The sequence below is a fragment of the Ictidomys tridecemlineatus genome, chromosome 10 (genome assembly GCF_052094955.1).
Source record: "Ictidomys tridecemlineatus isolate mIctTri1 chromosome 10, mIctTri1.hap1, whole genome shotgun sequence".
NCBI lineage: Eukaryota > Metazoa > Chordata > Mammalia > Rodentia > Sciuridae > Ictidomys > Ictidomys tridecemlineatus.
In genome coordinates, this window is record NC_135486.1 from 111225953 (window position 1) to 111298041 (window position 72089).

Below are 72089 nucleotides of genomic sequence, written 5' to 3' on the forward strand. Positions count from 1 at the left end.
CAGTTTGATCAGCCCAGGAGGAAGCAGTTAGATTTCTTCTCCTTACCTATCCCACAGACACAATTATAATTTACAGAAACAAAAGCCAGGTGATAGACATGTGTATACTTGGTTGATCTGAAGAGGGAGCAATCTGGAAAAAAAGGAAGGAAATACACAGATGCAGATTTAGTTAGTCTGTATTGTCCCAGAAGGAAGGAAATTTTCATTTCCATTTTCTTTGGTGACTGTCAGGGTGGGAGGTGGAAGCTGCATGGCCCTCCAACTCCTACTCTCAGTATGAGGAAGTCATTCCCAATTTCAGATGGGGTGCCTCCAAATTCAATCTGTTTGAAGCCTGTAAATTGTCAATAGTTATCAAATGACACTGTAATCTCTCCTTGTTTGAATGCATGCCAGAGATGTTGGAAGGGTTTGGTGAAGTGTGAGTATCAGTTGGTGCAGAGTAAGAAGAAAGAGAGAAGGAAGCACACAAGACTTGAATGTCTTCTCATTCTGTTATGTTTTGAGAACTTGGAGACTTTGTTACATAATCCTCCATTTCTCAGGCTAATCAGACAAAGAATTTGACTCGGGCTTGAGATAATGAACTGGTATAATTTCCAAACACTCAGACATGGCATCACTCGCATCAGGAATCTGTTGAGAGTCTCACAAGTGATAATTGTTCTTACAAGACTCCTCCTAAACCAGCTCTCGGGGTCTGCTCTCCACCCACAATCACCCATTTACCAAAAAGCAGGAAGCCACCTGCTTAGACACCTCTTGCCCTAATGAAAAATCTGGGATCATTTTTTTTTGGAGTTCTGGGTGCTTTATGTGCTCTCTGTAGTGATATCTGCAATGAGATTGGTGGGTAGAGATTTGTGGTTCATCTGGCCATGCAGGATGCTGTTTTCTTCTTCCTTTCACACCCATTGGTCATGGACATGCATTATTTTCAGAGACAGAGGCTATTTTTTGCTCTAAAATCTACATGCTGGCTACTGCAGGGACCTCTAACTGGCTGCACAGGAAGTAGCATGGATTGACATTACTCAGTGCATCCATCAGTGTCATGTTGTTCATCCCAATTTTTTTAATGGACTTCTAGCCATCAGGGTCCTGGCACACAGCCTGAATGTGCTGAAAAGGTGGCTGTGGCCCAAACAAGCCAAATAATCTTTCTGTATTAATAAACCAGGAAGATGAAGTGGTCACCAGAGACTCCCAGGGAAAGAACTTGCAGAGACTCAGCAATCTTACCTGACTCAATGACCAAACGTCCCAGATACCAGCTCTTTGTAAAGAACTCTGCTAGGGACTAGGGGCATAATAGTGGATAGTACAGAGATCCTGCTCCAGAGAAGTTCACATTCTGGAAAGTTAAACAAAGGTGGAATCCAACAATGTTGTAGGTCAGTTAAGAGAACAACAAGAGAAATCTGTTCCAGGGATACTAGAAGTTGTCCAGGGGAGGAAGTGGCTCCATATGAAGAGGTGCTGTTGAAAGCCTTTACCAGATGAAGTTTTGACTGAGTTTGGTTTTGAAGGATGATTAAGAGTCTTCTGAGCTGGGGCTGTGACTCAGTAGTAGAGGGCTTGCCTAGCATGTGCAAGGCCCTGGGTTTGATTCTCAGCACTGCATATAAATAAATAAATAAATAAACAAATAAATAAATAAATAAATAAAATGTTCATCAACAACTAAAAAAATATTTTTAAAAAGTCTTCTATGGGGCATGAGGGCATTGTAAGCAGAGGAAAGTGCATGAGTAGTTATTTAGATATAATCTTTTTGGGTATAATTCAAGGATTTTGTAATGAGAACATCCACAGAGAAAAAAATGGAGTAGAGGACATTTAGTTCTAATGTTTTACTTGAGTTTCTGATAAGAAGCAATAACCTTTGGGCATAATGATAACACTGATCAAAGTATTTTTAAAAAAAATATTTATTTTTTAATTGTAGGTGGACATAATATCTTTATTTCATTTTTATGTGATGCTGAAGTTTGAACCCAGTGCCTCAGAGCACTCTACAACTGAGCCACGACCCCAGCCACATTGAAGTTTTTATAGATAATTTTTTTAATAAAAACTGAACTCTAAGATCCAAATAGGCATGTCCCCAAGTCTCACTGCCAACTACCAAGGTGGAGGGGGCACCTGGCTTCTTCAATAGTGGGTGGAGCACCAATAGTTTTTTCTATTGGTTGAACACTCAGCCCCACCTCCATTTTCAGCATATAAATATGCCAGTCTGACTTCATTGATTCACACCTGCTCACAGAAGGCAAGCTTGGCACTTCTAGATCACATATCTGGAAGGAAAGTCGTGATGGACCTGATCCCAAACTTTTCCATGGAAACCTAGGTTCTCCTGGGAATCAGCCTGGTGCTCCTCTATCTGTGAGTAACTGTCCCAGTTTCTCTTCTCTTGAAACCACCCATTTCTGTGACTAGGAGATTTAGTGATATGATTTGATTTGGAGGATGAACTTTGGAGTGAGTCTAAGTTTGAACCCAGATTAATCAACCAGAAGAGTTCAGTAGATGAAGATTACAAATAACTGGACACCTTCTGAAAAGTGATGCACACTTTGCAAACTTTCAGAATTCTGGGGGTATAGAGGGGTCTTCACAAGTTTCTGTGTCATTGTTTATCTTTTATGTTCTATGTGCACTACAAGAGATGTGTAGGAGCTTCTCTCCAGTGGAACAGGTGGTTCCTGCTTCTTTTCTCCACGTCCCAGCACCATTTGTAAAATGCACCAAGGGCATGCCAGGTGCCACCACAGGCTCAGATTCAGTTCTTCCCTCTGTTCTCTTCCCTTTTCCTGGAACAGCCCTCCCTCCAAAAAAATCAAATCCTCCACTCTGCAATATGCAAGTACTTCTGAATGATAAAACCATTGAGCAAAGACCTGGGAGAAATTTGGAAGTTTTATGCCTTAAGTTAGCATCAGTGTAGAGATTTGTTTCTCCCTTGATTTGAAATCTAATGACAGCTTCAAGAGACAGAAGTTTCCAAGCCCATTTTGTATTTTAAATATTTGCTTATGAAATTCCAGTACAGGAGCATGAATAAAACCATCTAGTAGAAGAATTCTTTTAAATAGTGAGATTCCTGGACTGTGGTTGTGGATCAGTGGTAGAGAGCTCATCTGTCATGTGTGAGGCACTGGGTTCAATCCTCAACACCACATAAAAATAAATAAATAAATAAAGGTATTGTGTCCACCTACAACTATAAAAATAGTTTTTAAAATAGAGGGATTCCTGGTTTCATGGAGCATGGGAAGAGAGCAGTTATTTCTGACTGAGGGTAGAAGACATTGCCCCAAGGAGACCTTTGACTTCTATCTTAAATCCACTTTTACAAGACTAGGTATTCATAATGATGTGAAAATAGAAAGTATAAACCTGGTTGTAACAATTGAAGTAAAGGGTAATATTCAGGCTTTTGTTGCATCTATTTTCCCTCCAGTGGCATTGTAAAATTAATGAAAATGTTTTAATTTTATTCTGCTCAATAGTACAATTTCTTTGAGGTAATTTCCTCATGTTCATTCTGAAGGTCAAAATAGGACCCTTGGATTTTGTATTTGTGAAAAAAAAACCTGTTTAAAAATGGCCTCATTTTTTTGAACAATTGAAAGAATATTAATCTAATACATACAACCATGACGTAGATTGCACATGTCTTTAAATATAGCTGCCCAGCAGGTTATTCTTACTCAACACTTTCCCATATACCAGTGTTCTTAATCTCTTACAGCAGATGAGTAAGGGAGAATGTGGACCAGGGATGCAATAAAAGGCATCCATATAGGAGTTACAAAAAGTGGGAGAATACTCCTGTTTGATCAGTTAAGAAGTCCCAGAGTGGGGACGGCCCCCACTGGAGGCCACTAGAGGGGACAACATGATGGCATCAACTCAACTTCCTAAATTGATAGCAGTGAGTGAAGTGACCTGGAAGAAATCTAGTCTGAATGGCTCAGGAATTTTCAAACTCATGTTTGGGAACTTATATCAGATATTCACTATATCACTGGGAGCCTAATGATGGAACTTAACAATAATCAGCTGCTTTGAGCTAACTATTATGACTTTTGTGGTCTCTCAGGGAATGTGGGAGAGGAGATGATGAGCATATGTAATTAGAGCCATTGGAGTTTGTTTTGTTTTTGTTATTTAGGGCCTACATGTTACCTGCCTGGCTTCACTATTCCCATTCTTGATCAGTGACTCGTGAGCCACTATATACACACAGTCACAATCCCTTGACCTGGATTTCTCTTCCACTTTATAGATATGGGGCCTATTCACATGGATATTTTAAGAAGCTGGGAATTACAGGGCCAACACCTCTGCCTTTTTTGGGAACTCTTCTTCATTATCGCCGGGTGAGTGTCATTTGAGGTCCATGTTTTGCCTCTTTTGGTTGCAAACACCTGCTTAGTTACATCAGTAGAAATTTAGCTCCATGAGAGAAGTTTTGAGATTTCAAGCTTCAGAAACTGTGTGAGGGCCCCATCCAAAGCACAGTCAGGTTTACTCTGGGGCTCTGTTTACAACTCCTTATAGTGTCAGGTTCACTTCTGTTGATGAGCTCAGGACTCTAGCACATCAACAATGTAAGCTGTGGACGATCATTCTCACAGAATTTTTTGTTTTTCTCAGTGCAGATTCTGGGAAGATACACTCATATCTCTGGAATGCTTTATTTGCACAGTTAAAATATTACAAATGAAACAGCATGAGGAAGATTAATTGCTTAGCTTTTATGATGAAAACTCACAGCCAGTATCTACCTCTCTGTGTCCTATGTGCAGAGAGGTAGCATCTCCCCTTTTCTAAGTTGAGCTCCAGCACAGGAAGGTAAGTCCACTTTTATTTGCTCACTATGTCACTTACTTACTCAACAACATGATTGTGACAATAAAAATCTCCTAGGCTAGAAGAGGTTTCTGGTGTCTTTACTCCCTAATTCTAACAGAATTCTACCACAAAACATGAGATAAATTAAAATGATACTTGATGAGGAGATAAAAGATCATGCATGGCCCTGGGAAACACTCATTTTCTCTCACTTTGGGTTTCCTCATGTGCCTATGGAGGTGATTATTCAGAAGGTACCAGGATTTCTGAGAAAACACAAGCAGACAAAGAAATACTGCAGAAGAGAAGCATGTTGTATTCATAAACAAGTGGAATTGTTGATTATGTATAATAGTTATAGAAAATTCAAGTAACTTTACATATTTTATTTCAAATATTGCATATTTTCTCCTTTCTCCTCAGAAGCCACTGAATAAGAGCTTCTCTCTAACCACCTGTGAGGAACAGAAAGCCTGATTTCATGAAATTTGGGTCATTTGATGGAATGTCAGTACATTTGCAACAATAATGTAATTTCATTTTGTTCTTCTTCCTAGGGTTTGTCTAATTTTGACACAGAATGTTATAAAAAGTATGGAAAAACATGGGGGTGAGTATTATGGAAATTTCTCTTTGGTAGACTTGTTATGATGTGGCTCTCCAACGCATGAGAACAATCTTAGCCCAGAATATTTGGGATGCAACCTTCTGTGCTGCAAAATCCTTGGAGGGTTTTCCTGCCAAAGGTTCCGCATGTCACCAGGAGTCTGCATCTACAGTCTGACTTAGGTTGAGAATGTTGCATGTTTTCACTTTTCTCTTGCTTTTGATTACCCAGAGCCTCCAGCCTTAATTTGTGTCCAATGTCTGACTATTCCTATCTTCCCCATTTTTCTTTCTTTTTGTCACCTTTAGATGAATAAAATGTATTATTTGAGAACTTTTTTAAAAAAATCATGGGCTTATAAATCTAAAGCATCATCTCTTTCCTCCACTGATTTCCTTTTAATTTAAAGACAAAATTCCCTTATTTAAATTTCAGATTTAATGTATGCTTTTGAACAAAAGGCTGGGAGGTACTGGGAAGCAGATGGAAAACCATTTCTGCTCAGCTTTTCATTTTCTTTACTTTCTTTCTTCTTTTTAATTGTCATAATCATTGTTGCTCATATGCCATTTTTAAGTTTTCAGTGTTGACTTTTCAATGAAGCATTTCTTTCTCTCCTTCATCTATTTGATATTAAGACCAGACATAGAGGGGGGATCCAACATGGCGGCCGGCAAGGAAGCAGCGATTCTAACGTCTCCACTTTAACCAGATAAGAAAGACCCATCGGAACAGCGGCAGCCTACCTACGGAGGAACTTCTAGCATAATTCCCTTAAGAAGAGAGCTGCCGTGAACTGGTAGGTTTTTTGGAAGTGACAGTTTGTCCCAGAGAAGTGGATCTTGGATGGCCACGCGGGCACAGAGATCTGGTCCCGCAGCCATCAGCCGCTCCGGCAAGCGGCTCCCCCGGGAGGCTTAGCTCTCGCTCTGGGAGGAGCCGCCTAACCCACCTGGTCCCTAACCACGTGGCCACAGCTACCCGGCTAGACAGGTGGCCCCGCGGAGGGTGCAGAAATCAACTCCTGCAACCAGCAGCCGTTTTTGCAAGCGGCGGACACCCGGAGCGACTTGGCCCACCCCGCCCGAACCGGAATTCTACCTCCGCCATCCGGGCTCCCCTGGGAGGCCTAGTGCTCGCTCTGGGAGCAGCCGCCTAACCCACCTGGTCTCTAACCACACGGCCACAGCTACCCGGCTAGACAGGTGGCCCCACGGCGGGTGCAGAAATCAACTCCTGAAACTAGCAGCCGTTTTTGCAAGCGGCGGACACCGGAGCGACTTGGCCCGCCCCTCCCGAACTGGAATTCGGCCTCCGCCATCGGGCTCCCCTGGGAGGCCTAGTGCTCGCTCTGGGAACAGCCGCCTCACCTGTCTGGTTCCTTACCACACGGTCGCAGCTACCCGGCTCTACAGGTGGCCCCCCCGGCGGGCGCAGAGGTCCAATCCCGCAACCACCAGCAGCTTCTGAAAGCGGTGGCGGCCCGGAGCGGAGTGGCAGCTCAAACTGGCAGACGCCTCCGCCATATCGGCTCTCCCGGGAGGCCCTGCTCTCGCTCGGCGAACAGCCAAACCACCTGCCCGGATCTTAACCACGCAGACACAGCTACCCCGCTCTTCACGTGGCTCCCAGTGGCTCGACTCAGCTAGAAGGGTCCCCGCATGGCCCCGCACATGGCCATGCCCTCCAGGCTCTGCTAATAGCCCCACCCACCTGGCAAACAACCGGGAAACTTCAAAATCTCTCTGTGGGCGTGACTGCAAGGACCAAAGGACTCTTGACACCCAACTCCCCTTACTGCCAGAGTCAGGCAGACCTGAGACCCACCAATGGATCAGGCCTAGAGGCCTGCCAGCATGGTAGATATGCCACTCCAATTGGAGTAGGGGGCAGAGCAGAGCAGCTGCCTGCATCCGGATCAGGCCCAACGACCCGAGGGGGTGATAGTCATATCGCCAAAATTGGAGGGGGGGCAGAGCAGAGTCGCCACCCACTCCCGCAGGGTGGGCAGACCCACGAACAACAGGCAGAGCAGGCCTAGCAGCCTGCCAGCGCAGTTTTGAGATCACCCCAACTAGAGAAGGAGCACAGCCACTACCCGCCCTGCAAGGGAGATTTTTCAACTATACAAGAACAATATAAATAATTAGGGGGAAAAACTCATAAACACAACAGTTCCACCAAGCAGAAAGAAACGTGAGCAGCATGAAAAGACAAGGAAAGAAAGGACCACAAGCAATGAAGGTCAACTCAACTTTAGAAGAGGTAATAGCTGCAACAGATGGAATGTCAGATAAAGAGTTCAGGATATATATGCTTCACATGATCTGGAGTCTCAAGGAAGACATGAGACAGCAAAATCAGACAATGAAAGATCACATTGACAAACAAATCCAGGAAGTAAAAGATCAATTTCACAGGGAGATAGAGGTAATAAAAAATAAACAAATAGAAATCCTAGAAATGCAGGAAACAATAAACCAACTTAAAAACTCAATTGAGAATACTACCAGCAGAGTAGATCACTTAGAAGAGAGAACATCAGACAATGAAGACAAAGTATTTCAACTGGAAAAGAACATAGACAGCTCAACAAGTCGGCTAAGAAACCATGAGCAGAACATCCAAGAATTATGGGACAATATCAAAAGACCAAATTTAAGAGTCATTGAGATACAGGAAGGCACAGAGCTCCATACCAAAGGAATAAACAGTCTATTCAGTGAAATAATACGAGAAAACTTCCCAGACTTGAAGAATGAGACAGAATCCCAAATCCTAGAAGCCTACAGGACACCAAATGTGCAAAATCATAAGAGATCCACACCTAGACACATTATAATGAAGATGTCCAACATACAGAATAAGGAGAGAATTTTAAAAGCTGCAAGAGAAAGAAAGCAGATTACATTTAGGAGCAAACCAATCAGGATAACAGCTGATCTCTCAACACAGACTCTGAAAGCTAGAAGATCCTGGAATAACATATTTCAAACACTGAAAGAAAATGGGTTCCAACCAAGAATCATGTATCCGGTGAAATTGAGCTTCAGGATAGAAGATGAAATTAAAACCTTCCACGATAAACAAAAGTTAAAAGAATTCACAGCCAGAAAACCATCTCTTCAAAAAATCCTTTGCAAAACATTACAGGAAGAGGAAATGGACAATAACATTGAAAACCAATAATGGGAGGTAGGACAGTAAAGGGGGGAAAGTAGTCAAAGAGAATAACAAATCAGGTTTAGTAACATCAATAAACAAATATGGCTAGAAGAACAAACCAGATCTCAATAATAACCCTAAATGTTAATGGCTTAAACTCACCAATTAAGAGACACAGGCTAGTAGAATGGATCACAAAACAAGACCCAACAATATGCTGCCTACAGGAGACGCATCTGATAGGAAAAGATATTCATAGACTGAAGGTGAAAGGTTGGGAAAAATCATACCACTCATATGGACTGCGGAAACAAGCAGGAGTGTCCATACTCATATCTAATAAAATAGATTTCAAGCCAAAGTTAATCAAAAGGGATAAAGAAGGACACTTCATACTGCTCAAGGGAACCATACACCAACAAGACATAACAATCATAAATATATATGCCCCAAATAACAGTGCAGCTGTGTTCATCAAGAAAACTCTTCTCAAGTTCAAGAGTCTAATAGATCACCATACAATAATCATGGGAGACTTCAACACACCTCTCTCACCACTGGACAGATCTTCCAAACAAAGTTAAATAAGGAAACTATAGAACTCAATAACACAATTAACAACCTAGACTTAATTGACATATATAGACTATACCACCCAACATCAAGTACTTACACCTTTTTCTCAGCAGCACATGGAACCTTCTCAAAAATAGACCATATATTATGTCACAGGGCAACTCTTAGACAATATAAAGGGGTAGAGATAATACCATGCATCTTATCTGATCATAATGGAATAAAACTGAAAATCAATGATAAAAGAAGGAAGGAAACATCAAGCATCACTTGGAGAATGAACAATAGGATGCTGAATGATCAATGGGTTTTAGAAGACATCAAGGAGGAAATTAAAAACTTCCTAGAGTTAAATGAAAACACAGACACAACATATCGGAATGTATGGGACACATTGAAAGCAGTTCTAAGAGGAAAATTCATCACTTGGAGTGCATTCCTCAAAAAAAAAAAGAAAAAACCAACAAATAAATGATCTCTTACTTCATCTCAAAATCCTAGAAAAAGAAGAGCAAAACAACAGCAAAAGAAGTAGAAGGCAAGAAATAATTAAAATCAGAGCTGAAATTAATGAAATTGAAACAAAAGAAACAATTGAAAAAATTGACAAAACTAAAAGTTGGTTCTTTGAAAAAATAAATAAAATCGACAGGCCCTTAGCCATGCTAACGAAGAGAAGAAGAGAGAGAACTCAAATTACTAACATACGGGATGAAAAAGGCAATATCACAACAGACACTTCAGAAATACAGAAGATAATCAGAAATTATTTTGAATCCTTATACTCCAATAAAATAGAAGATAGTGAAGGCATAGATAAATTCCTTAAGTCTTATGATCTGCCCAGATTGAGTCAGGAGGATATAGACAACCTAAACAGACCAATAACAACAGAGGAAATAGAAGAAACCATCAAAAGATTACCAACTAAGAAAAGCCCAGGACCGGATGGGTATACAGCAGAGTTTTACAAAACCTTTAAAGAGGAACTAACACCAATACTTTTCAAGCTATTTCAGGAAATAGAAAAAGAGGGAGAACTTCCAAATTCATTCTACGAGGCCAACATCACCCTGATTCCGAAACCAGACAAAGACACTTCAAAGAAAGAAAACTACAGACCAATATCTCTAATGAACCTTGACGCAAAAATCCTCAATAAAATTCTGGCGAATTGGATTCAAATACATATCAAAAAAATTATACACCATGATCAAGTAGGATTCATCCCTGGGATGCAAGGCTGGTTCAATATACGGAAATCAATAAATGTTATTCACCACATCAATAGACTTAAAAATAAGAACCATATGATCATCTCAATAGATGCAGAAAAAGCATTCGACAAAGTTCAGCATCCCTTTATGTTCAAAACTCTAGAAAAATTAGGGATAACCGGAACATACCTCAACATTGTAAAAGCAATCTATGATAAGCCACAGGCCAGCATCATTCTGAATGGAGAAAAATTGAAGGCATTCCCTCTAAGATCTGGTACAAGACAGGGATGCCCTCTCTCACCACTTCTGTTCAACATAGTCCTTTAAACACTGGCCAGAGCAATTAGACAGACGAAAGAAATTAAAGGCATAAAAATAGGAAAAGAAGAACTTAAATTATCACTATTTGCATATGATATGATCCTATACCTAGCAGACCCAAAAGGGTCTACAAAGAAGCTATTAGAGCTAATAAATAAATTCAGCAAAGTGGCAGGATATAAGATCAACACGCATAAATCAAAGGCATTCCTGTATATCAGCGACAAATCCTCTGAAACGGAAATGAGGACAACTACTCTATTCACAATATCCCCCCAAAAAATAAAATACTTGGGAATCAACCTAACAAGAGAGGTGAAAGATTTATATAATGAAAATTACAGAACCCTAAAGAAAGACATAGAAGAAGACCTTAGAAGATGGAGAAATATACCCCGCTCATGGATTGGCAGAACTAACATAATCAAAATGGTGATATTACCAAAAGTTCTCTATAAGTTCAATGCAATACCAATCAAAATCCCAACAGCATTTCCTGTAGAAATAGATAAAAGAATCATGAAATTCATATGGAATAATAAAAGACCCAGAATAGCAAAAACAATGCTAAGCAGGAAGTGTGAATCAGGCGGTATAGCGATACCAGACTTCAAACTATACTACAGAGCAATAGTAACAAAAACAGCATGGTACTGGTACCAAAACAGGCGGGTGGACCAATGGTACAGAATAGAGGACACAGTAACCAATCCACAAAACTACAACTACCTTATATTTGATAAAGGGGCTAAAAGCATGCAATGGAGGAGGGATAGCATCTTCAACAAATGGTGCTGGGAAAACTGGAAATCCATTTGCATCAAAATGAATCTGAATCCCTATCTCTCGCCATGCACAAAAGTTAACTCAAAATGGATCAAGGAGCTTGATATTAAATCAGAGACACAGCATCTGATTGAAGAAAAAGTTGGCTACGATCTACATACTGTGGGATCGGGCCCCAAATTCCTCAATAGGACACCCATAGCGCAAGAGTTAACAACTAGAATCAACAAATGGGACTTACTCAAACTAAAAAGTTTTTTCTCAGCAAAAGAAACAATAAGAGAGATAAATAGGGAGCCTACATCCTGGGAACAAATCTTTAATCCACACACTTCAGATAGAGCCCTAATAACCAGAATATACAAAGAACTCAAAAAATTAGACAATAAGATAACAAATAACCCAATCAATAAATGGGCCAAGGACCTGAATAGACACTTCTCAGAGGAGGACATACAATCAATCAATAAGTACATGAAGAAATGCTCACCATCGCTAGCAGTCAGAGAAATGCAAATCAAAACTACCCTAAGATACCATCTCACTCCAGTAAGATTGGCAGCCATTAGGAAGTCAAACAACAATAAGTGCTGGAGAGGATGCGGGGAAAAGGGCACTCTTGTTCATTGCTGGTGGGACTGCAAATTGGTGCAGCCAATTTGGAAAGTAGTATGGAGATTTCTTGGAAAGCTGGGAATGGAACCACCATTTGACCCAGCTATTCCCCTTCTCGGTCTATTCCCTAAAGACTTAAAAAGAGCATGCTACAGAGACACTGCTGCATCAATGTTCATAGCAGCACAATTCACGATAGCAAGATTGTGGAACCAACCTAGATGCCCTTCAATAGATGAATGGATAAAAAATGTGGCATTTATACCCAATGGAGTATTACTCTGCATTAAGAAACGACAAAATCATAGAATTTGGAGGGAAATGGATGGCATTAGAGCAGATTATCCTAAGTGAAGCTAGTCAATCGTTAAAAAACAAATACCAAATGACCCCTTTGATATAAGGGGAGTAAACAAGGACAGGGTAGGGACGAAGAGCTTGAGAAGAAGATTTACATTAAACAGGGATGAGAGGTGGGAGGGAAAGGGAGTGAGAATGATATATAAGAGGAAAGGAGGGGTAAGACAAGATAATACAAATGAAGAAATTATTTACAGTAGAAGGGGTAGAGAGGGAAAAGGGGAGGGGAGGGAGGGAGGGGGGATAGTAGAGAATAGGACTGACAGCAGAATACATCAGACACTAGAAAAGCAATGTCAGTCAATGGAAGGGTAACTGATGTGATACAGCAATCTGTATACGGGGTAAAGTTGGGAGTTCATAACCCACTTGAATCAAACTGTGAAAGATGATGTATTAAGAACTGTGTAATGTTTTGGACGACCAACAATTAAAAAAAAAGAAAAAAAAAAAAGACCAGACATAGAATGTAGTTCCACCAGTGAGTTCCCTAGTGGATTGATGGGGTTTATATTGGAGAGTGGCCTCAGCTAACTGCAGCAACTATTTTCTTTCAGATCTGGTGAGTGTTTGGTGGGAGGCATAGAAGAGGTGTAATCATTTTGCTCTACAGGAAAAATAGTGGTAGAAGACATTGACTCTTCTTCTCTATCTTCTCTCATCAATCCACAGAAAGCCACAGGGCTGGCCAGAGTGTTCTGCTCAGTTGACGTGTCCCATAGATACTATGTGATCCAAGGACACAACATGCCCCACTGGATCTCCAAAGCCCCCATTTCAGCTACCACTTGCAAAACTTAGTAATTGTGAGGAGTTAGTCAATTATGTGCCTTCAATTTTTCACAAACCTATATTTTTACATGTAAAAAGTTGTGGAGACCTGGGCTAAGGCTGTAGTTCAGTTGTAGAGCGCTTGACTAGCACATGTGAAGCACTGGGTTTGATCCTTAGCACCATATGAAAATAAATAAAGGCTTCTGTCCACCTGTAATTACAAAAATAAGTAAATAAGTAAATAAACAAATAAATAAATAAGTTATGGAAAGTAGTATAAGCAATACTATTGTATTCACCATCTATATTTAACAAGTGTTCCAATGCTATTTCTAATTATGATCTCTTAGAAGGTGTATTTTGTCTCTGTTTCTCTTCCTACCTATTTCACCTACATTACCCTTTATGCTATGAAGACTCCAGTGGTTTCTGTGGTCAGAATCCCCAACCAGAACTTCATGTTTCTATGTATTGTAGGAGTAGCCAGGTAGAATAGATAACATCAGGATCAAAGTCTGGATTCCTGCTGCAGAATCAGGCCTCTTAGATTTAATCAGCTTTGCTTTCCCAACACAGCCTGTTTGATGGTTCACAACCTGTTTTGGCTACTACAGAGCCCAGCATTATCAAAACAGTGCTCATCAAAGAATGTTATTCTGTCTTCACCAACCGGCGGGTAAGTACTCACTTTTCAACATTATAACATTTATTTAGCTATTTTTAAGTTTTTATTTGTTCTTTTCAGTTTTACATGACTCTAGAATGTATTTTGACATATTATACATACATAAAGTACAACTTCCATTCTTGTTTTTGTTCAAAATGTGGAGTTTCACTAGTTGTGTATTCATATATGAACATAAGAAAGTTATGTCTGATTAATTCTACAGTATTTTCTATTCCCATCCCATCATCCTTCCTTTTGTTCCCCTTTGTCTAATCCAAAGTAACATTTATTTATTTAATTTATTAACTCAATTTTTATCCTGAGATATTTACAAATTCAGAGGGCATTCCTTGCCAAAAAAAAAATTACCTGGAAGTTTCATGTATAATTTATTCTTCTTTAACCAATGATAATTTCTTACATGACTATAAATTTATTAAGTTCTTGTTCCTATAGTAACAGGAATCGATGCAATCTAGGTTTTTATTTTCATTTTTCCATTTTTTTGTGCCTATATGAATGAGTGTGCAGCTCTGTCCAAATGTATCACATGCCTACATTTGTGTAGATTTAGATTATGGTTTTAATCTGTTTTCACCAATTCTTTAATATCCTTAGAAATGTGCTTGACTTCTTGTGTAGTGACCACAATGGATAAAGATTGCACCTATAAATAGGGAAAATCCTATCTGTATTCCTTTTACCTATTTGTTTTTCTTTTCCTCTGACATCAGCTGGGAGTTCCAGTGTGAAGTTGAATAAGAGCCAGGAGAGTGAACATTTGAAGGATATAGACTCTAATCTTCCAAAGTTTATCCCAATTTAGATGAGTCTAATGTGTGTGTGTGTGTGTGTGTGTGTGTGTGTGTGTGTGTGTATTCCCATACAATCTCTATCTTCACTTTTTAAAAACTTTAGGGGCTAGGGATATAGCTCAGTTGGTAGAATGCTTGCCTCACAGGCACAGGGTTTGCGGTTCAATGCAAAATTTAAAAACTTTTATTAATGTATGATAATTGTGCATGATAATTGGATTTTCTGTGATCTTCAATACATGCATATATTTCACACTGCTCAAATCCAGCCTCTATTTACTTGTCTTTCACATACCCCTTCCCAGCATGTACAAATCACTAATCTACACCCAGATGAATGTTTTTACTTGTCTTTCTGTATATGACTGTGCAGACATTGTTGAATTATTCCTGATGCTTGGGAGACATCATTCAGTTTGCCACCAGTAAGTATATTGTTAGCTAAAAATGTTTTTTTTTTTTGGTAGAATCTCTGTCAAGTTGAAGAAGCTTCCCTCTGCTCCTAATCCCCTACATGTTTACAGTGAATAAGTGCTGGAAGCATACATTTTTTGGAAGTGGTGGGGTACTGGGGATTGAACTTAGGGACACTAGATCACTGAGCCAATATCCTGGTCCTATGTTGTACTTTATTTAGAGACAGGGTCTCACTGAGTTGCTTAGCACCTCACCATTGCTGAGGCTGGCTTTGCACTTGTGATCCTCTGTCTCAGACTCCTGAGCTGCTGGGATTACAGGCATGCACCACTGTGCCTGGATGGAAGCATACATATTAACACAAAAGTATATTTTAGATGATGGAACTAAATTTCAAGGGTTTTACTTTGGTAGTCTAGCACCCAAGTGAAAAATAGAATTATCTTTCTTTTCTCCTCTGCCCTTTTAGAAAATACTGAAAGAACTTCCATTAAAAACTTGTGGTTTTTCCCTTTTCTACACTTATATTTTAACTTTTTTAAGTTTAAAATATTATTATTTTAAAATTATCATTCCTAGGCACCCATTTATCAAGATGCTTATGCTATAAATGCATGTAAGGACAGAACTGATCATAGGTAACATACAGTTGACAAAGAACATCTAGTATCTGTCACCAATTGATTTCTGCTCTGCATAGCCCTGGAGGTTGTACTAGGTCCTCTTAGGTCTTCTTTGTCTATTACCCTGGAAAAAGTTTCCAACCAAGTGGAAATTTTGCATCTAAACAAAGGTTGGAATGTAAAATCTAAAAACGATGTGAGGTCCCTGGGTGTCTCTTCCAAACTCTCAGGAGGTTAGGCACTTGAAATACATATTATTGAGTGTCTGAAATAGGCCCAGATACCTAGTATGCAGTCATTAAACATTTTTTAAAATAAATGATACTTATTTAACAACTTTTGCAACTGTGGAGACCTTCACATTTATGTAGAACAATATCTCTTTTCTCTGGGCTCTAGGATCTTGGTCCAATGGGATTTATGAAAAAAGCCATCTCCTTGTCAGAGGATGAAGAGTGGAAGAGACTGAGAACACTCCTGTCTTTAACCTTCACCAGTGGAAAACTCAAGGAGGTAAGGAGGGATTTTCATTAAAAACATAGAGAGTAAATCTGGGGATGTTTAGAAAATGAGATAGATAGTAGTCCCTTTTAAAGGCCTTTTAAAGGGATAGTTCTCTGAATTTGAACTTCCTAAAAGTGTTCTTTTATGTTTTAGAAGAGATGTAGTAAGATTCATTATAAATGTCCCATACTTCTTCATCCTGGGTAAACCATAGCCTTGGGTACTGAGTCTCTCAGTTAACTATGAGTGATCTTGTGTTTTGTGTGTAGATGTTCCCCATCATTAACCAGTATGGAGATGTGCTGGTGAAAAACATGAGACTGGAATCAGAGAAGGGCAAGTTTATCAACTTGAAAGAGTAAGTAGCAGGGCAGCTCTGGCATTCCAAGCTCCAGCAGGAGCCCCTCCAACTGTCTGCCACAGAACTGAATCCTAAATTTGAGCTAGTATAATGATCAGACAAAAGCAAGTTTGGAGTCACAACTCCAACTTTTCATCCAAGAAAGGGCTGCTCCCAGGGGGAGACAGAGCATCTGGGGGAGAAAGGATCTCTCCTGTATCCACCAAGGTTTGTTTGGATACTGTTTATGACTTTGGATATAGTAGAAGACAAAATACTGTCAAGGTCAAGGTCACTTTTTGAGCCCTCTAGGAAGATTCAGTTATTCCACCCTTGTCCTGTTGAAGCTCAGTTTGCACACAATTGTCATCATCTACATTTTATTTGTGCTACTGTAGTGTGTCTGATTATGAATCTTATACCTGTGTGGGTGAACTTCTTGAGTTCAGAGGGGAGTCTAACTCACCTCACTGTCCCTATCACTTCTGGAACAAGGGTAGTATCTCATTTTAAACTCATAAAGAACTTATGGTCAGTGTGAAGGGATCATAGACTCATCTGTTGGTCCAGCTGATAACTGTTGAAAATGTGGGGCTCTCTGCTTGTCTTCCTTGGGCACATGAACTTACTACTACTTCTTGCTGCATGTGTAGTGGAAGGATTTGGAAGAGGCACTGGTATTAACTTTCCATGTCTTTCTCTATTCAGCATCTTTGGGGCCTACAGCATGGATGTGATCACTGCTACATCATTTGGAGTGAACATTGATTCCCTCAACAACCCACAAGATCCCTTTGTGGAGAAAGTCAAGAAGATCTTAAGATTTGATTTCTTTGACCCTTTGCTCTTCTCAATAAGTATGTGAACTACCATGTTATTCATTCATTCTCTTTTTAAATAAGAGGGTTATTGATACATAATTAATATACCTTTGGATTACCCCACTTAACTTATACAATTAAATGGTTTTCAGTACAAAGATATATGCAGCCACCACTAGTGACCATTTATCAACTCAAAAGCAGGCTATCATTTCATTATTAACTCTCTATTCTCCAATCCTAAGCAACCATGAATCTATTTTCTGACTCTATAGATTTGCTGATACTGTGAATTTTCTATTAATGGAATCCTAAAAGTCATGTCTGACTTCTTTCATTTATCATTGTTTTTTCAAATTCTTGTATCCTAAAGCATGTGGGAGTACTTCATTCCTTTTTTTTAAAGAAATTATTTATTTGTTCTAATTAGTTATGCATGACAGCAGAATGCATTTCATTACATAATACACAAATGGAGTGCAAATTTCCATTTCTGTTCTTGTACTTAAAGTAGATTCACACCATTTATGTCATCATACATGTACTAGGGTAATGATGTCCATCTTATTGCATCATCAGTCCTATACTCATAACCCTTCCCTTCCCTCTCCTTTCCTTTGCCCTATCTGAAGTTTCTCCATTCCTCCAATGAGCACCCCCCATTATGGATCAGCATCCAATTATGAAAGAAAATATTTTGCCTTAGGATTTTTGGGAATGGGTTACTTCACTGAGCATTGTATTCTCCAAATCCATCCATTTATCTGAAAATTTCATGATTTTATTCTGTTTTAATGCTGAATAATATGCCATTGTGTTTATTCACCATAGTTTCTTTATTCATTCATCTACTGAAGGGCATCCAGATTGGTTCCACAGGTTAGCTATTGTGAATTCAGCTGCTATAAACATTGATGTGGCTATGTCCCTCTAGTATGCTGATTTTAAGTCCTTTGGATATAAACTGAAGAGTGAGATAGCTGGGTCAAATGTTGGTTCCATCCAACTTTTCTGAGGAATCTCCAAACTGCTTTCCATATTGGTTGCATCAATTTGCATTCCCACCAGCAATGTAAGAGTATGACTTTTCTCCCACATACTCACAAACATACATTTTTGCTTATATTCTTCAAAAATACCATTCTGAGAGAAGTGAGATGAAATCTTAAGAGGAGTTTTGTTTTGCATTTCTGTATTTACTAGAGAAGTTAAACCTTTCTTCATATATGTATTGACCAATTATATAGCTTCTTCTGAGAAGTGTCTGTTCAGTTACATATCCTAAATTAATTGGGTTATTTGTTTCCTTGGTGTTACATTTTTTGAGTTCTTATATATCCTGGAGATTAGTGCTCTATATGATGTGTATGCTGTAAAAATTTGCTCCCAGTCTTTAGGCTCTCTCTTCACCTTATTGTTTCTTTTGTTGAGAAGAAGCTTTTTAGTTTCAATCTATTTGATTCTTGATTTTATTTATTGCACTTTAGGAGTCTTGTTAAGGAAGTCAGAATCTAATCCAAGATAATGAAAAATTTGGCCTACTTTTTCTTCTATTAAGTTCAGGGTCTCTGGCCTAATTTCTAGGTGCTTCATTCATAATGAGTTAAGTTTTGTGCATTATGAGAGAAAGGGGCTTAATTTCATTTTTCTACAGATGGATTTCCAGTTTTCCCTGCATCATTTGTTGAAGTGGCCATCTTTTATTCCAATGAATATTTTTGACACCTTTGTCTAGTATGAAATAACTGTATTCATGTAGGTTTGTCTCTATATCTTTTGTTCTGTACCATTGTTCTGTGAATCTGTTTTGGAGCCAATATGGATTTCCAGTTTTGCCAGTACCATTTATTGAATAGGCTCTTTTCTCCAGTGAATACTTTTGTCACCTTTATCTGGTATGATATAAGCATATTCATGTGGGTTTGTCTCTGTGTACCCTATTATGTACCATTGGTATTCAAGTCTATTTTGGTGCAAATACCATGCCTTTTTATTACTACAGCTCTGTAGTATAGTTTAAGGTCTGGTATTGTGATGCCTCCTGCTTCACTTTTCTTGCTAGGGTTCCTTTAGATATTCTAGGTCTCTTATTTTTTGAAACACATTTTACAATTGCTTTTTCTATTTCTATAAAGAGTGTCACTGGGATTTTAATAGGGATTGCATTAAATGTGTAAAACACTTCTGGTAGTATGGGATTTGCTAGAATTTAATTAAAAATTTTTACATCTATGTTCATTAGAGATAATGGTCTGAAATTTTCTTTTGTTGATGTGTCTTTTGCTGTTTTTGGAATCAGGGTGATACTGGCCTCATAGAATGAGTTTGGAAATGTTCCCTCTCTTGCTATTTCATGGAATAATTTGAGGAGTATTGGTATTAGGTCTGCTTTGAAGGTCTTGTAAAAATCTGGCTGGCTGGGACTCTTTTTTGTATGTAGGCTTTTGATGGTGTCTTTTATTTCCTTGCTTGAAATTGATCTTTTTGACTTGTGTATATCATCCTGATTCAGTTTGGGTAGATCATGACTCTAGGAATTTATTTATGTCTTATATTTTCTATTTAATAGGAGTATAAATTTTCAAAATAGCTTCTAATTATGTTCTGTATTTCAGAAGTGTCCGTCATGATATTTCCTTTTTTATCACAGATTTTAGTAATTTATGATTTCTCTCTCTCTCTCTCTCTCTCTCTCTCTCTCTCTCTCTCTCTCTCTCTCTCTTTGTTAGTGTGGCTAAGCATTTATTATTTTTATTTTTTTTTCAATGAACCAATTTTTTATTCTGTAAATTTTTTCAGTTGTTTCTTTTGTTTCAATTTCATTGATTTCACTTCCAATTTTAATTATTTTCTGTCTTTTACTACTTTGGGTTTTGATTTGCTCTTGTTTGGGGGGGCGGCTTTGAGATGTAATGTTAGGTCATTTATTTGTTGACTTTTCTTCTTTTAAGAAATGAGCTCCATGCAATAAATTTTCCTCTTAGTACTGCTTTTATAGTGTCTCAGAGATTTCTATATGGTTTGTATCAGTGTTGTATCAGTGTTCTCCTTTACCTTTAAGAATTTTTAAATCTCCTCTCTGATATCTTCCTCTATCTCTTGCTCATTCAATAGCATTATTTTTTAGCCTCCAGGCGTTGGAATACCTTCTATTTTTCATTTTATCATTGATTTCTAATTTTACTCCATTGTCTGATAGAATGCAGGGTACTCTCTCTGTTTGTATTTGCTAAGATTTGCTTTGTGGCATAATATATGGTATATTTTAGAGAAGAATCCATGTTCTCTTGAGAAGAAAGTGTATTTACTCATTAATGGGTGAAATATTCTCTATATGTCTATTAAGTCCAAGTTATTGATTATATTATTGAGTTCTATAGTTTCTTTATTTAGCCTTTGTTTGGAAGATCTATTAGATCTATACTGGTTAAAGTCATCCAGTATTATTGTGGTCTATTTTACTCTTGAAATTGAGAAGAGTTTGATGAATGTAGATACTCCATTGTTTGTGGGTGTATGTATTTACTAGGGATTTCTGCCTTGTATAGCAATTTAATGTTTACCTAATAAAGTAAGTGTCAGTATGTTTTCCAGAAAAGCCACAACCATCTCAGGTTCCCACCTGGAATGCACAAGGGCTGCTGTTTCTCTCTATCCTGTTCAAAACTTAGTTTTTCTCATTGTTTTGTTTCTAGCCATTCTCTCAGGTGTATTGTGGCATCTCATTGTGGGTTTGATTTTAATTTCTATAAACTAATATGTTGAACAAGTTGAGCTATTTTTATGTCTACTTTCTATAAAGGTATTTTCAAGTCACAATTGTTTTTCTGTTTGTAGGTGAGTTGTATGATTTCTATATTCTGTATACAGCTTCCTGATGTGCTGTGTTTTGCCATTTTTTTTCTCCTCATCTACGGGTCTGGTTTGCCTTTTTGATTGTATATTTGGAAGTACCATTTTTTATATTTATAATATATAATTTTTGTTTTTATTTCCTTTCTTTGGCTTCACAATCTTAGACTCCAGATATAAAATTGTAAAGTTTTACTTTCTTGCTTTTTTTCTAAGAGTTGGTTTAATTTTATGTTTACATCTTTAGTCCATTGTTAGTTGGATGTTTTTTACCGTATGAATCCAGGGCCTAACTTTAATCTTTTGCATGTCTCTGTCCAGATGAACCAACAGTATTTATTGAAAAGAATGGTTTTTCCATATTTCACTTTCATGGCACCTTTCTCAAAAATTATTTGAACGATAGACATGTGGGATTATTTCTCATCAACATTACAATTCATCTGTCAGTTTTTTTGTCTTTGAATTTTAAGATCACAATATTTGTAAAGAATAATAATTTGAATTCTCTTTTTCCTATTCCTTTTATTTCATCCTTTGGCCTCATTGCTCAAAGATTTCAGTTGATATGTTGACTAAAAGTGGTGACAGTGGACATCTTTGTCTTATTCCTTATTTTAAAGAAAATGCTTTAGTTTTTTCTTGTCTATATGCTGTTTGGGATTTTCATATATAACATTTATGATGTTGAAGTAATTTTCTTCTATCCTTTGCTACTTCAGTATTTTTAATTTTTGATCAGTGCATTATAATTACACATAATATTGAGCTTCATTCTGACATAATTATACAAGCATGGAATATAATTTGCTCTAATTCAGTCTCTAGTACTTCCCCTGTCCCTCGCCTCTCCCTCTAACATGTTCCCTTTCCTTTAGTCTACTGGTCTTTATTTTATTTATTTATCATTCTTTTTAATCAATGCATTATGAATATGCAAAAAGGTGAAATTCAACTGTAGTGAATTATATGCCCCCTTTATGTCATCCCAGAGCTATTGGATATTCTCATCATGGTTTCTTTTTTTCCCCTTTATTGCTGACTGAGGTTTATATATCTTGTTTCAAGTGTGAAGTTTTATCTTCCAGGTGACCTAATATATTTGCAAGAATTCAGCTAAATTTTTATTTGGTTTATTGAGATTTTTATTTCTAGGATTTGTTTGGTCTTTTCAGAATATCTTTCACATCCTGTGTTCTCAAACAGAGTTCATTTCTTAGATCATGTTTTTGGTTATTGATAATGTTAACAATCAACTTTCCAAATTATTCGCTTGGGATTTCATCAACTGCAATATTTGTGAATTTAGTATTGGAGGATAATAAGCTTTTGGAGACAGGCTGTCATCCTGTCTCCACATGTTTGCTGAGATTCTGTATTTGTGTATATGTTGAGATGGATTTCTTCTGCTCACGTATGTGGGGGCATTTAATGAATATTTATTTCATCATTTTAAGCTATGATATGAAGACATATCTTAACTTTAACACATCTAATCAATGTAATCAGTCTTGGGCTCAAGAACAAGTACCACTTTCAGAGAATAAGTGCCAGTAACAGTAATAACTCGATATCAAATCTTATATCAACATATACTATAGCATTTATTAGTAATGAGCTCTGCAACTCTATTAACCAAAGAGAAAAATAAGTGAGGATTAACATAAAGTAGGTGGAAAAGATTTAGCATTAACAATATAGTATGACAAACTGTATTAGGAGGGATAAAGCATAAAGAAAATAAAAAGTAAAATAAATAAAAAGTGGGACAGAGAGAAGAGAAAAAACAATAAAGCCGAGGAGAATGGAATGGAGGTGAAAGAGAAGCAGAATTGACATGGGATCCATTTTATTCAAAAAGTAAATTATATGAATTCTAAAATATACATACAGAGAAGATACTGGGAGTTTATCTCCAATAGTGAATGCAAGACCACACATAGAGCTTCACTTTTCTTCCTGTTGAAGCTTTAAATTTGCAGACATCGATTTGTTGGGTTTTGATTTAGAATCTCCCAGCTATGAAGGATTTTGTGTGATACCAATGTCATGCTCTTTGTCTGTTTTCAGCTCTGGCCCAAGCTAGCCATACATGCTGGAGGAGTTTGTGTGCTGAGCTCTGAACCCTCTGCCTGGCAAGCATCTGCTGTGGGAGTATTGTCTGATTCAGAGCAGACTTTGCTTTAAAAATGGCTTTGTTCTTGTGACTGGGGTGGGAATGTGAGTGTGGTAGGGTTGTTGGTCAACTTCTAGAAAAGAGAATCAGTAAAGGATCTGGGTGTCTGACACCCCTCCTTCAGAAAGCCTGAGTCGCAGTGCTGGGGAGTGTGTGTGGAATGTTTCCCTCCATCCCTCAGACCCTGTGGAGCTTGGGGAGGTGGCACAGGTGTTGTGGGATGCTGTCACAGGCCCAGGGTTTTCAACCTGACCCTGATCTGTCCTATTTCCATCTCCTGCCAGCCATGGTCAGACTGCCAATTTCAAATGAAAGTGCCCTTCACTCTTCACTCTGCAGACTGTCAGACATCTGCAGCTTGCCCCACAAAGCTTCTCCTTTTCTGTGTTGTAGTTCCACTCCTGTGTCCAGATTGATGTCTGATGTGTACACCTGCCAATATGGTAAAAGGTAAGGATTAGGTGGCCATTCTTCTTGGAATTTAAAAAAGAAAATACACCAGAAATAATACAAAAAAGGAGAAAAAGTGAAAAATGAGTGAAACATGAAAAGCAAGGGTAAATTGCAGGGAGTCCTAGTCTCCCTCCCAGGAAGTACTAACAGAGAATGTTTTTAGCTGATGCCCCTTCCCCACTTCTACTCTCTGCTGGAGAGTGCCTGGTCTTTCTGTTGAGCTAGCTCTGATGAGCTTATTTTCTTCTTAGATGATGATTTTGTTGGACAGCAGCACCATTCATCTTAAACTGGGAGTAATTTGGGCCCATTGGGGAGGAGCTTCCTCTCCCCAAGTGGAACTAATGCACACCCAGAACTGATGCCATCTATCCCATGAATTAATTCTCTTTATATTATAGAAGTTGATATTTTTGGATTTTGCCTGGTTGCTGGTTTTCTGGGTTGCTTGCTATCATTTCCCCACAGTCTTTCCATCTCCCCACAGAACTGTTGTTTTAATTCAATCTCCAGGGACTGCTGGGATGTTATAAGTTCTAGTGAGACAAAATTTTTTCCTGACCTCCAAATCTGAATTTTCTTGTATATAATTTTTTTTATGATGCTGGGTTTAATTTGCTAATACTAGTTGGTACTTTGCATCCATAATTATAAGATATATCAATTTGTAGTTGCCCTGTGTTATCTTTGTGTTAAGTCTTATGATTAGGTTAACTCAGGCATTTTAGGATCTTTTACAAGTGTTCACTGTATTCTATATTAGAAAATACTAGATATTTCTATGAATATTTGTGAAGAAGTAGAGAATTTGTGTTAGTTCTTTGAATGTTTGGTGGAATTATCCATGGAACATCTGGACCTGAGTTTCTCTTTGTAGAAAAGTTCTTAATTTCTATTTTAATCTCATCATGCAATGTATGTCTATGTATATTGTCTATTACTTTTTGTGTCAGTTTCTATTGTCTGTGTTTTTCTAGGAATTTGTCTATTTCATTTAAGTTATGTAATTCTTGTGATAATCTGATTGTTACAATATCTTTATATTTCTTTCTATGTTTATAATGTCAGTATTTCCCATTTTTCATTTTGAATGCTAGTAACTGTTGTCTTTCTATTTCTCGGTCAGTCTAGCTATTATTTTGGCAACATTGATGATATTTTTCAAATAATCACATGTGTTTTTATTAATTTCTTCTATTGACATTATTTTTCTATTTGATTAGATTCCACTTTGGTTCTTAATATTTTCTTCCTTCTGTTTTTTTAGGTTTAATTTGTTCTTTTTTCATGATTTATTGTGTGAAGTTTGATTGTTCATTTGTGATCTTTGTTTTTATTTAATAGATAACAATTTTCTGCTACACAATAATGGCTTTTTCTTCATTCCACAAGTGAAATGTATTATGCCTTCTTTTTTTTTCTTTCAATACTTTATCTGTTTTCCCTTTATATTTTTTCTTTCATCCAGTGTTTATTTAGGTGAATATTGATTAATTTTCCCATGCTTTGAATTTCCCAGTTTTCTTTCTAAAAATGCCTTTTGGATTACTCCCATGGTGCTTGAGGAACACATGCTCTGTTGGGCCCATCCTGAATGCTCTTTCTTGAAGAGCATGATTAACTGCAGCATCAGAGTAAAGCCTAGTTTTATCCAAAGACATGCTATTCCAGTACACGAAGGGGAAAAGGGTCAGGGTTTTCATCTTGCTCCTTTGGTCACTTTACCGAGATAGAAGGGGCCACTGATTTCACTGGTATGGTGCTGGCCCTATATATGACATCCTCTTGCTCAGCCAGGGAACTGGAGCCCAATCAGTGGTCCTAACAGGAATAGTTACTCTTTAGGAACCCTTGTGACTTCCACTTTTCTGATTGTTAGAAAAGGTGTAATTGCTTCAGGTAAATTTTACATTTTTCAATGAAGTGTCCTTTGTTTTTTCTTTTCCCTGCAGCAATCTTTCCATTACTTACTCCAATTTATGAGGCAATGAATATCTCTATGTTTTCAAAGGATGTCACAATTTTTTTTAAAAGAATCTATAAAAAGAATGAAAGAAAGTCACCTTCAAGAGAAACATCAGGTAAAATCCAGTGGTGGATACAGAGGAGGTCCATTTTTTGATAACTTATTTGCCTATAGGCGTATGACTTCCAAACTTCTTTGTATATTTTTAAAAGGTAGATGAAGAACTCTTGGTTGAGAGTAGTAGAGGGTTTTCATTTGGGGAGAATAAAGAATTTAACATCTGGTAATTGAGATACACGAATGAATCAGAGAGGGAACTGAATTAGAGTAAGATGTATTCCAAGCTTTTATAATTATGTCAAAATGGATTCTACTCTCATATAACTAAAAAGAACTAATAAAAAGATTAAAATAATTAAAATTATATATTTCAAATATTGAAAAATAGTGAACCGCTCTGATTTTAATGATTTCTTGCTTTCTGCTGCATTTGCTATTGTTTTGCTCTTCCTTTTCTAGGGCTTTGAGATGAAGTGTGAGCTCATTTATTTGTTGGTTTTTCCTTTTTTTGAGGAATGACCTCCAGGCGATGAATTTCCCTCTTAAAACTGCTTTCATTGTGTCCCATAGATTCCGATAGGTTGTGTCTGCATTTTCATTTATCTCTAAGAATTTTTTGATTTCATCCTTTATGTCTTCTGTAACCCTTTGATCATTCAGTAACATATTGTTCATTTTCCATGTGATATTGGATTTTTCCTTCCTTCTTTTATCATTAATTTCCAGTTTCAATCCATTATGATCAGATAAAATGCATGGTATAATCTCCACCCCTTTATATTTATTGAGGGTTGCCCTATGGCATAATATATGGTCTATTTTTGAGAAGGATCCATGTGCTGCTGAGAAAAAAGTATATCCATTCGATGATGGTTGGTATATTCTATATATGTCAGTTAAGTCTAGGTTATTGATTGTGGTATTGAGGTCTATAGTTTCTTTATTCAACTTTTGCTTGGAGGATCTTTCCAATGGTGAGAGAGGTGTGTTGAAGTCACCCATAATTATTGTGTTGTGGTCTATTTGATTCTTGAACTTGAGGAGAATTTGTTTTATAAACTTCGAAGCGCCATTATTTGGTGCATCAATATTGATAATTGTTATGTCTTGTTGTTTAATGGTTCCTTTTAACAATATATAATGTCCTTCCTTATCCCTTTGGATTAACTTAGTCTTGAAGTCGATTTTATTCGATATGAGGATGGCCACCCCTGCTTGCTTGCGAGGAGCGTGTGCGTGGTATATTTTTTCCCAACCTTTCACCTTCAGCCTGTGTATGTCTTTTCCAGTCAGGTGAGTCTCCTGGAGGCAGCATATTGTTGGATTTGTTTTTTTGATCCATGTTACCAGCCTATGTCGCTTTATTGGAGTGTTTAAACCATTAATGTTTAGAGTTACTATTGATATATGGTTTGTACTTCCAGCCATGTTTGATTATTTATCTTGTTTTTTTTTTGTTTTTGTTTTTGTTTTTTTTAATTGCGTTTGTTTCACCATGATTAGTTTCCCCCCCTTCGTCTGTCTTTACTGAGGTACTTCCCACTGTTGGCTTTGGTTATTGTTTTCCGTTTCTTCCTCGTGAAGTATTTTGCTCAAGATGCTTTGCAACGCTGGTTTTCTGGCTGCAAATTCTTTAGTTTTTGTTTATCGTGAAAGATTTTTATTTTGTTGTCGTATCTGAAGCTTAATTTTGCTGGGTACAGAATTCTTGGTTGGCATCCATTGTCTTTCAGTGTTTGAAATACGTTGTTCCAGGATCTTCTCGCTTTCAGCATCTGAGTTGAGAAGTTCGTTGTTAACCTTATTGGTTTACCCCTGAATGTAATCTTTCTCTTTTCTCTTGTAGCTTTTAATATTTTCTCTTTGTTCTGTATATTGGATATCTTCATAACAATGTGTCTTGGCGTTGGTCTACTGTAATTTTGTATGTTCGGTGTCCTGTATGCATCTACAATTTGTATATCTGTTTCCTTTTTTATTTCTGGAAAGTTTTCTGTAATTATTTCATCTAGTAGATTACTCATTCCCCTTGTTTGAATCTCTATCCCTTCCTCTATCCCAATGACTCTTAAATTTGTTTTTTTTATATTATCACATATCTCTTGTATGCTTCTCTCATAATTTTTAACCAGCCTATCTGAGATGGCTAGACTCTTTTCCAGATGATATATTTTGTCTTCATTATCTGACGTTCTAGCTTCTACTTGCTCCACTCTATTAATGATACTCTCATTTGAGTTTTTAATTTGGTTTATAGTTTTCTTCATTTCTAAGATTATGGTTTGATTCTTTTTTATAGTCTCTATCTCCTGGTAAAGATGCTTAACTTCTTCCTTTATCTGTTTGTGTAATACATTCTCAATGTGTTCTTTTGCTGCTTGAATTTGCTGTCTTGTATCCTCTTTAAGGTTCCGTTCCATCTGTCTCAGGTGGAAATCAATGAAATTGAAACAAAAGAAACTATCGAAAAAATTAACAAAACTAAAAGTTGGTTCTTTGAAAAAATAAACAAGATTGATAAACCTTTAACCATGCTAACGAAGAGAAGAAGAGAGAGAACTCAAATTACTAACATAAGGGATGAAAAAGGCAATATCACAACAGACGCCACAGAAATACAGAAGACAATTAGAAATTATTTTGAAAACCTATATTCCAATAAAATAGAAGATAGTGAAGACATTGATAAATTTCTTAAGACATATGATTTTCCCAGACTGAGTCAGGAGGACACACACAATTTGAACAGACCAATATCAATGGATAAAATTGAAGAAGTAATCAAAAGACTACCAACCAAGAAAAGCCCAGGACCGGATGGGTATACAGTGGAGTTTTACAAAACCTTTAAAGAAGAATTAATACCAATACTTTTCAAGTTATTCCAGGAAAGAGAAAAAGAGGGAGTCCTTCCAAATTCATTCTATGAGGCCAACATTACATTGATTCCGAAACCAGACAAAGACACATCAAAGAAAGAAAACTACAGACCAATATCTCTGATGAACCTAGATGCAAAAATCCTCAATAAAATTCTGGCGAATCGGATACAAAGGCACATCAAAAAAATTGTGCACCATGATCAAGTAGGATTCATCCCTGGGATGCAGGGATGGTTCAATATACGGAAATCAATAAATGTTATTCACCATATCAATAGACTTAAAGATAAGAACCATATGATCATCTCGATAGACACAGAAAAAGCATTCGACAAAGTACAGCATCCCTTTATGTTCAAAACATTAGAAAAACTAGGGATAACAGGAACTTACCTTGATATTGTAAAAGCTATTTATGCTAAGCCCCAGGCTAGCATCATTCTGAAAGGAGAAAAATTGAAGGCATTCCCCTTAAAATCAGGAACAAGACAGGGATGCCCTCTATCACCACTTCTATTCAATATAGTTCTCGAAACACTGGCCAGAGCAATTAGACAGACGAAAGAAATTAAAGGCATAAAAATAGGAAAAGAGGAACTTAAATTATCACTATTTGCAGATGACATGATTCTATACTTAGAAGACCCAAAAGGGTCTACAAAGAAACTACTAGAACTAATAAATGAATTCAGCAAAGTGGCAGGATATAAAATCAACATGCACAAATCAAAGGCATTTCTGTATATCAGCAACAAAACCTCTGAAATGGAAATAAGGAAAACCAGTCCATTCACAATATCCTCAAAAAAAATAAAATACTTGGGAATCAACCTAACTAAAGAGGTGAAAGATTTATACAATTAAAACTACAGATCCCTAAAAAGAGAAGTAGAAGAAGATCTTAGAAGATGGAAAGATATACCCTGTTCATGGATAGGCAGAACTAACATCATCAAAATGGCGATATTACCAAAAGTCCTCTATAGGTTTAATGCAATGCCAATCAAAATTCCAATGGAATTGCTTGTAGAAATAGATAAAGCAATCATGAAATTCATATGGAAAAATAAAAGACCCAGAATAGCAAAAGCAATTCTAAGCAGGAAGTGTGAATCAGGTGGTATAGCAATACCAGATTTCAAACTATACTACAGAGCAATAGTAACAAAAACAGCATGGTACTGGTACCAAAACAGGCGGGTGGACCAATGGTACAGAATAGAGGATACAGAGACTAATCCACAAAGTTACAACTATCTTATATTCAATAAAGGGGCTAAAAGCATGCAATGGAGGAGGGATAGCATTTTCAACAAATGGTGTTGGGAAAACTGGAAATCCATATGCAACAAAATGAAACTGAATCCCCTCCTCTCACCATGCACAAAAGTTAACTCAAAATGGATCAAGGGCCTTGATATCAAACCAGAGACTCTGCGTATGATAGAAGAAAAAGTTGGCTACGATCTACATATTGTGGGAATAGGCTCCAAATTCCTTAACAGGACACCCATAGCACAAGAGTTAATAGCAAGAATCAACAAATGAGACTTAAACTAAAATGTTTTTTCACAGCAAGAGAAACAATAAGAGAAGTAAATCGGGAGCCTACATCATGGGAACAAATTTTTACCCCTCACACTTCAGATAGAGCCTTAATATCAAGAGTTTACAAAGAACTCAAAAAATTAGACAATAAGACAACAAATAACCCAATCAACAAATGGGGCAAGGACCTGAACAGACAGTTCTCAGAGGAGGACATACAATAAATCAACAAATACATGAAAAAATGCTCACCATTTCTAGCAGTCAGAGAAATGCAAATCAAAACTACCCTAAGATACCATCTCACTCCAGTAAGATTGGCAGCCATTATGAAGTCAAACAATAACAAGTGCTGGAGAGGATGTGGGGAAAAGGGTACTCTTATACATTGCTGGTGGGACTGCAAATTGGTTTGGCCAATTTGGAAAGCAGTATGGAGATTCCTGGGAAATCTAGGAATGGAACCACCATTTGACCCAGTTATTGCCCTTCTTGGTGTATTCCCTGAAGACTTTAAAAGAGCATACTACAGAAATACTGCCACATCGATGTTCAGAGCAGCACAATTCACAATAGCTAGACTGTGGAACCAACCCAGATGCCCTTCAATGGATGAATGTATTAAAAAAATGTGGCATTTATACACTATGGAGTATTACGCAGCACTAAAAAATGACAAAATCATGGAATTTGCAGGGAAATGGATGGCATTAGAGCAGATTATGCTTAGTGAAGCTAGCCAATCCCTAAAAAACAAATACCAAATGTCTTCTTTGATATAATGAGAGCAACTAAGAATAGAGTAGGGAGGAAGAGCAGGAAGAAAAGATTGACATTAAACAGAGGCACGAGATGCAAGGGAAAGAGAGAGAAAAGGGGAATTGCATGGAAATGGAAAGAGACCCTCATTGTTATAAAAAACTACATAAAAGAGGTTGTGAGGGGAATTGGAAGAAAAAATAAGGAGAGAAATGAATTACAGTAGATGGGATAGAAAAGGAAGATGGGGGGAGGGGGATAGTAGAGGATAGGAAAGGTAGCAGAATACATCAGTCACTAGTATGCCATTATGTAAAAATGTGAATGTGTAACCTATGTGATCCTGCAATATTTGGGGTAAAAATGGGAGTTCATAACTCACTTGAAACTATTGTTCAAAGTATGATCTGTCAAGAGCTTTGTAAGGTTTTGAACAACCAATAAAAAAAAAAGAAAAATAGTGAACCAAAGAAAAAACATTTACAATTAAATAATGGGCATGGAATTTAGTTTTTCAAGGCATAAATATTGCTGATTGAAAAAGTCCCAAATACTCTAAAAAGGAGTTCTTGTACATTGCTGAGTAGAATGTATATTAGTACAGCCTTTATGGAAAATTGTCTGGAGGGCTTGCAGAAATCAAATACAGATCCACTGTATGATCCAGCAATCTCACTACTGGGTATCTAGCCACAGGAAGTGAAATCAGAATGTCAAAGTGAGATATGTACACCCATGTTTATTGCTGCACTAGTTTAAAATTGTTCCTATTAATTGATCCAAATAGATTTTGAAAATATCCATCATCAAGAAATGATAAATGCAGTTAAAGATGTGTCTAAACTGACATAAACATCAAATAGCATATACATATATCAAAGTAATCAGGTACCTTGTTAATATGTGTATAGCTTAATGTTTTTATATATCAGTTGAAATGATTTTTTTAAATAGAGGAAAATTTTTTTATCATATCCCTTCTCTTCAATGGATAAAATTTCAACATAAATTTTTTTCCTGGTGGTTTAATTTTATCAGACTTTATATTGGCAAGAAATCATTGCATTTACAAACCTCTCACTTTACACAAACTCCACAGAAGGCATCTTCAGGGTAGCTGGTAATGTCTGGCCCCTCATGGAGCAGGCATGGGTTCTTTAGGTGAAGCAAAAGTTTTATGTACAAAGGCCAGCACAAGGTTGTGTTCAGGCCAGGGAGTCAGTATGGGCCCTCCAGGTGTCAGTACAAGTTCATAGCTTCAAGCATGGTGGGATATTTCAAGAAGCTTGCCCAAAATCTAATGATGAGCACTATAAATGGCAGGAGATTAATCTGTGGCATCTTTCATGAAGAATTAAGGCAGTAAAACAAAATATTGCAGTCCAGGACTTCTCTCTGAGCAAACAAATGTAACAGGACACAAAGTCAGCCACTCTCTGGCCAGGAGGTTGTGTTCAGAATCCACAGAAGCTCAGAAGCAGAAAGAGCAAAGAGCTGTAGCTATTTGATACCACAGCCAGTTTTCACTTAGGGAACCGTCCTACTCTCCAGAGTTTGTAGATGGATACTTTTCTTCCATGATGTCTTAGGAAACTCCAGCTTAACTTCTGCACTTAAAGAAATCATATTCTCAGAAGGGTAGATAAGTTCTGCATTCTTATTTTTTTCTGACTTTATAATTAACATTCTATCTTTGAAATCACTCTGTTTCTAGTATCGGGTGGATTTTCTTCAGCTTATGATAAATTCTCAGAATTCCGAAGATGTGAAATCTCATAAAGGTAACCAAGGTTGCTACCTTGTCTACTAATGGGGAAACTCAGTGGGAAGGTTTGTTCTTGAAATGTTCAGCAGGTTTTCCAGGAAGAAGAGTATTTCTACCAAGTTGCAGAAAGGCTATGCTTGGATATTATATACAGTAGCGTGAGCAACTTTCAAGAAGCACACCTAGAGCCATGTTCAATGTTGAAGATGATATAAACAAGTATTTCTTTCATAGCATGGTATTTTTATTCAACTTATTTTCTTAATATTTTTATTTGATGCTCAATTTCTCCCTTATTTGTCCACTGGAACCCCTTTCATGTAGGCTCTTGAGTCCTCTATTATTCTTGTCACCTTTCCTTGTGATTGTTTAAAAAGTAGCTTCTGTTTATTCTGAGAAATTACACATCCATAACAATATAGAGCTGAAAACATAGAGGTTCTCCATGTAGTCTTGAATACACTGCTTCACTCTTAATATCCAGCACCAGAGAGTTATATTTGTCACAGTTCAGGAACCTGTACTGACACACTTCTATCATTCAAAGTCCACAGATTTCCTTAGGGTTTGCTCTTGGTCTTGTGCATTCTCTGACATATATCCACATTATAGGAACATACAGTGTATTCTGTGCCCTTCTCATTTATTTTCCAAGTATTTTCTTGCTTTCTGATTTAAGATATTCTAGATTTCTGTTCTGTTTCTCCAGACAGCTTTGGAATCGGTGATTTTTCCATGGATCGTAGGGTTTTATTTATTTGTTTATTTAGTAATTAATGGAATTTAGAAATCAAAATATGTGATCATCTTGTGGATTTTTTGCTTTTAAATACTCTCAGCAGACAAGATTATTAAAATGAAATACTTCTACATGAACCAGAGGAAAGAAATCCTTCTGTACCTACTCACATCCAGTGATATAAACTATTTTTCTCTCTTCTTCAAAGGAATTTTCTTAATTTAGAGCTTATTTCTGTGACACAAATACTCCCATTGCAGTTCTAATTTGGGGTACCTAGTGTATTGACAATCATATGAATCCTGAATGTTGAACAATTAATTCTAGAATGAGGGTTGGGCTTATTACAGCCTGCCAGTGTACCTATTTTTTTTAAAAAAAATATTTATATTTTTAGTTGTAGGTGTACACAATATTTTATTTTATTTTATTTTTATGTGGTGCTGAGGATTGAACCTAGGGCCTCGCACATGTGAGGCAAGTACTGTACCACTGAGCCATAAGTCCAGCCCCCCCCAGTGTACATATTTTTGTCTTCACATGTGCATATACATACATACATACATACATACATCTATCCTATATGTATCTACCAGTTTTATTCAGCTCTCTGTGATGATGGAAACAGTCTATAGTTTAACTGTTTCAAAATAATAACCACCAAACACACGTGCCTACTGGCCACTTGACATGTGGCTAGTGCCACTGAGGAACTGAAGTGTACTGACTTTTAATTAATTAAAATTTAAACATTCACATATGGCTGGTAGCTATGAATGCAAACATCCAAGTTTCAAAACTTGACTTTATTATTATTATTATTATTATTATTATTATTATTATTATTATTATTTGGCATTTAGGAGTGGGGTACCAGGGATTGAACTTGGGTACTCAACCACTGGGCCACATCTTCAGCCTTACTTTGTATTTTATTTAGAGATAGGGTCTCATTGAGTTGTATAGCACCTTGCTGTTGCTGAGGTTGGCTTTGGACTGGTGATCCTGTTGCCTCAGCCTCCCACTGGGATTACAGGTGTGTGCCACTGCACCTGGCCCACACCTTGATTTTACAGTCCTATTTCATGAGGTTCAAACTCACTGGGAGAAAAGATTTCATAATTAGATGTTCTCATGATAGTATCATAGAAAATCATCATAGAAAAATATATCAGTAAATCTGAACTCTGTAGACCTTTCAAACACTTGTTTTGTGTATTCTTTTTTTTTTTTTATCTTGAATTGCATGTTTGGCATAGGGACAATGTTTATTTCTGGGCCCCAGATGTCTAAACGTCCTAATGCATTCCAAGATACATGAGTTAATTTCATGATTGTGCTTAGCTCCTGTCAAGAGAAAAATCAAGATGGAGGTCAGCTTCCATCAGAAGAGCTGTTTGGTGTGTATGAATTAGAGCAGTGAGAGGGCATGTACTAAGGAAGGTGACATTCAGTCGTAACTGAATAAGTGTTGTGTTTTACTAAAATAGACCCTAGTTTTTTCACCACATGTCATGCCCACTGCCACTCTATTGACAGTTTTCTTTTGTGACTTTAATGACATTCATTAGATCAGTGTCAGTCACTACTCTTCTAACATTGTGTGTTACTATGTTGTTTCTGTGTATTCTGAGATGATCCATTTTGAAGACAAGTACCCCAGGTCTTATATTACCTAATGCCTCTCACTTCCATGAGCCCTACTTCTCAGGGGAGGATATGCACAAGAATCACCACATTTTATGGAAGTTCACATTTTGACTTGGTAGTTCTAGGGTGGGTTTGAGATTCTGTGTTTCTGATAATTTCCCAAATGCTGTTGATGCTGCTTGTCCATGGACCAGGCTTTGAGTAGCAACAGTCTCTTTGCTGTCCAATATTTTCTTACATTTCCTCCAACATGCTTAGATGAAAGATTCTTCAATTTCCCACACACTGAAACGTTAGTATTACAAACAATCAAATCAGTATCTCAAGCTATATGTTACCTAGAATAATTTAAAATTGTCCTGGACGAGAATATTATCTGCTTTTTTACTTACACAAAGTAGATTTATGATAATCTAAGGGACATATTGATCATACTGTGTATCTTAGATAGAAATGGTGTTTCTTGAAATTACCAATCTTTGGTGGTGCTGAGAATGGTACAGTTAGTAGCCAAGTCCAAGAGTGCTGTAGACATCAGGAAAACTGGATTTAAAAAAGTTTTCCTTTGTCTCCCCTATCAGATAGACACGAGAGTGAAAACCACTCTGAGAATGAACCTGAATTGCTTTTCCATGGTCCTGCTTAGTGATATTTGGGTTTTAATGAGATTTCTCTTCATCTAAACTCTGATGTTGTGATTTGCTGGATTTACCTATATTGAGTTTCCTCTTCCATTAGCCCTGTCTGATCTGGAGCTTGTGGCCCAATCAATTATCTTCATTTTTGCTGGCTATGAAACCACTAGCAGTGTTTTGTATGAACTGGCCACCCATCCTGATACCCAGACCAAACTGCAGCAGGAGATTGATGCAGCTTTGCCCAATAAGGTGAGAATATGGTACCTGGAGAGGGAGGAGAGAGGTGGAGCCTCAACAAGACTGCCTCCTTTTCACTTTCTAGGAGGCTTTGGCAAAAATATAGTTACTGGTTCTTTTTACCAGCGCTACTTGAAAAGGATATAAAGAGACAAATAAAAGAGAAACAGCATTTTGGGGAAAATGTTATTCCCAAAACTACAAGGAATTTTGAAAAGAGTGAAATTTCAGTTGTAGCCATTACCAGTTACCATGATGATACCTAGGAAGTGTAAGCATGTGTCACTCAAGTGTCCAGATCATTATCTCTGCTGATCTGTGGCATGAGCTCCTGCCTGACTGTCTGCTGAGTGAGCCTGGGCTTTGTGGGCAGGCCAATCTGCTCTGCTCCACACATCTTCACATTCTAGTCATGTATTAGAGAGAAGCAGCCAGGGGATGAGTCACGTTTTCTGGCTCATGAGCCAAACTATTTACTTCTACCTTGTGTTCTCTCCAGTGACACACAGGCATTAGTCACATGTAGTGCCTGCTGTCCTCACACCTCTGCCTAAACAGGAAGTCTATTGGATATGAAGACACCTGGTCTCTGGGGCTGGCATGGCTGGTTTGGCAGTAAAGTGGGCACAAAGCCTGTTCTTCGGAGCTCACAATGAAGCCATGGAGAACAACCAGGAGACTGGTCCAGCAACAGAGGGTGGGGATGAGAGTGGCCTCTTGTCCTTCTTAGAATGTTCTCTGGAACTGAAATTGTGTGACATGATGCCATTCAAACTTAGCCTTTTTTTTGTGGTATTAGGGTGGAAGTTACCAGTTTCTCCCAACATTTTTACATGATGTAGTGTTATCTCTATGAGTTTATATATATATATATATTTATATATTTATGTATATCAATATATATATATATATTTATATAAAATCTCCAAAGCAGGATTATTCAACTATAAACTGATGTAGAAAGGCTATTTCCTTTTTTATATGTTCTGTTTACTTGAAATAGATACATGAGTTTTCTAGTGAAAGGTGACAGTGACTTTTACGTATTTTGCTTGAGTGTAATTGTCATTTTCTGTTTTTGGTGCTATTAGTCACTTTTCCTCACATGAGAATAAGTAGTACATGATGCTACAGAAGATATTACAAACTGAATTTGGTTTTATCCCAAAGGTCACTTATGGACATAATTACCCTACACTTCTCAATTGGCCATGGATATTGTTGTCAAATGGGCATGGTTGTTATTAGAATGCTTTGTCAATTGTAAGCACTACTCTCCTTCACCATTCTGAGTATATTTTGGGATCTTCTATCACTTTAATAATACAGCATAGATTGAGTTTAACGTTAGTTTCAAACCTTAATTCCCCCAAATTTCTTTTATTCCCTCCAGGCACCTGTTACCTATGATACCCTGATGCAGATGGAGTACCTAGACATGGTGGTAAATGAAACTCTCAGGTTGTACCCAATTGGTGCCAGAATTCACAAAATCTGTAAGAAAGATATTGAAATCAATGGAGTATTCATTAGGAAGGGGACACTGGTGATGATACCAATCTTTGTTCTTCATCGAGACCCAAAGTATTGGCCAGAGCCTGAGGAGTTCCTCCCTGAAAGGTACAGGGACCCCGGGAAAGGGAATAAACTGGGCTAGGCTGATTCAAGCATATCCTTGTATCTATTAGCATAGGTGACATACAGGTAACTGTGTAATCATTTTCATGTATGTCTTTTTATTTTAAGCTGTTTTCATGTTACAAACATGACATCTACTTGCAAAATGGTATAAATTTGTGACAAAGAACAAAATGGATGCTATATCCGTCCAGTATCTCAAATTCTTTAAATAATCTCAAGTTTATAATGTGATTATGTTCTCATAAACGTATTTCTGTATAAATATACTTTTTTTGCAAAACTAGTTTGTATCATATTTATTTTATTTTGAAAAAATGTTTAACAATAAGCTATAAATTCTCCATTATCACTTGATGACACTCTGTATGTACAGGTTTTGCATCTATGATTTCAACTAAATATAAACATTTTTCTTGTCATTCTCCTGTAAAGTGTCTAATATAATAAGTGTTTATAGAGTATGTGCATTTTATTAGTTATTATATGCAATCCAGAGATGATTTAAAATATATTTCAGTATGTGCTTAGGGTATACAAATATTTCTCCATTATTTTTATAAGAGACATCATCACCCAAGATTTTGTAGTGGCCAGGTGCTGAAACTAATTCTCCTCAGATATAGCACCATGACTGTGTTTTTGTGTATGCATGTGTGTGTGTGTGCGTGTGTGTGTGTTTTCAAATTTTATAGAATGTGCCATAACTGATAAAACCACTATGTCATTTCATTTTATGTGTTTATGCTTTATATGGCTTATATTTTTTTGTGGGTTTTTTCCTTTACTGTCTCAATTTACCATGATTCCTTTTAAACTGCATTAATCTCATCTCAAAAAGACTGAAAGATCTAATAGGTTAAGGGAGGAGGGTGGGTGGAAAAATTCCATAGCTTAACAATTCTCACAGAAAAAGCACAGCTGGATTTCAATAAAAATCAGCCCCCCAAACCTCTTTTACACCATTGCTTGGGCATATCTAAGGGACACTTTGAAACAAGTAACTCTTGTGGTTTTAATGTTTTGTTGATTTTTCATCTATTGTGGAAAGAGGTTCAGTAAGAAGAACAAGGACAGCATCGATCCTTATGTGTACATGCCCTTTGGAAATGGCCCCCGAAATTGCATTGGCATGAGGTTTGCTCTCATGAACATAAAACTTGCTCTTGCCAGAGTAATGCAGAACTTCTCCTTCCAAACTTGTAAGGAAACACAGGTCAGTAGATTTTCATATACATGTTTACTTGAAGATGTTTTTCCAAACATAGGGACCTAGTCACAAAAAAAACATGCTCATTCATCATTTAATTCTTAGATCTATAGTTCAATGAGTCTCTTTTGCACCATCTTTGAGATTTTAGAGTTCTTCACTGTGGGGGCTCTAAGTCTATGGCTTTATGAAGACCAAAGTATAAAAAACATATAAACTCAATGCAGATTAGTGTAACATGTGTATGTGTGGACTGTGAACTTGAGAACAGTGTAAATTCAGCTTTAAGTCTCCTGGAGAGACCCTGTGCACAGTCATGAGGTGTGGTGACCACAGAATTATGATGTTTAAGTGAAGCTCTCCTCACTAGAACTTACACAACCTCCCTATTGATAGTGGTTCACTTCCAGGACTTGTGGGTTTAATATGCAACTTTTCCTTCTCAGTGGGCCATCTGCATGGGAGAGGAGGATAGAGATTATTTCAGGGCTAATTGACTGATAGGAAGAGGTTTTCTGACACATCAATAATGCGGCAGATACTTTCTGCAAGCTCTGTCTTCTCCAGGCTAGTACTTCTCAATCTAAACAATAATTTGCTTCTTACTGAGAGCAAAAGAGTACTCTGTTGGAGATCCCCCCATTCCTGTGGAGTGATTCTGGAAATGGCATGAGGATTTAGTGAAAACACTGAAGGGATCATAAGTTTCCCATTTGCACTGTGCTTAGAAGCCAAGAGGAGATTCCCAAAGAGCAAAACAAAGCATAAAGGTCTTAAGGAATTAAGACCACTTTCATCATTCTACAGATTGAGTTCATCTGGGATAGATAAGTGAACAGACCCTTGGAAGTTGAAGACTGTTCATGACATTGAAGTGATAAAACCTCACCAGGGCTCTTTGTTAAGTTTAAGCAGGCACAAAATTAACTTTATACAGTTCTCTAAAAGTTTGTCTTAATGTCTAGGAATATATTTTAAATTTTTGAAACTTGTTTTTTTTTTAATTTACAAGTTTCTTAAAATTATTTTTTGTTTAGTTGATGGACCTTTATTTTATTTATTTATATGTGGTGCTGAGAATCGAACACAGTGCCTCACACATTCTACAGAAATGCTCTACTACTAAGCCACAACTCCAGTCCTTTATTTACAATTTTATCAATAAAGTAAAAAAGTCAATCTCATTTTGTCTCAGGCCTAGTATAAAAGATATTCATAAAATAATTTTTCACATAAATGAATAATTTTACTATCCCATCCTGACACATGTTAGAGAAGGAGTAGGAGGAATTCAAGATACATGATAGTAAAAGTAGTTTTCATGTTTGTGAAGCATGACTGTGCTTAATGTATCTTCTTTACTTTGCTTCTGCAGTTCCTATTGCTTCATTCATTGTGCCTCATTTTCCATGTGGTTCGCTATATGTTACAGATTCCTATGAAATTAGGCAAGCTAGGACTTCTTCAACCTGAAAAGCCCATTATTCTGAAGGTTTTGTGCAGAGATGGGACAATTAGTGAAGCCTGAACTTCTCTAACGATTTTTTGCATGGTTCTTCTTCGACACTGGGATACAGAACATCAAAGAACAAAAATTTATTTTGTGAATAGAACTCAGAATGAAGGTAGACTCTATATTCCTCAATTGGTGAATGATGAGATGCTGGAGAACTTTGCTGAGCTTTCTCAGGGTGTGTGCAGAGTATTATCTATTTTGTGATGGAAAGTAGGTGCCCACCTCCATGCCAGATGTGAAGACTCACCCTTTTTGGGCGTAATGGGCTCTCTCCTCTCACTACCAGTTAGTACTGGCAGCTCTTCCTGAACTCTGATTAGAGAATCAACAATTATCACCAAATTTGTCAACAATTTTTAATGAAAATGAGGGTGGTTGTGGTGGCTTTTGTAGTGACATTGATATATTATGTGTTCTTTGAAATATGCTGCGATAAGTTTTATAATGAGAAAGTCAATAAAAATATCCTTATAAAATTTATCTGAAGCCTCTATGCCCATTTAAGGGGATATGTAGTACTGAATCAGTGAGAGTCAAAACTCAATCTTTTGATCATCACAATCACTGAATACGTGGAGCTTTTTCAGAAATTCAAATTAAATAGTAAGATAGATACAGTTAACCCACTGTGAATTTTTGCATTGCTGGAAAATGATATTCATAATGTACTTCTGCAATTTTTGAAGCACATAATTTGAAACACTCTACTGAGGTAGTTATCACGGTATCTCTAGTTTAGATTTCATATTTACTTCTATCTCCCTTATTGATTCTGGAAAGCAAGAAACATATTTGTAGTCCATCTTCAATAACCAACTTGATAACAAGCACAATGAGTGTTGAATTAGAAAATGATTGATTGTCAATCATTTTTACAGCAGTGCTCCTCAGATTCAACTGGTATCAGGAGCTACACAGGATTTTTCCATCTTATTCCTGTCCCATATCTTCCTTCCCTTTCCCTTCCTGAATAATTCACTCATAATTCCATTAGATGTGGTCCAGCAATGTGAGGGCACACTTTGTAGTGGTGGAGGGAACAATGGTGGCTTCAAGTCAGATATGAGATACAATTGGGAAGGTGTCCTCAGAAGGGACAGTCTGACATAGTTGTCCATGTACAACTACACAAAAAATCTAAAATAATTTTAAAAATTCTTAGAGGTAACTGAGAACACTGAAACAACATATGGAAATCTCTGGGACACTATGAAGGCAATACTAAGAAGAGGGTTCATTGCATGGAGTTCATTCCTTAGAAGAAGGAAAAGTCTACAAATAATTGCCCTAAAATTGCATCTGCAAGCCCCCCCCAAAAAAGAAGAACAAATCAAAACCAAAAGCAGTAGAAGACAGGAAATAATTAAAATCATATATGAAATCAATGAAACTGAAACAAAAGAAACAATTGAAAAAAATTGACAAAATAAAAAGTTGATTCTTTGAAAAAATAAATAAAATCCATAAATCTTTAGTCATGCTTATAAGGAAGAGAGAATAAACTTAAATTACTAACATCTGTGATGAAAAAAAATATCATGATGAATATGACAGAAATACACAAGATAATTAGAAGCTATTTTGAAAATTTGTACTCCATTAAAATAGAAAATATCAAAGGTATTGACAAATTTCTTGGGTCATATGATTTTCTCAAACTGAATCAGGATAATATTCACAAGTTAAATAGACAAATTTCAAGGAATGAAATAGAAGATGCCATCAGAAGCCTCGCAACCAAGAAAATTTCAGGAGCAGACAGATACCAGCTGAGTTCTACAAGACCTTTAAAGAACTAATACAAATACTCCTCAAACTACTTTATAAAATAAAAAAGAGAAAGCTCATGAAAACTCATTCTATCATGCCAATATTATTCTGATTCCAAAATCACACAAAGACACATAAAAGAAAGAAAGCTTCAGATTTTTATTTATAATAATCATAGATGCAAAAATTCTCAATAAAATTCTGGCAAATATAATACAAAAACACATTAAAAGGATAGTGAACTATGACCAAGTAGGGTTCATCCCAGGGATAAGGATGGTTCAAGATAAATATAAATGTAATTTATCACATCAATAGACTTTATTCATTATAAAATGTAATTCATTACATCAATAGACTTAAAGATAAGAATCATATGATCATCTCAATAAATGCAGAAAAGACAAAATATATCACTCCTTTATGTTCAAAACACTAGAAAAACTAGGGATAATAGGAACATTTTCAATACTGTAAAAGTTATCTATGTTAAGCCACAGGCTAAAATTATTGTAAATGGAGAAAAATTGAATGCATTCCCTCTAAAATCTGGAAGAAGACAGGGATGCCTTCTTTTGCCACTTCTATTTAACATAGTTTTTGAAAATCTAGCCAAAAAATTAGATAGATGAAAGAAATTAAATGGATATGAATAAGAAAAGAACTCAAACTATCACTGTTTCCAACAACATGATTGTATGCCTAGAAGATCCAAAAAATTCCACCAGAAAAATTCTAGAACTAATAAATGAATTCAGCAAAGTATCAGGATGTAAAATCATATGCATAAATCAAAGGCATTTCTTTACATCAGTGACAAATCATCTGAAAGAGAAAGGAGGAAAATCACCCCATTTACAATATCCTCAAAATAAATAAATAAATAAAATACTTGGGAATTGATTTAATGAAAGAGGTGAAAGACCTCTAAAATAAAACTACAGAACACTAAAAAAGAAGTTGAAGAAAACATCAGAAGATGGAAGATCCTCCCATACACCTGGATAGGCAGAATTAATATTTTCAAAATGATCATACTGCCCAAAGCACTATACAGATTTCATGCAATCCCAATCAATATACCAATGACATTCCTCATAGAAATAAAAAAAGCAATGATGAAACTCATATGGAAAAATAAGAGACCCAGAATACGTAAAGCAAACTTTACCAAGAAGAGTGAGACAGGTGGCATCATTATACCAGAACTTAAATTAACTATAGAGCAATAGTAACAAAAAACAACATGGTATTGGCACCAATGGTACAGAATAGAGGACGCAGAGCCAAACCCACATAAATATAGTTATCTCATACTACACAAAGGAGCCAAAAATTATACTGGAGAAAAGATAGCCTTTTCAAAAAATGGGGCAGGGGAAATTGGAAATCCACATGCAACAAAATGAAATTACACCCCTGTCTCTCACCATGCACAAAACTCAACTCAAAGTGGATCAAGGACCTAGGAAATAAACCATAAACAATGCACCAAATAGACAAAAGTAGGTCCAAATGTTCATCATGTTGGATTTGGCCCTGAATTCCTCAAAAAGATTCTTATAGCACAAGAAATAAAATCAAGAATTAATAAATGGAATGGATTCAAACTGAAAAGCTTGTTATCAATGAGGTGAATGGAGAGCCTATAGAATGGGTGCAAATTTTTAACCACATACACACTGATAGAGCATTAATCTCTAGGATATATAAAGAACTCAAAAAATCTTAACAACAAAAAAACACATAATCCAATCAAAGAATGGGCCAATGCATTGGTTCAGACCTGGTACATATTACATATCAGTCCTAAGCACAGATTAGCCTATTTATATTGATGTCAGTTTTTAATGATTCTATTTGTGTTTTATATATAATATTGGGGTTTGTTTTGATGTAATCATACAAGCATAAAATATAATTTGCCTCATTTTAGTCCCCAGTGCATCCACCATCCCTCCTCTCCTCCTTCCCCCTGTTGCATTTCATTTAATCTATTGGGGTTCTATTTTTTATAGCTTTTTAAATTAGTGTTTGTAGATGCACATAAAGGTGAAATTCAATGTATGTAGTACATCATTTATGGACATAGCATAATTTGGTAAATTTAATTTTATTTTTTCTCCCTTTTCCCCATTCCTCCTCTCTTCCCCTCAATCCCCTTTCTCTGCCCCACTGGTCTCCCTTTTACTTTCATGGGATTCCACTCCCCTTTTTATTTCTTAGTTTGGTATAGCTTCTGCGTATGACAGAAAATATTCAACACTTGTCTGCCTGAATCTGGTTTATTTCACTTATCATGATGTTCTGAGGTTCCAAGCATTTACTATCAGATGACATAATTTTTTTATTATTCTTTATGGCTGAGTAAAACTCCATTATGTCCATTTTAACATGTGTGGGTTGTTCCTCATGTAAGCAGAGCAGGTGGAAAGTCATATTGGATTTAGTCATAACATCATCTCAGAAAAACACATGTTTTTATAATATAGAAACATATAGTTTCCATAGGAATGTGTTTCCAAAAGAAAATAAAAAAGTTTTGGGGGTTTGGGTGGACTAATTAAATTGTTTATGGTCATAAAATAATACAACAAACTTTCCTTGTTGAATGAATGTTGTTTTACATGCATTCAAATCTTATCATATTTTGCCAGTGAGAAGTCCACATTTTCAGGCCAGTGTCAGGAATCTCTGAGAATTTACAGACCAGAGGGATGGGAAGAGTTGTCTTGGATAAGTATAAGTTTCTACAGAATGTTGACACTAAGAACAGATAAAAGAAGAATGACGTGCTTGTGCTGCTTAAATTTTTACTCTTTCTGTTGAATTTTTAAGAACTTTGAAGTTTTATCACCTAATCCTTAATTCCTCATAATAAGCAGACACAGAATATTAGATAATGTTCCAATTAAATAGTCCATCATATGGTGATATTAGATAATAAACTGGTGTTATTTCCAAACAGTCAGGGGATGTCTTTCATCACTAAAGTGATGGGGCCTCACAGGTAGTAATGACACCTGTTAGAGGTGTTCCTCTCTTAGCTGCCCAGACTTGATGTCTACCCATTTAATTAATCTTCTATTCACCAAAAATCAGGAGGCCATATATTCTGACTTATTGCAAAGGAAAAGCTCAAATCATATTTTGGTGTTCCTAGATCTTGTATCTCCTCTGGAATTGCATCAAGGTGTTTGGAGGTCTATGTATCCATGTAGGCTGCTGTTTTCATTCTTTTTTATTTCCTTTCACATCCACTGGTTTGGGACATGCAGACTTTCAAGAAAGCATGAACCTCTCTTTTGTAAAGAATTTGGGTAACTTGCTGTGTACTGCAGTATTCCCTCAGGGACTGCACAGCATCATGAATACCACTGGTGGGACCATCAGCTCCATCTTGTCTATGTCCCATCTCTCCTTGAGAGGCCATCTTCCCAACAGAATTAGTACAGAATGGCCTGAAAGTAAAGTGAAGGTGCTATAAGAGCTGACTTTTGGAGGCTCAGCAGGAGTCTTTTATGAGGCAAAAACATATTCTAGGCAGAGGAACCTGTGTGGGCAAAGATATATATATGAAGCTTGTGTTAACAAAGGTCTTCTGATTTATTTGTAAATACAGCAGCTATGAGACTGGGGTTGTGCTCAGAGGTAGAACACTCACCTACCATGCATGAGACACTGGGTTTCATCCTCAGCATCACAGAAATGTTAAATAATGATATTGTGTCCACTTATAACAACAACAACAACAAAAAGACAAGCAGCTAGGATCCAGGAACATATAGGAAGATTTAATGCCAGTGGCCTCACTTGAGTTTCTCATAATATCACATAACTTTGGCATTATTGATTATGCAGTGATTTCTTGATTTTCCACAAAATAAGAATTGAAAGAATTACAGCAGTCCCATGCAAGGTAAAAACACATGTCTGGCCACATATCACACACCCCTCAGATATTCTAAAGAGTAATTGCAAAAATCAAGAAAAGAACTTTAGTCAGTGCAGCCACACCTGAAAGCAAGGGGATTCATGTTTTAAGTCATGTCTTCCGGGTGCTGGCATGACCCAAAGGTTTAAATAGAAGCAGAATTGGGACAGTGGGGAAGAGGTATGCATTGTTAAGCAGTCTTGTCTAAAATGAGGTCTGAAGGATCACTATCTCACTTCTAGCACTGTAAAGTAGCTCCTGAGAAGTCCTTATCACTTGAAAGGAATAAATTTTATTTATTGTTCAGGATGTTTATCTATCAGACCTGGAATCCTAAAAGTGGCAGTGTAGGTCCCATGGAATGATTGCTTCTGTTGAGGGAATAAACTCCTGTGTTTATCTGTGTACAAGGCTCTGCCTTAATGGGAAGGAAATGAACAATGCTGAAGACTTCTGGGAACCACCCTGGGGTTCTGAAACAAGATACTGTAAAAGCTGACACTAGAGGAGCTGGGTCGTGGCTCAATGGTAGATCACTTGACTGGCATGTGTGAGCCATTGGGTCTGACACTCAGCACTGCACAAAAATAAATAAATTAAACAAAGGTGTTTGTTCATCTACAACTATAAAGAATATTTTTATAAAAGCTGATAGTTGAATATCCCTTCATTCTTGCCTCAATCTTCAAGGGGAATAAGATAGATTAGATAAATTTGTAATCTATTGCTAGTTTTTATATGAGGACTCCTTAAATTATTAACATGTCTATGTGCAGAGCTGAGCAGTCACAAATATTAAGTTAGTAAAGGATACTGAATGAAGGAAGAATGCCAAGATTTATCCTGCTTTTAGTTATTCATTGTACAGCTGCAGGCCCCAGAGTCATTGTCTTTACCCAAAGGCAGTATCTGTAAGTCCCTGTTTTCAAACAGAGGTGAAAGTAGGAGAGTGCACGATTCTTTGCCAACTGCAAAGAGGACACTTGACCCCTCCAATTCCAGGAGATGCAAAGGTGGTCTTTCCACTGAATTCATCTCTGGCCTCATCTCCTTTCCCAGCACAAAAACTGGCCTCACTGAATCATAGCTTGTCACAGAAGGGACACTCTGCAGGCACAGTTCTGCAAAGGACAGCCCATATACCTGAAAGAAAGATACAGAATTCAAAACTGATGAAGTAAAGTGGTGAAGAATCTGACCCTGAATTCTTCCATAGACACCCGGGTCCTCCTGGCTATCAGCCTTATGCTTTTCTATCTGTGAGTCACTGTCCAGCCTTTTCTCCTCCAGAAGCCTGGAGTTGGGTGGCCAAATCAGGCTCCCGTTTTCCTTAACTATTTGGAAGATCAAAATAGATGATGGAATTGAAATTGCTATAAACACTTAAGAATTTTCTACTGATCTTAGGTGGACTGCTTGAGTTTATCCATGTCCTAATATCTATTTTACTATGGGTTTGGGTATTCATGGAGAGGTGTGTTCCCAGGGATAATCTGATTGGCTCTGAGTTTGCATGTAGAGTGATGAACCAGAATTCACCATATACAGCTAATGTGTAAGTTCTTTTCACAAGCAGTGGGAACCTCACCCTTTTAAACTTTGGGAATTCTGGGGAAAACCAGGTTCCTTGGGTTTTGTCTCTCCTTCTTCTGAGTTTTCTGCAAAAAGACATTCTGGAGGACTGTACCTGTTCATATACTGATTCCTGTGACCTCCTGGCAGCAGAACCGTTTGTACAATGCACCATAGCCCCTAAGACTCCCTAGGAGGCTGACTGAACAATTCCTTCTTTTCTGTGAACCTCACCTAGCACATCATTCCCTCCAAAAACTCCATTCTCCCACCCTGAAATTCACAGAAATGTCTAAATGATGATTGTGTAGAACAGAAAATACCTGGCAGAAATTTTAAGAAGTTTTATTCTTTTCTTTTGTATTATCTTTCCTCCCTCTGGGAGATTAGCATCAGTAAAGAGACTTATTTACCCTCAATATAAAATCTATATTTGGGGTGACAAATATCCCTAACCCAATTGGGCTTTTTTTTATTTCCCTCTACACTCCAGCATGAAAGAATGAATCTACACCATCTAGAAGTGATGTAATTTAATTTTATTATATTGTTATAGTTAAAGCTTCATCTCAGGATTTAATAAACTGACTTCCATACCACTTTCATATAATCAAATCAAGCCTTTATTGAAGCAAACTACTGGCCACTGAGCAGAACATAAAGTTGTTCCCTCAATCAACCCTGAACAATGCAAGGGTGCTCCTTATAAGCCTGGAAATCTCAAAAGAGATATTTGGGGGTGTAGCCAATGCAACCAAGCCAGGTTACAGAAGTAGGAGAGTGCAGTCAAGCCGTGGGAAGTCTAACCAATCACAGTGATGCCATTCACCCCAGTTATAGAAACAGAGCCCTGTTACCCTAGTTACAGAAACAAATCCCCATTAGGTAGTTTTGTGTTCTTAAAAGTTTTGATAGCAAAAGGAAAAGAACAGCTTGACCCAGTCATGACCCTTCTACTTGGCATTGTTTTTTTACAGAATGTAGTCACAAAACAAAATGGAGACACATTTGCTTTTACTATCACATTCCCCACTGGTTTTAGTAGGTTTGATGTCAATCTTGCACATCATTAGGCCTCAGTTTTTTTTTTCATCCTTCTGCATCTAAGGGACCATACTAGGCTCACAAGACCATAAGTCAAACCTCACCTACAGTCTTGTTTAATAGGCAAGGCCATATATTAGTTCCAATCAAGAGAAGGACTAGGGGCCCAACTATGGCTGAGATGATGGTAGTCAGCCAAGGAGACCATGAGAATAGGTTTTGGAACTAATTGCCTGAAGCATCTTATGTATTTTTTTCTTTCTCACTAGCACCAAACTCTTTTTTACTTTCCAAGAATGGTTTCCATAAAAACAACAAGTTTTTTCTAGGGCCATACAAAGTCCTTCTTGTTTTAGAAAGAAATGATTTAGACCCCATCTGTTTGTAATACTATTTCTGTCAGAGAGTCTAGTGAAAACTCTAGTTTGGAGATTGACATTTTTAGTTCTCCTAAATCTATATTTATTTGATGACTGAGAGACTTAAACTTTTTAGAGCCTGTGATAAGATCTGCAGTTCCCAAAGCAGTATACCAATCCAGCTATTCCCATACCAGCCAGGAGGGGAACTAAAATGGGGGCAGCCTGTCTATGTTGATAAATCAGTGGGCCCTGGCCTTTTAATAAGTCCAGGTACTTTTCCTTTTTCTCCATCAAAATAGTAGGTTACATAGTTCCGAGTTATTGACAGTTTTAAGATTTAGGCAAGAAGTTTGAAGTGGGACCCGGGAGCACAGTTTTTGGTGAACTGAGAGTTGTCCCACTTATAATTTGGGTTGTGGAAGCAAGTGTCTCTCTCTGGGAGATCACCCAGGGTAATATTGGAGGTAATTCCCCAGGTACATCTTCCTGAGCTAGACATATTGGGGAACATCTATAGAGATCATAACTTTTTCTCTAATATTAGGGACCTACTACTGTTGTAAGGGAAAAGGGTGATGACCGTTCTTGCTTCTTAGAGTGAGACGGGCCAATGTGCAGTGGGCAAGCAGTTTGGCATTCCTTTGTAGAAACTAAGAAGTGGTAAAAATCTGGTTCAGTAAGAACAGATTGAAAATTCACCTGGGGGTGGACACTTCTATGAGAGAAACAAAAAGACATGAGTACTGAAATAAAATTAATGCAAAATAGCAGTTGTAGTATCTGAAATCATTTCATGAATATTATGAAATGGGTAGAAATTCATAATTGTTTACCAGGAGAAATTGTCCCCATACAAGGCCTAACAAAACCTAATAAGGCCTTTTTTAGGGATATAAATATTTAACATTGTCAAAATTATAAGGAACGTAGACACAACATTTAGTTAAGTTAGTTAGTGTCATCTGATTTTTTGTAAAATATTTTTATTGGCATGACTTCTACATTTAGTAGATATTTCTTTGTTACTAAGGGCTAGGTAATTATACTAGCAAACACTTATTAAGTCTACTTGTGTATGAGGTTAGGAAAATGTGTAGGCCTTAAATTGACTAAAAACTTCTGGCTCTCACAATTTTTTATTATCAAGCATTCTTGCCTAAGAATTTTTCTTTTGTTGCCTCCAGTCTTATTTATTTTGGGGGGAGTTTTAACACAAGTGTACATTTTAAGTTACATTAAAATAACTGTTGTTTATTTTAAATGCCCAGGAATGGCTGTGCTTTGGTTTTTAACTGTTTTTGCTAGGTGTTTAAGACCAAGCTGGTCAAACTGACCTTTTTTCCTATCTATTGGTAAGAGTCAGCTGAGTTTTCTTGGAGGACACTCTTGGGGAACTTGTGAGTCACATTTCAGCTCTGCTAGTGTCATCTGCATTAGGATGGGTCAAGGTCTTGCTGACCATGTGGCTCCCCTTGGAAACATCAGGCATGTCTCCCCCTTTTAATGACCCTCCTCTTTTGCAGCATGCACACTCATTGGCTTTCTGTTCTTCAGTGGTCTCATTAATCTCCCTTATCAGGAGGTTACATGGTCCAGAGTTGCAAAGCTCTTCCTCCTGTCCTGGGTTCAGGCTGACTCAGAGGCAAGAGCCAAATATTGGTTTTCTTGGCCCCTTTATTTTAACCTTAATTTTTAAGTTTGACCTTAAACATCAAGCAAGTCAGTTTTATCAGTCTTAAACTGAGAATACTCTGTTTTAACTTTAATATTTATAACTTTAAAGTTAATTTTTTACATAACACAATATCTTTATTTTATTAACTTATTTAATGATGAGGATTTAACCCAGTGACTCACACATGCAAGGCAAGCACTCTACTGCTGAGCCATAATTTTAGCCCCTTTACAGTTAGTTTAATCCCTTTTAATTATTATCTGTCTACAGATGATGGCTTAATATCTCAAATTAACTTAGGTTGTGTGTTCATGAAGTATTACCTCTGTAAAACTTTAACAGGCATCATTTATTGTTAGTTGTGGAGCAGGCTGAACAAATGTTAGCTTCGCTTGTTTGCCTCAATTTTGAACACTCAACCCCACTCAAGGTTGAACACTGGACTTTCACCCATCTGTTATAATGGAAACCCACATCTGACCCCTGCCTGGTCTGCCTAAAGGCATAAGATGACACCCTTAACAACTACAGTGATACAATCATTGTATGCCAACAATGCAGGTTGTAGACCCAGAGAGCCCATTAGATTTTGGCTATAAAATCTCTCTCTTGCCAGGTCCCCCTCTTTTGTTCTCCCTTTCTTCTCTGACTTTTGCTCTTTCATTCTCCTTCTCATTCTCTTTCTCTTTCTTTCTTTCCCTCTATGGTACCCTTTGTTTCCCCCCACCTCTAGTATTTTCCTCTCTCTCTCTCTCTCTTTTCCTATTAATCAGACACTGCCACTATAGAGGTTCCTTTTTTGTTGTTCTGAGTGTCATGGTCACTTTTTTTAGTTATAATGAAAATACAAAGTGAAATTAACAATAGTAAAAACTTATGTAGCATGTATATAATTTTGAACCTTGGCTGAGTTATATATATTTTTTTATTTGAGATCATAGTAATCTTTTAAATAAAATCAATTTTTGAATATAACTTTAAATTAACTGAAATCTGGCCTACTTTGAAGTTATTTTGACATTCTTTAAGGTGGGAGATAGAGCCTTATCTCAGGTAGGGCAAGGCTCTTCACAAATCTTAGGTAAAGTGTTTTAGTTCTAAAGCTGATATTTGTCTCTCTTTTTAGATATTATTTTATAAAGTTTACATATATTGTTTTCTGACTCTGTATAAATTTTAGCTAGTGCAATATGACATACATCTGAAACATTAATTAATAAAAGGCTGAGCACTCTTTTTTTATGTGGAAAAGTGGAAAAATGTTTTATAATATTAACCTTTGAACAGATCAGGCTCTCATTACCTTTTAAAATACCTTTAACTTTTTATATCCCAGTGTAAAAGGTAACATAAGGTTTGGTTACAAACATCAAATAATATAAATAAATTCACATTAAAATCTATAATCCTTATAAGTTTAAATTATCATTACAGACAATTTTAATTTAGAGAATACCAAGTTGATAAAATGTTCCTTTAAACCTTTTACCTTAAAGAGTTCCATACCTGAAAGATATGAACACATTTAATGTGTAAAGAAGAGTAATGTAGCACATGTTTATCAATGTTTTTTTATTAACCAAGGTTAGCTTTTAAAGAAAAATCTAGACTCAGTAATGTAGGACAATACTTTTAAATAAACTTTGCTATTTAACCAAGATTACTTGTTCTAGGGGATAAAATTAATAGATAAAATGTAATTAATATTTTTAGAAGTTTTGTCATTTTAGCATATAAATATATCAATACATTAATATTTGTCTGTAGGGAACGACCTTGAATATTTTTAACTATTTGTGTTACATAGATAACCAACTTATTTACATATAAACATTTTAATATTTATCTTTTATATGTAGAACTATATATTAATTAATTAGACCCTTTTGTTGTTTACTTAGAGAGACAATTTTTTAATATTTATTTTGTAGTTTTTGGTGAACACAACATCGTTATTTTATTTTTATGTGGTGCTGAGGATCAAACCCAGTGCCCTGCACATGCCAGGTGAGCACATTACCGCTTGAGCCACATCCACAGCCTGACACAAAATAATTTTAATTTTTTTTAAATTTACAAACTTATGAAACACCAACATCGTTTGAGTATTTTGTCTTATGGAATTTAAGGAGTTAAGAGTACTTGATATAATATTTCACAGTTAGCATTTTAACTTTGTAAAACAATTAGATGTCTCTAACAAACACATCCATGAATAATTTTATATATGTTTAGATGTAACTTATGTTTCTTTTTTTAAAAACAAAGTATCATACAAGTGCATTGAATAATGTTAGTAATCTTTTTTTCCTGTTGAAGAAAAATCCTAGAGACAATGGATATCAAACATTTTATAAACATTAACATTTTTAACAGCTGTTTAACCATCTAGAAACAAAACTGTGCTTTAGTAACTTTAAAGATATTTGTACTTTTATTTATTTTTCCAATTTAAATTGAACCTTTTAAATCATATTAACCAAAGACATTTGGATCTATTTTTTTAAATTTTAATTTATGAGCTCAGATGTCAATTTTTTGTACCAAATATATGTAGACATGGCAATAAATGTAGATGGACAGTACACCAGTGCACCCACGCAAAGCAAACAGAAAAACAAAAGCCTTGTAGCTTATTTTTAAAAACCTATTAGATTGAGAGTTAAACCTTGTAAATTGGCCTTAGAATAAAGCAGATTGTAATCAGAAAAACATATTAATCTAGGCATATTGGATCAAAATTATCAATTGACAAATATAGAATTTAAAAAGTTTTTCTGACCTTTTCCTGAGGTGGTCCTGTTCATCAAAGCTAAAAAGTGTTAGGTGAATGTAGGCAAATGAAAAATTATTATTTTTTTCCTGAAGGAACTTCCCAAAGATGCAGCTCCATTAGTCTCCTTGAGAGAGTCTCCCAGGTTGAGGTCCCATTCTAAACTATTTTTTCTGGTTTCTTGGAGAGTGACCATCAAATTTTAGCCTAACATTCAAAAATCTTTGGACCACATTTTTAATAGTTGGGACTTATTCATGCTTGCAAATACTGAGAGACAAAAGCCAAATTTCCTAGACAAAATTATGCTTTTTGTTATACAATTTAGGAATAATAATTTTATAAAACACTTTAGTTTTAATCTGTCCTCTATAGGAACTGACATGATTTACCCAGTTGAACACCTGGCCCAGTTCCTAAAAAAAAGGCAATCTCAAGAATGCTTTTTTTTTAACCTTTAGCTTTTACTTTTGACAATTCTTTTAGTTCAGTTGGCAGCACTTTACATTTTAATGCAAGCTGTATTGAACACAATTAAAACAATTTTAACCGTTTTTTTCCCATTAGAAACAAAATGAGGTAGAAATTAACACAGAACACAAAGGGAACAAACAAAAACAAACCACCAAACAAAAGTTCTGAAAATTTTTTAAGAAAATAAGTTAAAGGGGTACCAGTAGAGATCTCTATAGAGCTTCCTTGTCCCATGATATTGATGGAGGGAATGGGTCCTGATGAAAGAAGAGCAGTTATGAGAACAAGAAAAGGCCCTATGCACAACACATAGACAGATAAACACCAGACAGATGGCCAGCAAACAGATACTGGACAAATGATAAATAGCAAGGCAGACGCTGGAGAAATGACAAACAGCAGAACAGATGCAGGACAAGCAACAATTGGTAAGGTCACACAGAGAGATCTCTAGTGGGCCAGAGACCACATCTCATCTTGCCCCCAGGAACACATGAGGCCACAGGGAGGCCTCCAGTGGGACAGAGACAACATCTCATCCTCTGCCTTGATACAGACAGATGAGGTCACATAGGGAGACCTCCAATGTGGCAGAGACATGACTTTTCCTGCCCCCAGGTACAGGTAAGGGCCCACTTAAAGGCCTCTAGGGAGACAGAAACAACATCTCATCCTGTCCTTGGAAAGGTGTAAGCAACAGTGTCCAATCTGACCTTTTCCCCAGAGGAGGCGACTCACCATATCTGACAGTTCGGCAGCAGGCTTTTCAGAGTATCCTAGGATGGGGCCAAGTTTCAAAGGCCCATATTTGGAGGCAAATTTGCTGTGAGGGTAAGGAAGAAATGGATCCTGGATGAGCCCCCAGATGTTATAGTTAAAGCTTCATCCCGGGGTTTCATAAACTGACTTCCAGACCACTCTTGTATTACCAAATCCAACCTTTATTGAAGCACACTAGTGGCCACTTACCAGAATATAAAGCTGTTCCCCTGATGAACCCTGAAGAATAGCAAGGGTGCTCCTTATAATCCTGAAAACCACAAAAGGGAGTTTGGGGGTCTAGCCAATGCAAGCAAGCCAGGTTACAGAAGCAGGAGAGTGCAGTCAAGTGTAGGAAAGCCTAACAAATCACAGTTGCCTCAGTCACCCCAGTTACAGAAACAATGTCCCATTAGGTAGTTCTGTGTCCTTAAAGGTTTTGATAGGAAAAGGGAAAGAACATCTGGACCCAGTCATGACCATCTACTTAGCATGGTTGTTTTATAGAATGGAAGCACAAAACAAAATGGAGTCACATTTGCTTTTACTATCACAGTATTTAATGGCAGGATTTGTACAGAATATATGAAACATACACTGCCTTAAACATTCTCCTCTAAAAAGCAGCAGTAAGTTCTTATTGAAACTGTCTGGAACACATTATAGTTTCTTATTTTATATTGCATATTTTCTTCTCAGTCAAAAGGATAGTTCCTGACCTTTGAAGGGTCCCCCTCCATGTAGTTGAAAGGAATTTCAAGGCATAGTTGGCCATTTATCCATGCCACGGTTTTCTCCTCTGCCACTGTGGGGCCACATTTGCAGAACTAGCTGTTTAATGGTTAAAATAGGCCAGGACTCTCTTGTTCACCATTTCTTCTTTCTGTGTTTCTCTCATGTTTTGGGATGGTGGGACAGGGGTTTTATGACATAGAATACTCTGGCATTGGGCTGCGAGTATGACACATCTGAGTTGCTGGCCACCCAGGCCAAAGGAGCACCAGCCTTTGTGGGTTTTCATACAAAAGGAGTTGATGCATGGAGCAATAAACAACCTGTGTTCTGGCTGGCCACCTTGGTGGACATGAGCATGCCTGGCTCTGCGCTACCATATGAGCATCACCACTTGGAGGAACAGACTCAGTGAGAGGGAGAATATCCTGGAGATGATTCCTCAGTCATTCATTCCTTGCAGTAGCACTCAGAGGACATAGGAAACTCAGCCTTCCCTCTGGCTCAATTCAATCAGATTGTCTGACAACAGACTTGGGTGACACTCAACATAGCTAAAATTTGTGTGAGGTAGAGAGAAGTCTCATTGTTTCAAAATGCTACATTTGCCATTCAACTGAAGAACATTATTACTGCTTCCAAGGATCCATATAAAGTCAATTTTAAAGAAGGACTGGATGCTAAACCAGGAGCATGGCATGGAAAGAAGGAAAACCTCAAAAGCTTTGTAACCAAGTTGTAAGAAAAAAATATCACCAGAGGCTCTTAGTGGACCCTCTGTGATTGAGTGGATTGTGTTAACCAAAATCTCTTCATAAAAGTATCATCAAAATATCACACATAGACCCTTTTTAGCCTGAAAATACTACATTAAGTAAAGGGTCAACATATCAAAGAGACATGCAAATGAAATGCCCTGGCAGAATGCCTGGCTGGACCTTGCAGGAGCACTCAAGTCTGGGAATGTGTATCGCATATGAACCTAAGAATTGGGGCATGAGAGAATGTACCATTTCAGTTTTTGTTATGTATCACCTACATGTTACCTCCCACATTGCCTGGTCTAGTTTCTGAGTGAGAGACTGGTCAGGACCTTATTTATAGAATGACAATCATGGTGACCTGGCTTTCTCTCTCACTTTATAGATATGGAACCTATTCACACGTGCTATGTGAGATGCTGGGAATTCCAGGGCCAACATCTTTGTATTTCGTTGGAATGCTTCTGTAAGTTGAGGATAGTTGAGTTCCTTCTTTTTCTTTGGCAAAAGAAAATGCTAGTTTAATGTCATTGGCAAAAATGCACTTCCTTGGGAGAAAGTTCCCAGCTCTCATCCTTTTTGAAACAGTGTGAAAGCTCCACCGTGAGCACAGCCAGGTTTCCCTGGGGCTCTGCTGTCAACTCTTCAAGAGCCTCAATGGAAATACTTAGATCCCTAGTACACCTGCATTTGATGCTCATGATCTTGTGCAGACTTGTACATATCATAAAGAGGATGCTTAATTTGCTTTTGCACATTTGAGCAAAAATCTGTGAAAGAGAAGATGTCAAGGATATTCAAACATTCCTATTCATAACAAGATTTCATGAGTAGCTTTATTTTAAAAAAGCGTTCATGGATATATTTGAAACTACATTTTCTTGAACAATGCATGTATTCATAGTTTGATAATTTGCACATATATAATTTCTTTTTTTTTTGGTTGTTCACAACATTACAAAGCTCTTGACATATCATATTTTATACATTAGAATCAAGTGGGTTATGAACTCCCATTTTTACCCCAAATACAGATTGCAGAATCACATCGGTTGCACATCCACATTTTTACATACTGCCATATTAGTGACTGTTGTATTCTGCTACCTTTCCTATACTCTACTATCCCCCCTCCCCTCCCCTCCCATCTTCTCTCTCTACCCCATCTACGGTAATTCATTTCCCTCCATGTTATCTCATTCCCCTCACAACCTCTTATATGTAATTTTGTATAACAATGAGGGTCTCCCTCCATTTCCATGCAATTTCCCTTTTTTTTCTCCCTTTTCCTCCCACCTCATGTCTCTGTTTAATGTTAATCTTTTCTTCTTGCTCTTTCTCCCTGCTCTGTTCTTAGTTGGTCTCATTATGTCTAAATCTATGGTTATTTCCATGGCACTACCCAAGTTTTACTACTGAAGGTACATGTAGAGGATTTGAGAGATGAAACAAAAGCATTCTGCATTTTTTTGTTATCCTTCAAAGATAACACTCTATCTGTGAGTCTTAGAAGGGAGAAAATACATAAGAGATAAGACAGCTCTTATCTATGGACTTCACATAATTAACCACAAGATGAGTATTGTTTTTCAACAAGGTCAGATTTAGTGATATAAAATGAACAGAAATTGGATGATTTAAAAAATTATTAAAATTTAAATCAATTGAATGGAGTGTTCCAAAAGAAATGTGAATTTGTGGCTTGAATTTGTGATTAACATGGTGAGGTATTTGACTCTGGGCCTGAATACTGGATAGAAATTCATGAGCTGTAATCCAGATTGTCAGAGGATATGCTGCTCTCTGCTTAGATTATCTTTCCCAAAGACTGAGGCTTCTTAATTAGATTCTATTTCTACAATTTGGAGACCAAATGACCACCTGAGAATTTCATACTGATGTTCTCTTTGGAAAAACAATCATTAAATCTTCACACTTCACAGATAAACTGTTTACTAGACAGGCTGTAAGGTCCATATACTCGGGGTCTCCCTGTGCATCATGAAAATATCACCCCTGAAACATAGCAACAGAAAAAATACTTTTTAAGTGTTAGAAGGAAAAACTTAGATCAAAGATTTAATTTATTGACTCTCATGGGTAGGGGTTGCATCTCCCAATCTTCTCCACTTTGATCTGGAAAACTGAATGGTGACTCCATTTTGTCAATTCTCACTTATTCTTTCTCACTCCACAACATGCATGAGAATCACTCTTATGATTGTGGTGCCCCCAGAAGCTCATGTGTGAGGCAATGCAAGAAAGTTCAGAAATAAAGTGATTGGATTGTGAAAGCCTTAATCTACTTGATACACTATTTCCTCAGTAAGGATTAACTGGGGGCAACTGTAAGCAGGTAGGGTGTTGGTGGAAGAGGTGGGTCACTGAGGGCCTGGCTTCAGGGCATACATTTTGTCCCTAGTTAGTGGAGTTTCCATCTGCTTCCTGGTGCCATGTCCTGGGCTGCTTTATTCTGTTACACTCTTCTGCCATGTTATTCTACCTCACCTTAGACCATGGCAACAGAGGAAGCTATGTATGAACTGAGACCTCTGAAACTGTGAGCCCACTAAATCTTAGTTTTCTACATGGTTCTTGTCAGGATCACGGTAGTGAAAAAGCCAGCTAAACTAAACACAACAACATGGTCAACTTAGAGGTGACTGGTACCTTGAACTTCCTAATTTCCCCCAGTATTCTAGGGAGATTAATGACAGAAATGAAAAAGATGTGGGGAAAAAATGAGTGAAGATTCTTGTGAATGTCCCTGGGAAACTCACTCACTTTCTCTCAGCTTTGGTTTTTTCACATCCATGTGGATGGTATGATTCAAAGTTGGCAAGATTTCACAAAAACTTCATGCACATGAGAAAATGATACAGAAAGCCAGGCTTGCTTCATATTCATACTCAAGGACAACTGGCCAAACAGTGGCACACACCTGTAGTCCCAACCACTCTGGAGGCTGAGGCAGAAGAATCACAAATTCAAGGTCAGCTTGAGCAATATAGGAAACATGGCAATACCTTGTCTCAAAAAAAGAAGGATAATTTCTTCAATATGTACAATACTTCAAGAAAATTCAAGATGGACTCTAAATTCCCTTTTCAAATATCTCATTTATTTTCCTCTTCTTTTCCTTTGGATGTCTTAGAATAAGAGCTTCCCTCTAACTGCCAGTGATGGACCATATTACAGTCTGATTTCAAGGGATTGGAATCATTGGTTCCTCAATTAGAAGCAGGGTTCAATATTATCAAAATAACAATATAAATTCTCTTGTTTCTTCTCCCAGGGTTTTTGGCAATATGACCGCCAATGTCATGAAAAGTATGAAAAAATGTGGGGGTGAGTATTTTGAAAACTTCTCTTGGGTAGACTTGTTGGATGAGGCACTCCAGGGCAAGAGGACAATGCCAGCCTAGAGCTATTACTGGGAATTAATTATCATAAAGCTTTTATTGCTCCTCCTCCTGCCAAGGGTCCCATATTTCACCAGGTGTCAAGGTTTATATCCAAGAACGTAACACTTCAGACTTTTCTCAATATCTGATGACACAAACACTCTTGGCCTCACTTTCTCTTCAATGCCCAGCCTCTACTCCCTTTTCCATTTTTTTTATTAGGAACATTTAATACGGAATAGAAGGCATTAAGTCAGACCTTTCTAAAATGTATACCATACACGGCTTAATCTCCTTTCAAGTTTGTCCCTTTAGTAAAAGCAACATTTATATAAATTTGGGGGTTATTATCTATACTTGAAAGAAAAAAGGAGACAGAGATGAACAGATTGGGAAATGATTTGACCTCTGCTTTCTTTTATTTTAACTTTCTTTGCAAGTGTAAAGTCTTGGGGATTTCATTTGTTTTTCCCTGTCAATTAGGAGTTTTCAGTAGAAGTGTACACAGGGATTTCTCTGCCTACCTCATTCAATTGACTTTGAAGAATGGACTTCCAGTACATTTTAAACCACTGTGTTCATATGACCTTGTGTACTTCATAATCTGCTAGGGTGAAATCAGCTAATTTCAGCAGCCATGTTCTTAATAATGCTTAATGGAAGCAGTTCCAAAAGTATTATTGTAGTTCTTGTGTGCTACAAAGAAGTGAGAGAAGGCTTTGCCTCTTCCTCCCTCTTCATCTTCTCTCATCAAGTCCTAAAAACTGAAGAACCAACCACATTATCCTGCCTAACTGGCATGGCTCATAAAGACCATGTTGTTGAGTGGAAAGAGAACATGTGCTGAGTCTCCACTGATACTGCCTCTTGCATCTTAAGCACTTGTAAGAACTTAATTTAATTTAATAGACAACAATAATTTAATTGTTGTCTATTTTTCTCTAATCTAATATCCTTTCACATCAGAAGAAATAATTGAGAGCATGAAGAGAGAACCTTCAGAAGTGGATAAAACCTTTGCCCCTGCACTTCATTTACGGTGTTAATATTCACAATATACAAAGAACTCAATGAGCTTAACACCAAAAAATTAAAAAAAAAACCAATCAATAAATGGGCAAAAGAACTGACCAGACCCTTCTCAAAAGAAGAAATACAAATGATCAATGAATATATGAAAAAATGTACAACCAGTCAAGCAATTAGAGAAGTGCAAAATTATTTTCCATGAGTTTATAATTATGTCAAAATGAAACTTATTGTTATGGACAAATAAAAAGAACTAATGAAAAATTTCAAATGACCTTTTGTCTTTATATCTAGAAGAGAAATTATTTGATTCATTGTAAGTATCTCATACTTTATAATCCGGGAAAAACCACTGCCTCAAGGACTTGATTCTCCTCTAAGTGTGGGTGGAGTTCTGTTTGTGCTTAGATGTTCCCCATCATTAACCAATATGGAGATGCATTGGTGAAGTACCTGAGCCAGGAAGTGAAGAAAGGTGAGCCTGTCACTGTGAAGGAGTAAGTAGCAGCCAGCTCTGGGGTTCTGAGCTGTTTTAATACCTTCCAGCAGCCTGCCAGGGAACTGAAATTACCACTGTTGAGCTACTCCCTGACCAGACAAAAGCAAGTGTGTGTTGTCACAGCCACAATGGGCCACCCAAGAAGGAGAGGCTCCCAGGAGAAGGTGGAGAAGCTGGGACATCTGTGTTCAGAAAACAGAATTAGTTTATCTGCTTCATCATCAATGTGGATATTATGTAAGTCAAAACAGATGTTTTACAATGAAGAATGTGATCACTCAGAAGTTGGGGGTAGAGCATAAGGAATGTTGGTTGGGGGTATTTTCTGGTACTTATTGATAAGGGATAGAAAGATACAATACAGGCTATGCAACAACAATCTCTTCATGGTTGCACTGAGAATATCAGAAAAATGAAAAATATGAAATATTTCTACCACTTCTTCCTCCAATATCAACAGAGATAGGGTCCTCAAAGGATATGGATTACAACTACCATATCATTTGTTGTATAAAATGAGTTATTTTGACCCATGCACAACCTCTGATATTGTAATGGAAAATCTGAAGAGAATATTTTCACCAAGTTGTAAGATCATCCAAGTACGTTTTGAGGAGATTTTAAATATTTTAACTGAGGATATTCTTACTCATTCCCTTTTGCAAGATTCTGCCTTTGGTCGTCTTTAGATACCAGAGTGCAGGACCTCTCAGGAGCAGTATCAGTGGGTGCAGAGAAGGGGGGACAATGTTTCTGCCTCTCAGAACGGGGTGTTGCTGTTATGTAATGTGCTAGTGAGGAATTAGCTCTGGGCACAGACTGTGCTTAGGCAGGACCTAGGTCAAGGTTACCTATCTTGGATCCCCTAGCAGGAGTCAAATATAACACCCTGGTCCTGCTGAAGCTCTGTACTTAAATCATCTTTTATCATCTACACTCCACTCACTGATGTAATTTGTCTGATTATGGATGTCTTTCTCTCTGTGACTGAACTCTTTGAGCTCACTACCCTAGTGTCCCTAACTCCCCTGGCACAGAAACAGCTGCCTCCTGGCACATGATCGAGCATGGACTAGTCATTTGTTCAACAGATATTTCTGATAGTGTGTGAATGTGCTGGTTGCACTCCTTTCAGCATGTGTAGTAGGAGAGAAAAGCAATACAGATTAAAATTTTACATTTCTTTCTCTACTCAGAATTTTGGGGAGCTACAACATGGATGTGATCATTAGCACATTCTTTGGCATTAATGGCAATTCCCTAAACAATCCACAAGATCCATTTGTGAAAAAAGCCAAGAACATCCTTGGTTCAGATGTCCTCCAAACATTTTTTCTTATAATTAGTATGTAGATTACCATTTATTTTTTCTTTTAAAATAAAAACTTTATTAAGATATTATTTACATACTTTTGAGTCCTTAAAATGTAAAATTCCATAATTTTTAGCATGTTAAATGATACATGCAGCCATTGTCAAAACTCAGAAAACTCATTATCTTTTAACTGTCAGCTTCCAAAATCATTTACCCTAAACAAACACTACTCTATTTTCTATCACTTTAGCTTTGCATATGATGTAAGCATTATAAAAATGGAGACATGTAATATGTGGTCTTTTGTGATGCAAAGTGATATCATTTAGCATTTTATTTTCAAGTGAAATATATATCCGTACTTCATGTTTATGGCCATATAATATTCCAATGTATAGATATATCTATATAATGGAATTTAGTTATTATTTCATCAGTTGATGGTCTTTTGTGTTATTTATACTTTTTGGCTATTGTGATTGATGCCATTATTAACATTAGTGTGAAACTTGTTTGTGAACTCTAGTTTTCAATTTTTTAATTTTTTTCCTAGTTTTTAATTTTATCTGAGTGTATACTCAGGAGTGAAATTGCTGCCTTACAAAGTACTTCTGTCAGTGTTTTACATAATAACTGTATCATTTAATATTCTTTCAAAAAATGTATAAAAGTTCCAATTACTTCATTTATTTCCTAGCACTTCATGTTTCCATCTCTTATTTTAGACTTTGTAGTGGATGTGAGATGGCATCTTATGTGGTTTTTATCTGCATTTTCTTGTTGGTTACTGATACCAAGCAATGTTAATCACTTTTTTATTGATTCTTTTTAGTTATGCAAGATATGTTTATAAAAATATAAAGTATATCTTATTATAATTAGGATCCCAGGCTTGTGGGTGTACATGATATGGAGATTCACTATGAGGTATTCATCTATGTTCATAAGAAAGATAATTCAGATTCAAAATTTTGAAGAAATATCTATCCATGTCATTTTCCCACTATTACCTGAAGCATTTGTCTTTTGTTTTAAGGCTTAAGAATTTTACTGGTGTGAGTCTGTGCCATGTACAACCAGAGGAAGGAAATATTGTGCTCCATTTGTGAACAATGTGTCAAAATGCATTCTATTGTCATGTATAACTAATTGGAACAAATTAAAAATAAAAGAAAAAAATAATTTTTAAATAATTTAAGTGGAAAATAATTATTCTATATTCTTTACACAGTTTCTTATCAGATTATGCTTTGTAACATATTTGTTCTATTCTATAGATATCTTATACTTTCTTGATAGTCTCCTTTGAAGCACAAAATTCTTAGTTTTTTGCAATTCATTCATATCATGGGAGGTACTACCTATCCCAACCATTAAAATAAATGTATTGGATTTCAAAATCTTAAAATGTATTAATCTCAAAGCTGTAGTGTTCACAAAAGAAAGCAATTGACAGTAGATGCATGCAACATGATGCCATTTATATAAATGTTAAAAACTCAACAGGTCTTGGAAACCTAGCTCAATAGAGCTAGTATTGTGGCAAGCATCATTGTTAGAGACTTAGTTTTTCCTTGCTGCTGAATCATTTGCTCAGCCTGTAGCATCAGATCCCCCAGCTCTTTCCATGAGGGTAGCTTCACCATTGGGTCTCTCTGAGCCATCTTCTTTCCCCTCTTTTTTCAAGAGTTTCTCTTGGTGGAGAATCAGGTCTGGCATTTCTGGGTCAATCCTCAGTCATCTGAACCTTGGTTCTAGGTCTTTCATGCCTGATGGCACATTCAAGTACACAAATAGGAAGAAAAGCACCTTCTGGGAAAATACAAGCATGACCTTTGCCCCACGTTATAACTAGATCTGGTCTTCTCCATTGACCAGTTTGTAAATCTTTCCAACAAACTTGGCCTAAAGGGCCTGTTGCTGTGGAAGATATGTGTTACTCAGCTGCAGTGTGACACTCTGAGACACAGTTTTAAAAATTAAAATTAAACAGAGAATAATTGAGGTTTTTTTGGGGGGTCTTAGTCCTATCCCCCCTTTTCATTTTTGTAATTTTAGGTAAAACAATAAACAACCTCAATTTACAGTAACTTGACCTTGAGGGTTGTAAGGAATACATGTTTTATGGTCAAAATGAAACTCTTGGCAAAATTGTTGAAAAGAGGAGCTAACATAAGCTGGTGCATTATGTTTTAATTTTTAAAGACCATCCTAATACTTCAAAAGCAGATTGTAATGAGAAATAGCATGCTGAATATTTTCTTTTGCATGAGCTGTGGCAAAGATAAATCTAGAATAAATATCTACAATTACATGTACATAAAATTGCTTACTAAATTGAGGAATGTGAGTTACATTCATTTGCCATAACTGATTTGGTTTTAATGCATGGGGATTTACCCCAGATGCTAAAAATTGAGTGTGTATAACACATTGGGGGCAGTGATGTACAATTTGACATAGTTGCTCTCTAGTAATATTAAATTTTTTCATGTAAGCTAGAAGCATTTTGATGATGCAAAGAATGCAAGGCTTGTGCACAGTCATATAAAGATATTTGCTGACAAACAGCAACCAGTTTATTAGTCTTATCATTACATGATGTCAAAGAACCTATAAAATTAGTGTAGGGCCATATGGGGCCTATAAAACATGGGTGTTTTTGCATTTGTACTGTCCTTTTGAGGGTATGAAACAAATTAAATAATTCTTGTGATGGTGTAAACCCAATAGTTGAAGTTTCAAAATTTTTTTTGCAAATCAAACTGCATATAAACTGTCAGGATAAATATTAATGGACTCATTTGCAAAAAAGACATAAAGCACAAATGAGATCTTGAAGTTCTGCTTATTGGGAAGATGAAGATAAGTTTTGTATCACCTCTGTATGAACATGACTATAAAACCTGCTTTCCCTGAGCTTGAGCCATCAGTGAATATCATTAGTGCTCCATCTATTGGATGTGCATGCACAATCTTTGGAAAATTAAGTGTAGTTAGAAAGGCAAATTGAATAATTTTATCACAAGGATAATGACTTTGTATCTGACCAGGAAAATTAGCAAAAGCTTCTTGTCAATTATTAGAAGTTTGGAAAAGCCAATCATTCTGTTGAGCAGAAAATGGAATGATTATAATATTAATTTCTGATCCAACCAGCTGTAAAACTCTGCCCTTGATAACTAATTGAGCAACCAAATCATGAAAAGGAGTTGAAGACCTTTGAGAAGACTAGCCTAAATGAATCCACTCAATACAATAACTCCCATATGCACCTGTAGGAGATTAAGTAATGGTGAATATCAATAAATATTAAGGACCTTGTGGGTTAGTTCTAATAAGGTGAGCATTTTAGTAGCAATTTCAACTTTACTCAAAGCCATTCTTGCTTCTGCTCTGAGCTGATGAAAAGCTGGAGAAGTCTCTCCCTGTAATATCTGCAATAAAGGACTTAAATCTGAAGGAGTTAGCTTTTAAGATGGACTCAGACAATTTATATCACCTATTAGTTTTGAAAATCATTAAGAATGTGCAACTCCTTGACTCTAATTTGTATGTTTTGAGGACGGAATGCACGCCTTTCAATCAAATGACCTAGATATTTAAAAGGAGATATCCTCTGTACATTTGGAGGTGCAATGCACAAACCCATTGCTGTGAGTGAGGTCTCTAATTGGGCAAAGAAATTTAGGAGTACATTTGAATTAACATGAGCTCAAAATATATAATCCATAAAATAAATAGTATAAGCATCAGGAAATTTCCCCCTCACAGACGTGATGGTGTATGCCACAAAATTTTGACAAAGGGTAGGACTGTTACACATTCCCTGAGGCAACACTTTCAAGCAATATCTTTTAATTGGTATTTAAAAATTTATTGCTTGGACACTAAATACAAACCTTTCACAGTCATCTGGGCATAATGATATACAAAAGAAACAATCTTTTAAATCTACTACTATTAAAAGAAATCCAAAGGATAGCTGTAGAAGAGAGAAGCCCTGGTTGTAAGGCTCTTTGGGCTTGATAACACAATTAATTGCCCTGAGATCTTGTAATAATCTCCAGTTTCCAGATTTTTTTCTTAATTACAAAGATGATCCAAGGACTAAGCATAGGTTGTAAGTGGCCAGCCTGAAGTTTTTCCTGAACTAACATGTGGGTTATTTTAAGTTTTTCCCCTGTTATGGGCCAATGACTAACCCAGATTGGCTCTTCTATGAGCCAATGATTTTTTTTCTGTTGTTCTCTAGGTTGGGGATCAAGTTAGGGGGCCTATCAAAAGTTTTGGCTGGGTGCATTATTTAGTCTCTCTTGGGAAGTTTGAGTTGTAGGTAAATACCCTTGTAAATTTTCCTCTATTTCCCTAGGAAAATTTTTTATTAAGTCCCTCAAAAAACATGATAAAATTTGAAGTTACTAATAACAAACCTAAGCTGCTTAGAATATCATGGCCCCACAAATTTCCTGGCAAGATGCCTAAAACATAAGCCTTGAAAATTCCAGAGTTACCATCTTTATCACCCCAGTGAAAATATTTAGCTCTTTGTGCAGTCTGAGAGGTCTGATCTATCCCCTCCATGTTGGCAGGTGCAATATGTAAAGGCCAGCCCCTAGGCCATAATCTACTAGATAGAACAGATCTATCAGCCCCAGTTATCTATGATACATGAATTTTTTATGATTAATTTTAAGATCCAGTAGAGGGCATTCTTGCTGAACTAATTGAGTCCAGAAGTTGAGGTCTACTCTGGGCCTTCCATGGAGTTACAAGGCAGGAGTATTAGCTGTGCCAATCATCTCTTAAAGAGAGCTAAGTAGCAGGCTCTGACTGCATAATAATTTCAATTTTATCTCTAAAGTTTGAATCAATCACTCCTGGCAGCACCTGAATTTTCTTTTCTAAAGTTGTTTCACCCCAAAAATCAGCCTATGGTATTTGCAGGTACTGGCCCATGAACCCCAGTAGGGACTTGGTTGGCCACATTTCAGGCATTAAAATAATTCCCAAGGTTGGCCATAAGTGTACAGTCTTGGTGGAGTTGGCTGGTGACAAGCTGGCATGGCCAATTCTGATGACGTCAGTCTGCGACTCCTCTTCCAGTGAATATTAAAGTGCCCCTACTGTTTGGTGGGCCCAGGGCAGGCTCAGCTCCCAGTTTCCTGGCACCAAAGAAAGCAGAGTTGAAGGCTGAATTGGCTGTGAACCACCTCCGCCATATCTATCCAAATCTTCCCATGCCATGTGGTCATCTCCCTGGTAGTGACATCTGTGCAAACTGAGAGAGGTCTCTGCCCTATTGTGCAGAGTTCCATAGTCCCAAGCCTTTTGCCCAGTTTTACCAAAATTGGAACAGCACCCATGAGAATGGAACTTCTGAGACTTAGGTTGTAATACCCGCTTCAAAGCTGCAGTGAGCGTTACACCCTATAGCAGTGTGGGACCCACATCCACACAAAGGCCAATGAACTTGGAGATTATCCTACTTTTTCAATGGGGTTGAAGGATTTCCTGACAAACTTTGTTAGCATTCTCAAATGCTTGCAGCTTGACTAGGAACTCAGATGTATCCAAGTCTCCTATTGATCTCTTTGCTGCCTGGTATAGATATTCCTCCAAATCTGAAAATGGCTCCATTGATCCCTGTTAGATCTGACTAAAATCCAAAGTTGATTCACCCCGATTAGGTAGCTCTCTCCATGTCCTTTTGGCAATGCAGTAATTTGATCATATATGGAGATAGTGATGTGGTTCAGTGGTAGAGAACTTACCTAGCATGTGTGAGGCAATGGGTTTGATTCTCAGAACTGCATATAAATAAATGAATAAAATAAAGGGCCATCAACAACTAAAAATATATATTAAAAAAGAATGAAAAATTTCATAGATGCAAATTCCAAATATATGACTCAGTACTTAGATCATAGCAGTAAAAAGGACTCAGTGAATATTTGTCAAATATATGTATTTTACCACCATTTCACCCAGCTATCCCACTCCCTGGTTTATACCCAAAGGACTTAAAATAAGAATACTATAGTGATGCAGTCACATCAATGTTTATAGTAGCTTAATTCATAGTAGCTAAACTGTGGAACCAACCTAGGTGTCCCACAATAGATGAATGTGTTAAGAAAATGTGGTATATATACTCAATGGACTATTACTTAGCTTTAAAGAAGAGTGAAATTATGCCATTTACTAGTAAATGGTTGAAGTTGGAGAAAATCATACTAAGTGAAATAAACCAATCTCACAAAACCAAAGGCCAAATGTTCTCCCTAATATGCAGGTGCTAATTCACAATAAGGCAGGGGACACTAGGGAAGAATAGCATTACCTTAGATTAGGTAGAAGGAAGTGATGGGAGGGGAGGAAAGAGGTTGTAGTGATACAAAAGGCAGTAGAAAAAGCAGACACTATTACTTTATGTATATATGTGACTACATGACCAATATGATTCCACAACAGGTATACTCAGAAAAATGAGAAATTATATCCCATCTATGTATGACATGTCAAAGTGCATAAATGCATTCTACTGTCATGTAGAACTAATAAAAACATATTAAAAATTATATAAATATTTTACAAAAAGTATGTACAGGTACTATTACTTTGTATGTAATAATACTTCCCTTCTAAAAACTTACTGATACAGGAAACTCTATAAGTCTAACAACATAACTTATCTCTCACCCTTCCTTTCAAGAAACACTTCACTTCATGTCCCATGCTTCTGATATTAAGCAAGATCTTCTCCTTTGATATTTCATAAATACTCTTGAGTGGCATCATTTATATCTACTTTGTGGATGAAAATATAATGAGAAAAGCCATTATATCCTTATTTAATATTTTTTGGAGTGTCACTGAACTTTGCAAGTCTTCTATGGAGAGATTTTTAATCTTTTTCCCTAGTTCTCTAGGGGGTGTGAAATGTGCTCCATGATGCTTAGATGCCTGAGACCAAGTTAAAATACTGAAGTTATACATAAGCCATCTATTTTTTGCAAAGAGATTCAGAGATCTGGATTCTTGAAAGGTTTATTCAGATCAACATAAGGAGCTTATCCTATTCCATTCTCTGTTTGGGACAACTGCGAGTGCAATCACCAGGTGATCTGTATCCCTAACACTCTCCTCAGAGCCTTAGCTACGTCCTTATTCCAGAGAGTATAAATCAGAGGATTCAGAGTGGGAGTAATGATTCTGTAGAACACAGAACCAACTTTGTCTTCCAGTGGAGTGTGTTGGGACCTGGGTCTCATGTATGAGAAGATGCAGGCAACAAACCAGAGAGACACCACAATGAGGTGGGAGCTGCAAGTGGAAAATATATTTCTCTTACTCCCAGATGAATGCATCTCAATGACACTGTGCAGAATGAAGCCATAGGATGTAGAAACCAGGATTATTGGGAGGAGGAGAAGCACAATGGTGCTGATGAACACTGTGGACACAGACAGTGACGTTAACACATATCATGATGTGAGGGCCATCATCACTGCCATCTTCCTGCTCATGAGCACAGTGTAATGCAGAGGCTGACAGATGGCAACATACCTGTCATAGAACATGAGAGCTAGCAGAAGACACTCAGTGCCACCCAGAGGCAAATAGAGGAAGTGCTGGGTGGCACATCCCTAGAAGGAGATGGACTTGCTGCCAGACAGGTAGTTGGTAGCCATCTTGGGGATGGTTTTGCAGACATGCATCAGGTCCATGAAGGAGAGCTGGCTGAGCAGGAAATACATGGGTGTGTGAAGCCCATGATCCACACAGATGAGGAGGATGGTGAGGGTGTTGCCACTCAGTGAAACAAGGTAGAAGGAAAAGGTGGGTCAAGGAATCATCAAAGAACCCTTCAAGGATGAAGTCTGCCAGAGACGTATGATTTCTCAGCCCCGTGGTCCCTTCTCAGTCCCTAGGGAAACAGGGAGTAGAGACAGATTGTGATGCCAGAAATATGGGATCCCGTGTACATGGCGATAAGCTCTCTTGTGAAGAGATTTTTTTCTCTATTTGTAATTAATCTGCAGTTGAAATTATTGAAATTCAGTTCTTCAAAACAAGAGAAACCTAAAATTTGTTATCACAATTATGGTCATTTGTAATTCCAAGACTCTATTAAGGGCTAAAATTTATGACTCTTCTTACTAAATATAGGCATATGTGTATATAATCATATGTGTGATTTGTGTTAGTGTGTGTCTATGTTTGTATGGTTTTTGGATTATGTTTCTGATTTTACAGGCAGCTTATAACAAGAGCAGCTGAACCACTAAGACATTTCTATTAATACATGTAATGGTTGATGGTTGCATTACAGAACTTTGGCCTTATTTCTTTGTGGAAGCTGGTTAAGGAGTTAGTGTACTGCTGTCATGTTTAAGTCTGATGTGGAAACTTTAGGTATACAGGACAAGCAGTAGAAAGGGAAGATAGTACAAAGCAGTGCAGACCAGAGACAGATGAAATCCAAAAGCATGAACTGTGACTCCACAAGAGAAAACAAACAAACAAAAAAGAGTCAGTTCTGCTTGCCTATGGAATTAGTCACTGGGGTTCTTTTTTGGTATTGGCTCTTTTGAATTCTACAAACTTTTTGGTTTCTTTTAACATAATTAAAATCATAAAATAGGCCTTAATTCAGTCCCCATACTTCCCTTTTCCTTTCCTCCTCCCTTCCTCTGATCCCTTCCCTCTACTCTGCTGATCTCCTATTATTTATAGCTTTTTATTAGTTCTTTGTGGATATACATCCAGATGAGATCCATATGGTATGTTCATATAGGTACATGGGAAATTTAGGTCAGATTTCTAATGAAGCTGAATGCCCACGCCTAGCCCAGAATTCAAAGAGCCTAAAGGAGAATCCTGGGGAAGGAAGAGCAACTGCAGGCCCAGCCACTGCTCCATACCAGTGAGGAATGAGCCAGCAGATCTCCAGCAATGTATTAATACTACAGGATGACTGCTTCCCTTCTGCCCTCTAATCTCCCAGGAAGCTCCTCTAAGGCCCGCCTTAACTAGAAATGATGGATTAGAGGGAATTTGGTGAGATGTAGTTCATCCTAGCCAACCTCACACATCATAAAGTCACTACAGTCCATCTTCTGCCAATTTGGCACACATGTACACCTCCATCAGTCAGGTTAACCTCCAAATACAAAAATGATACATGTGTAACTATGACAATACATCCACCATGAAGGCAAACACATAACCATTTCTCCAGGGGAAAATCCAGTTTTTTATTTCACCTAGGGGAGATATTCATTCCTCTGATACATGTGTTCTCTTTAATATTCTGGAACTTCAAAATGTTCAGGATGATTTATATGAGAAAGATTCATATAGAAAATGTTGGGAGTCGCCCTGGCTCTAAAGATGGCGCTGACCATGCTTCTCTTC

The 72089-nt window shown here is 37.0% G+C and overlaps 1 pseudogene across 1 annotated transcript; it reads left to right on the top strand.

Moving 5' to 3' along the window:
- The first annotated feature begins 2282 nt into the window (after positions 1-2282).
- On the top strand, positions 2283-41046 carry LOC101971393 (cytochrome P450 3A21-like; annotated as a pseudogene). The gene is made up of 13 exons (XR_013426834.1): positions 2283-2391; positions 4298-4391; positions 5424-5476; positions 13867-13966; positions 16212-16325; positions 16586-16674; positions 17365-17513; positions 25911-26039; positions 32888-32954; positions 36066-36214; positions 37596-37822; positions 38894-39056; positions 40483-41046. The product of XR_013426834.1 is annotated as a cytochrome P450 3A21-like (transcript).
- The last annotated feature ends 31043 nt before the right edge of the window (positions 41047-72089 follow it).